The 72,089-nt window shown below is 40.9% G+C and overlaps 1 protein-coding gene and 1 long non-coding RNA gene across 2 annotated transcripts; both read left to right on the top strand.

Annotated features, from left to right (window-relative positions):
* Nucleotides 1–1,140: 1,140 nt before the first annotated feature.
* On the top strand, nt 1,141–2,475 carry LOC135096819 (uncharacterized). The gene is made up of 2 exons (XR_010265055.1): nt 1,141–1,257; nt 1,751–2,475. It is a non-coding gene; the product is annotated as an uncharacterized LOC135096819 (long non-coding RNA).
* Nucleotides 2,476–12,996: 10,521 nt separating this feature from the next.
* On the top strand, nt 12,997–16,885 carry LOC135096799 (uncharacterized). The gene is made up of 2 exons (XM_063998556.1): nt 12,997–14,575; nt 15,943–16,885. The coding sequence occupies exons 1-2, from the start codon at nt 14,392–14,394 to the stop codon at nt 16,737–16,739; spliced, it is 981 nt and encodes a 326-aa protein (XP_063854626.1). The 5' UTR covers nt 12,997–14,391; the 3' UTR covers nt 16,740–16,885.
* Nucleotides 16,886–72,089: the final 55,204 nt, after the last annotated feature.

Raw genomic sequence — 72,089 nt, 5'->3', positions numbered from 1 at the left:
AAGTAAACAGCAGCATTACTCACCATTACGAATACTTACCGGAGGGACTTTATGGAAATGCTCTCTAATGTTCACTTAAGTCACACCAAATTGCGGTTTTCCGGTAATAAGGTCGACATGTATTAAGTGGAGAAAAAACAGACAAAACCGGAAACTGGTGCCACTGTGCGGGCATTAGTGCAATGACAGCTTCCCACGCGCCAGGTTCTCAGCGCCTGTCTGCTTGTACAAGACGGTTGGCTCCCGCTCACTTTCACTCGGTGCCAGCGGACAACTTACGACCATAACAAGAACGTAAGAATATAAAAGACGCTGCAAGAAGTCAACAGCGGCAGTTCGTGTATGTATATACAAACGTAGGTCGAAGTATATTTCTTGAAAAAAATCACTTCAGCTAGAGCCTCTTGAAGGTAGTGGTGGTGCGGCGCGGAAGTGATTCAGAATAGGCCTATGTTGCAGACATTTGCCGCAAGAAGCATTGGCACGGCACTGCACCTCCAGCTGCGCCAGATAATTCTGTCACCGTAATTAATTACTCTTCAGATAAGGATGTTCATGCTGACTTGTGTAAATGTGTTGCTCTGCTTTCCAGGATCCTAGAGAGAGAGAGAGAGAGAGAGAGAGAGAGAGAGAGAGAGAGAGAGAGAGAGAGAGAGAGAGAGAGAGAGAGAGAGAGAATAAATAAAAAGAGGAAGAGAATTACATACTGAAAACTTTGCTTTTATTATTGCTGCCACCACCATCGCTACTTTGGACGTGTGGAAAGTAAGGTGGAGGGGCAGAATACCAGAGTGGCAAGCATCTATTATTCCTACAGCATTATTAAATACTGATTGTGCGAACCTGCCCACCAATACACAGTTTTGCTATTACATAAATACTGTTAACCTTACCTGCACTGGGGACAGACGGGAAATGAGAGAGTGTTCCTCGTGTTTGGTGATGAGGGTCTAGACAGAGCAATGGTGTACTTGTAACACATGGTGTTTGATGGTGGTCACTATACAAATTATTTCTGTATATTGCTCGTTTCATATTTGTTTGTTTCATAGTATTTGCTCGTTTCATATGATAACTACCTGGGAATAATGAGTGTTAATGAGTGTTTCATTCGTGTATGAATCCCTCGAGCGGGAAACCGAGGGAAGGTGGCTCAGGGAGGGAGGTCAAGCCGGTAGTCTGTCTGTGGTATAGCAGCCGCACACACCTTGTTGGATTGAAGCCTGTGGATTTATTCCCTGTGAGCGCCAGCGACTGGTGAGTGTTCCTCTATTACATTTGTGATAGGTTTAGGAATATATTGGGAATGTGTAGTAATTTGTTGCTTGTTATTCTCTCCTGTTGTATTTACTTTACCTTACACCTAGAACTGTTACATATATGTTGTGTTTTTGTGATATTTCAACGTAAATTGTCATAGTTAGGTAATCAAACATTCATGTGAGATTTGTGACCCAGAAGGGTCTTTACACCGTAAGGATAGTCACCATAGCTTGTTAGCTAGTAGTTTATTTATCTAGTAGTTTATTTATCATGTATTTGTTAAGGATAGTCACCATAGCTTGTTAGCTAGTAGTTTATTTATCATCTAGTAGTTTATTTATCATGTATTTGTTATTTTTTTTTTCTTTTTTACACGTGTTCATAGTGATTTCATTAATGTGTTGCTCCAATGCCTTCATGTGGACTTTGTGATGTTACTTATGTTAATTTTGTATTGCATAGAGATTAATTAAGGGTCCTTTTCCAGTTGGACCGTTCACCCTCACGTTCACCCTCACGTTCACCCTGTCGTTCACCCTCACGTTCACCATATGGGACAAGTGAACACACACAAGAATGAACGAGTGTCAATAACGAGGCGTAATAATATACCAAGAAGAAATACCCTTGTGTGACGCCCCTGAGTGGGTGTTACAGTACTCATAACCTTACCTGCAGCTTAGACAGGTGGGAACAAAACCAAGTATTCCTATATTACATTGTGTTTTGTCATAAGCAACAAGACAGAACAGTGGCGGAGGGACAGTAAACTTGTATTCAGTTAAATGTGCAGTCATGGTGAATAGTTGAGTAACATACCACTCCGTGCTTACTGTTTTTAGTGTTATTCATCTATCTTAAGTCCTTTAATGTGCTGACTAATTAGGATAAAGAGACTCGTGAGGAGGGAAGTTGTTGTGTGAACAGGACGTAAATGCTGCGTTGTCTGTGATGTATAAAAATAAGAGTGGGAAGGGGAAGATTTTACTTACGTTTGTTTCGTTTTAGCATGAGCGGAAGGTTCCAGCCAGTGTCGTTAGTGCAATAAAAATTTTAACATAGGGAAAAGTGCTACAGAAGCTTAACGTAGAAATATTCTGACATCAAAGAAAAAAGTTGAACACAAAGATAATCTCTTTGTCTGAGCATGAGTGTTTGTAATCAGAATAAAAATGGTTCTGAAAAAAAAAATAAAAATGTATGTAAAATGTATCTGGATGAGTTTTGTGAGACCAAACTAAACAGCAAGGGAGAAGAAAATATTTGAGTCAGATTTGAAGAGTAAAATCAGTCTTGGCTGGAAAAGTTAGTGGGAAAGAATGTAGTTAGGTATTATTATAAACGATCCGCCGCTGGAAGGTTAAGAAGGTAAAGGAGGCGCATTATTTTAATGATAAGAACAAAAACACACGAGGAGAGATAGATAAGCATTAGAGCTTATGAGCCTGCGAGTGGGAAGAAGTGGAGAGGGAGAGAAAATCCTTGGGGATTCCAGACATTTATTAGAAAAATTTAGCGAAATGAAGTGACTGCAATAAATCTTAACACGAGAGAAGAGAACAGTGGATAGATATGAAAGAAAAGAAATGGAGAAGGAGAGAAGGAGAGAAATTCTTTGCAGATTTCAGAGACTTAACAATATGTAGAATGTTTAAACGGTGAAGAGGGTGAACTGGGTAACTGATGCCGAAATAAGACACTATAAAGAATGAGAGAGTTGGATAAGTGAAAAGAAGTAAACAAGAAATACATTCTTAGAGGTTTCACATACTTATCAGATAATGTTAATGGAGTGAAGTGACTTGTCTAGGAATTTCAGGTGAAAAAATAACAAAACACCCCTACTTTAATATAATAGGTTGCGGAGGCAGAAAAAAGAAAAGGCCAGTAACATCTTAACCTAAAAGAAGACAAGATGAAAGACGGACAGCCGGTATTTCAGCTAGATCAGATTGCATGAGCTTGGGTGTTCTGGGTCATTGCCCTCAATTACAGATATTCTCCTTCCTCCGCCGCCGCCTCCTACTCGCTGCTGCTCATGATGGAGTGTGCCTCTCCCGTGTGTGTGGGAGGCTTTCACACACACGGGATTACCAAATAGTCAGGTCAAAATTCATCTCATTGTCTCCTACTACCGCGTACGCTTAATTAATCACAAGACCAAGTGTTTTTACCCTTCCCACGAACAATACCAGCTTTATTTTGTACCTTTGCGCTCGCCCCGCCTCTCTCTCTCTCTCTCTCTCTCTCTCTCTCTCTCTCTCTTTCTGCAGAACACAGCAGCGAGTGATGTATTTTTAATTCGTATATATATTAAAATTCCAGAATATGATTAATATGTTGAGGAAAACATGGCCGAATTTTTTACATCCGCTCCGCTACTCCTCACACACACACACACACACACACACACACACACACACACAGAGAGAGTTGTTATTACTATTATTCCTATTAGCGAAAATAATAACATTGTGCATAATATCATAGGGCTTAATTGCTTCTGTTTCCAAGGACACGCAACGCCCTTCCTGTGGATATTAATTTTGGCAGGCGGCAGCGAGGGAGTGGAGGGAAAAAAGGGAAAAAGAGGTAAAAAGTGATTTGTTTGAAGGCAACTTTATTTCCCATTTAAAATATTACAAGGGCAATTTCGGTTTTAAGGGAAGAAAATAAATGAAATGCAGAAATAAAAATAAAATAAGAGAATTAAAAGGAAGTCACTCAATCAACTATTCCATAAAAGACAGAAATTATCAAAAGAAAAAGAACAAAATAAAATAACACCAATAAGGTGAAAATAATATAAAAATATTAATTATTTCTACGTTCCTTCGTCGCTTTCATATAACTCTAAAGGTAACTTTGGTCTCAAAAGAAATATGAAAAATTATAGATATGAAATAGACAAGCGAGACAAGCACCACTCTCTGCCTGCTTCTGTATTACCTCCTGCTTATAACCTGAACTGTTTCGAGAGGAAATGTTTCATTACACTAGTCCTCAAATTTTGGACAGCCCTCTTGACTGCACTTTTTGTGGACTAGAACCTTCAGTGGGCCTTTTTATTTATTTATTTTTCCTATACCCTCTTATCAATAAAAAGTAAATAAGAACATAAAAATACAATATGGAAAAACAAAATCTTAGAGAGGAACAAGAGGTGAAAACGAGACCAAAGCAACATTATATATATATTTTATTGCAAAAAGCCTCAAAAGTGTGCCAGCGTTACAAATATGCTTAGTAGTACTCGTATATCTGTAAGCCTACCAGTACTTATAATTTCACTTTCATATCACAACCCATGGATAGTAAGAGGCCTTTTTGTCCCCTGGTGGAGAGCAGAGAACGAGGATGTGAGTACCTGGCTAGCCTTTCACCTCGTGTATTCGAGAAGGATGAGGAGCGAAGCAATGGGGCAGCGAGCCAGCGAGTCAGCAGTGGACGTGAGTGACGCTCGAGCGACTGAATCTGGTTGAGGGTGGCCGTGGTTAGTTACTGAACATGTGTGTGTATGGCTCAGCGGTGTCTTTTGTGCTAAGAGGAGGAGGTAGAGTATAGTGATTCTTGTTCGTTATCGTTGTCATGTTGTTCATCTTGTTTTTACTTATATTTTCTTTGTTATCGTCTTTGTCGTCATTTTATTATGCATTTGCTTCTATTTCTTGTTTCTTTTTACCGTTTCTCTCTCTCTCTCTCTCTCTCTCTCTCTCTCTCTCTCTCTCTCTCTCTGAAATAATAATAAAAAAGAAAGCTAAAAACAAGGACAGGCCAAACTGATTTATTGTTTATGTATTAAGTCCATTTTCACCTTCTGAATTATTGTCTCCAAGTGTCAATTACTAAGACTCTTCTTCCTCCGCCTCCTCCTGCTGCTGCTGCTATTATTGTTGCCGTTCTTGCACACCGGTACACACGCGCCAGTCTTTATGTAAGAACTCATCCTTCCCTTCAGTTACCTTCCCTTCAGCAGATAGAATCCTTCTCTTTAAGACGGCCCCGGGCAGACAGCTCGGTGGGCAGCTTTCATGGTCCTCGGAGGGGCGGGAGTGGATACTTTTCTTAGGGCGAGACGACTGACAATCAATACCTGATGACGCTGATGACTGGTTTTGTGGGCGTTGTGAAGGCGAGGACGGGGCTGATGACTATCTGCTACTTGCTGCCGTGCGTCTTGCCACACTGACTTTGGTGAGCTGATGAGGCTGTTCTCTGGCTTACGTGCGCTCAACTTGACCGCCTTCCTTGCTTCCAGGGCTTTGCTTTTTAAGTCAGCTTTGGGAAGTGTCCCCGCCGGTAGGGTAGTGACGCAGAGCTACTCCTCGTTGGGCAGCGCGGCAAAGCGGCCACTTTTTTGTGAATGTGTGGAGAAGAGTCAGGAGATGGTGATGCAGGCCCTTCGTTAAGCATCGTTAGGCATCGTTAGGCTTCCTTTCCTTCACTTCTTGTAAGAGTGCAGCGAGTCACCGTCAGTGGCTGTGATGCAGGTGTCGTCCTCAGTGAAGAAAACGTTACATTGCAATTTCTTTCCTTTTTTTCTTTCGTGACGTCAATGTAACGTTCAACTATAACCTAAGAGTAATCAACCATCAAACCAATACTTCCGTTTTTTTGCCACACACACACACACACACACACACACACACACACACACACACACACACACACACACAGAGCAGCTATTCAGTTAAACGCGCGCATACACACACACACACACACACACACACACACACACATACACAAAGGGCAGACACACAAACACCACAGTATCCTTGGGGCCCAACCTGCCGAGCCCCGCCGAGCCCAGCCCAACCCCGCCCCGTCTCTGCCACGGTAACAGTTTCTCCCCGTCAATATTTAGCGTAAATTTCAGGATTTCTAGCTGTTTCTAGACTCGTGTTATATAGCAGTAGGATAAGTGTTATATAGCAGTAGGATAAGGAAGAAAGGTGAAGGGTAGAGGAAAAGTATGAAGGGGAGGAAAAGTGACTAGGTACCGAGGAAAGGAGGAAAAAAAAAAAAAACATTTCGGCTCAATATCATTATTCTTTCTTTTCTATTATTCTTTCTTTTCTATTAATGGAGTTGGCATTGTTTTGATATTTGATTTATTATTATAAGACTATAACAGTAATGATTCATAATAAAATCTAGTCTAGCTGTGATTTTATTTTTCGAAAAATAAGTACATTTTACTTATTTTTATTTATCTATTTTCGTATCCAAACGACAGGCTCTTAATATACAGCAGAAGAAACAAGCCTGGGAGGAAATATGCTGAAATGGAGAGTTGAGGAGGTGGGCCAGACATCAGCTCACGACATTGCTGGAACACGCGGTGTTGCCGCTTCTTCCATGTGAAGAGCGTATGGCTTGAGATACCGGGTATTTAGCAGTTCTTTTATTTCCGCTTGTAAATAAACAAAAAGTACTTCTTATTCTATTAGCTAAACTAAGACAATAAATGTGAACAGTCAACAGCACAAGACTCGTATCCTGTTTGCGCGCTAACACGCGGTGTTGCCGCTTCTTCCATGTGAAGAGCGTATGGCTTGAGATACCGGATATTTAGCAGTTCTTTTACTTCCACTTGTAAATAAATAAAATGTACTTATTATTCTATTAGCTAAACTAAGACAACAAATGTGAACAGTCAACAGCACAAAACTCAAATGTGAACAGTCAACAGCACAAAACTCATCTCCAGTTTGCGCGCGCATTTCTCTGCTGTGGCGTGTTTTGTGGCTCCTCGCTGAACACTTCTATCTCTTGACGCTGTGAGTTAGGCTACTTTGACGGTGACTTGAACACTACCACACTGGGCTGCTGTGTGTGTGAGGAAGGTGTGGTGGAGCTGTGAAGTGTGGCTGAGGTGGTGGAGGGAAGCAAGCTGTGTGTTACTCGACAACCATCACCACCACCACCGCCGCCATGTCATCTTCGTCTTCTTCCTTCTCTTTATTCTTTTCCTCCTTTCCCTCCGCTGACGTGTGTGTGGTGTTCCTTGACCGCCGTCATGAGAAAGAGAATATGCAAGGTAGGTACAGCTCCTACTTGCGCAGGCTTTGACGTCAAAATTTAATGTAATCAGTGTGTGTGTGTGTGTGTGTGTGGAAGAAACGGTATCATAACCGAAAACCATATGCATAATATGCTATACTAATTTATTATGTAAGTTCAGTACTCCTCACACATACTCAACACACATCTTCAGTACGTACATATGTATGTTCCTCTCATCATCATTGTGATGTACTCGTACAGCTTACTGTATATTATGAGAAAGAATAAATGATTGACTGACAGACTGACTGACTACTACTACTACTACTACTACTACTACTACTACTACCACTACCAGTCTAATAGCATAGGAATAAAGTAAAACACTACTACTACTACTACTACCAGTCTAATAGCATAGGAATAAAGTAAAACACTACTACTACTACTACTACTACTACCAGTCTAATAGCATAGGAATAAAGTAAAACAGTGAATAAGTGTAAGAAAAGGAAAGTAATTTTTAAAATCGAATGGTGTTTAAGAAGTGTTGATAAGCTCGATTAATAAGAAAGGAATACATGTGAAGTAAGAAACAATAAATTAAGTCATAGTAAGAGAAAATAAAGAAACATTATGTAAAAAGTGAAGTGAATGAGTAAAATGTATGTAAAAAAAAGTCAAATCAAATAAAAAGCAAAAAATTAAAATTGAAAAATACTGTCTAATTGTAGTGATAAAAAAATAAAGTACAAAGATAGATAAAAAGTAAGGATAAAAGTAAGGAAAGTAAGGGATGGAAGACAAATATGAAATGAATAGTAAAAGGAGTTAGAAAGTGATAGCAAAAGAAGAAAAAAGATGATTAGGAAAAAGAGAAGACCTCCACGACCACCACCATTACCAGCTCGTTCAAGCCTGACCTGCACTAGTTCGCCGGGTAAGTCTGTTATTATTATTGTTATTATTATTATTATTATTATTGTTGATGTATGGACTTTGTGAAATCGTAATTATGATAAACCTTAATGAAAGGTATAATTAATCACTAATGAAACATTGCTCTTTTAAATATAATATTTTTAAAGGTATATTTGAACTTTTAGATCTATTTTTATTTTAATGCCAAATATACATACATGCATACAAAAAATTGATCCTGTCTCACCTGAAACAACGAAAACACCTGTAAATACTTCAATTCTCTAAAGACGCCTTGAAATTAATACTTTAGAAATTCAGGGCTGAGGCAAGCCAGGGCCAGGGCAGGGCCAGCCAGGGTCTGCTAGGACCACCTAGCTACTGCTACTAATAATATAAGAAACGCACAAGAAACATACAAGACAACACTGAAAGAAAAACAATGCACATGAAACAGCCGTGCCTCTATCACAACAACATTACCAACGGAGGAAAGTTTGCAGCATCACACGGCGCTTCTCTTGCTAATCTGGAACGGCGAGGTGGGGATTTCTTGTAAGGGTCATGAGAGCTTCCCAAAGGCGAGGAACACGTGCTGGTGATCTCTTGGTAATGAGAGGCAGAGGGGGAGGTGTAGAGGATAGGGTGACGGGGTACCATTGTTCTGGAGTCTTCCTGTGTTAACATTCGGAATACTTGGGAAAATTAAAGAAAAAAAATACATGGCCAGAGAGAGAGAGAGAAATTCATACATTTAGGAAACATTCTCTCTCTCTCTCTCTCTCTCTCTCTCTCTCTCTCTCTCTCTCTCTCTCTCCTCGTTTTTAGTCAAATATCTATCTCGTGTGTGTGTGTGTGTGGAAGGAATGGGGAGGCTCACCGGACAGCCCCGCCCATCTGTCTGTCTGTCTCTCTCTGTCTGTCTGTCTGTCTGTCTGTCTGTCTGCCTCGTGATCTGCCGGTTCACGTGAATAAACGAGAAAACTTTTTTCATTAACATACCAACTCTAGTATGCGTAAGTCCATGCCACTGAGAGACAGACAGATAGACACACGAACAGACAGACAGACAAACGGGCGGACACGCGGCGACCCTGCCTGTCCTTCCCTGCTCAGATAAATGCAGAGAGGGATCGTGTATCTCTCACCATCAGCCTAGAAACGTATTTTGCAACTTTTCCTTGCCATCATGACTGGTTTCAGAGGCTCCAGCCTACGACCACCAAAAAAAAAAAAAAAAAAAAGGGGAAAAAGGCCAGATCTTGAAGGAAAGAGCCAAAGGGATTATCCAGAATTTGAGAATAAATGTCTTGAGACCTCCCTTCTTGAGTTCCAGTCGTAGGAAGGAAGAAATACTATACGTAAGTAGGCAGGGAGTTACAGAGTTCATCAGTAAAAGGGATGAAGATTTGAGACTACTGGTTAACTCTTACATTAGGGAGGTGGACGAGATAGGAGTGAGAGGAAGAAAGTCGTGTGCAGCGTGGCCACGGGAGGAGGGCAGGCATGCAGTTAGCAAGATCAGAGGAAGAGTTAGCGTGAAAATAGTGGTGGAAAATGGCAACTTCTTAAACTGCAAAATGTAAGAGACAGTGACAGAGCAGAAACTTTAGGTGTGATTTTGTTCTGGGTGATTATTCCTTGAACACACACACACACACACACACACACACACTATAGAGAAAGACAATCATACGTGCAGGTATAGTGTAAAAATCAAGATAGTGTGTAATAAGGTCAGTGACCGTACGAATGTGCCAATAAAACAATATTTGTATTTCTTTATTTTTCTTTAATCTAATTTTCTCTCTCTCTCTCTCTCTCTCTCTCTCTCTCTCTCTCTCTCTCTCTCTCTCTCTCTCTCTCTAAGTCCACGTAAAGGTATAAAATAAATGAATAAAACTAAACCTGGCGTGTTTTCAATCCCTTTCCTTTGTTACCAGTCAGACAAAGAGATTGGAAGGCAGATGGAGAGAGAGTGGGATATATATATATATATATATATATATATATATATATATATATATATATATATATATATATATATATATATATATATATATATATATATATATATATATATATATATTTTTTCTTTCTTTCTTTCTTTATATATAGATAGATGTAGATATAAATGCATATATATATATATATATATATATATATATATATATATATATATATATATATATATATATATATATATATAAATATAGGCGAGAGAGAGAGCGAGAATGTTATTGCATTGGGGAATATATGGGGAGTAAGGTGATAGAATCTTAATGTTAGGGAATACTTCTTCTGGAGGCATCACCTGTGTGTGTGTGTGTGTGTGTGTGTGTGTGTGTGTGTGTGTGTGTGTGTAATCCATCACAGCCTGCGAACACCTCGCTGGCAATACACCGCGCCACATCATGCAATAAACAGTTCACCATAAGCACAGCAGTACAAAGTTAGAAGCCTAAGATAAACATTATACCATCAACACTTCAGGATAAACTTACTATTCTAAATATTCTAGTGTCAACTTCATACTGCGAACATATTGCTCGATAGCAGGAAATAGTGGACTTGTTTTGCCGTGGCAGCGGGAGCAAAGTGAAACACGGAGGCTTCTCAACCAAAAGATCGGCCTGACGTGACTGTGTATGATGCATTTGAAATATTTCAAACTTTATTAATAGAAAAAAAATATTAATAGAAAAAAAATGAAATATGTTTAAGATAGTTACACATGAAGGGTAAACTAAAACTTTTTTTCAGGCAATGTATGTATTTGTTTGTAATTTCATTTTATTTATGTATTTATTTACTTATTGTATTTGCCTGTAGCGCTTCTAAGATATTCTATTTTCGAGGTTTGGATGTGTTCCGCTTGTAACAGTGTAAGCCAGATTTATTGTATTATTTTGTACTAATTCTTTTAAGGAACTTTTGTCATTCTTACTAGGAGAGCACCAACAACAGCAGCACAACACACACACACACACACACACACATACACACACACACTACAGTTCCTGAAGGTGTACAGTTCCAGTAAATCTTGGTGGCGGGAAGTACTTGTTAAAAAGTTAGAAAAGTAAATAGAAAACCTTGATAGCCAGCCATTGGAACTACACACCCACGCATCCATTCTCTCTCTCTCTCTCTCTCTCTCTCTCTCTCTCTCTCTCTCTCTCTCTCTCTCTCTCTCTCTCTCTCTCTCTCTCTCTCCCCCCCCCCCCACCAAACTGCCTCACCACCACCACCACCACCACCACCATCACCACCATGAACTCACCAGCCTTTACAAGACGCAGGTAGACAGGAAATATTCAAATTCTTGGCGTAACTTGCACACATGGGACACGAGGAGAGTGTAATAGACGCGTCGGCAACTTACGACTCAAGACGCAACAACATGAATATCAATACGTGAATGGGAATCGCATTGAGTTCACTGATTGGTGGCTGCTGCTGCTTCCCCCACCTCGCCTCCCTCCACCACCACCACCACCACCACCACCACCACCACTTCCTCCTTTCATCCTCCTTGTTATTGCAGAGTGTGGCGAGTGTACAGCACATAACGACGCCTTTTATATCTAACTAGACACCAGGACTCGGCAAACGATCCACTTTCTCGGTTCTTTCAAGGAGTTCACACAATAGCCGCTAGGACCGCCAGCCGCCCGCGACCCCAAGCTTGCACCAGTTACTGCCTCAATCTACATGTATTGCTCCGCGCCCTTTGTGTTGATCCCCGACGCTGGGCACAACCCTCGCTCTCTCTGCTGGTGATAAATAGACCGATAAATAGACCGCACTCACAAGAATTCCCATTTCCATGTAGGAATTTTGCCCGGGGCTCAGAGTGACAGCAAAAATGCGAAGCCCACCCGTCCATCCCGCCCCGCCAGACTAAGGCTGCTTACACACGAGCGTTTTTGTACGCGCGTCGAACGGACGCACAGAACGCGTCATATTTTTTGTACACGCGTTTGCCCCGCGTTCGCGTTTCTCGCCCTGCCTCCAGCCTACGTTCTCGAGCGTACCTCCTCTCAGTCACCAACTGTCTCCTCAAGATGGAGGGTGCACGAAAGAAAGCTGTGATTGCTTATGCAGCAATACAAGCAGTGAAGAAGAAGAGAAACCGTCGTCAGCTTTGGGTTCACCCTATAAACAACAACAGATTGTTGCAGGGCGAGTTTTATACCCTTTATGAAGAATTAAAAGCGGACGATGGCAAATTCTTCCTGTTCCTGTTTTTATATTCTTCGGTCGTAGGATCCCACAGGACAGGCCTCTTCCCTACTTCGGAAATAAGTTCTTCCGTGTTGTGATAGTCTGCCATTCTAGTCGTCTGAAAATGTTAGTTCATTAATTAATTGTAGTAGGCTACGCGATGTATGCATGCATGTACTATATCAATTCTTTCCAGTAGTATCTATACACATTTACTATAAACAATAAAACTGCTACATCACACCCAAATGCAGTACACACCAGAGTTCTGTCCACATGAGCGGGACGGGATGGGTGACTGGCCTCTCACCCCCAGCTGAAAGTAATGACTGATATGGCAGCAGGACCTGCGTGCGCGCGTAACCGAACGCCCGTGTGCAAGCTCCCATTGAAACGAATACCCGGCAAGGACGCGAGCGTCATTATGAACGCTCGCGTCCTTGCTGGCTCCAGCGTCTGCGCGGCGTTGCTAGCGCGTGCAACGCGTCGTGTGAAAGGTCCCATTGCACTCCATTGAAAGTTAAAACGTCGCGCACCCGAACGCGCGTACGGAAACGCTCGTGTGTAAGCAGCCTAAGGCCCTGTTTATACGAGGCGTTTCCAACGCGCGTTAGCAAACGCGGCGTTAGCAAAGTCAATGGTAGTCTATAGGAACCGGTCACACGTGACGCGGCGTTTTGCCTGACGCCGCGTTAACGTCTGGGTCCCTTGCTAACGCGCGTTTGGCGAGCGGCTCGAGATACATTGAAGCATATGGGAACGGTTACACACAGCGGTAAACGCCGCGTTTTGAAAGCAGCGCGCTCTCTTATTGGCTGGGCTGCTACCAATGAGGAAAGAGAATGTGCGTTACTATGGCAACCCCTGGGTTACTCCACGTGGAGGAATTTTTTTATCACGTGACACGCACACAGCTCTTCAGTCCCATCACTGGCAGTCATGGCGGAGCAAAGGCTTGAGGCAATAGACACTGACCTTCTCATTAATTAAATAGAAAAACGTCCAGCCTTATGGGATATGCAGTCCCCGTACTATAAAGATAGGAATTTGAAAAAAAAATGCTGGGAAGAGATTGCAGATATCTTCTGTAGTTCAGGAGAGGTTAAGGAGAAACAAGCTATGGGTAAGTTAACAGAATAACTTTATTATTTATTTTTTTAAACTATTTCAACTTGTATACTACATCTGAGCAGCAACATGGCTTTCTCCCCTTTCCCCTGACATTAGCAGCTCATCGAATGATTTCACTGACATTCTAAAATAGTTGAAAAACTTGTCTTCATGTTCTCTTAAACTCGGGTACAAGGTTGTATACATGCCATGGGTAAGTCTGTCTTGTAAAATTGGATGAACCCAGTATCTTCTTTCTCGCCGCTTGCGCCGCTTCAAACGGCGATGCAAGATCCAAGCACATGCTACCTCTTCTAGATCCATCCTGGTTGAAACTGTCTGTTGCTCTCTGCATTCAGTGCATTGTTTGGCACACACATATGCACGCACAAACACAAGCGTCGCGTTAACGCCGCGTTTGAAAGCGCCTCGTGTGAGCGGTAGTTTCTAACGCCGCGTTTGCTAACGCGCGTTGGAAAGCGCCTCGTGTAAACAGGGCCTAAGGCCCTGTTTATACGAGGCGTTTCCAACGCGCGTTAGCAAACGCGGCGTTAGCAAAGTCAATGGTAGTCAATGGAACCGGTCACACGTGACGCGGCGTTTTGCCTGACGCCGCGTTAACGTCTGGGTCCCTTGCTAACGCGCGTTTGGCGAGCGGCTCGAGATACATTGAAGCATATGGGAACGGTTACACACAGCGGTAAACGCCGCGTTTTGAAAGCAGCGCGCTCTCTTATTGGCTGGGCTGCTACCAATGAGGAAAGAGAATGTGCGTTACTATGGCAACCTCTGGGTTACTCCACGTGGAGGAATTTTTTTATCACGTGACACGCACACAGCTCTTCAGTCCCATCACTGGCAGTCATGGCGGAGCAAAGGCTTGAGGCAATAGACACTGACCTTCTCATTAATGAAATAGAAAAACGTCCAGCCTTATGGGATATGCAGTCCCCGTACTATAAAGATAGGAATTTGAAAAAAAAATGCTGGGAAGAGATTGCAGATATCTTCTGTAGTTCAGGAGAGGTTAAGGAGAAACAAGCTATGGGTAAGTTAACAGAATAACTTTATTATTTATTTTTTTAACTATTTCAACTTGTATACTACATCTGAGCAGCAACATGGCTTTCTCCCCTTTCCCCTGACATTAGCAAAATTCCTTCTCTCTCTACCTAGTAGTTTTCTATCTTCGAAACTTTTTTGTTGTTGCTGTTTTTGTTGTTTAGTGTAATTCTAAACCATTCCATCCTGCCATGCAAGTTTGCCTTCATTTATGAAGTAATCTGCATATTTATCCCTTGCAGTGTTGGCAGACATGCCTCCCCTAGGTGCATTTCTTTCATGTAGGCCTACCAATGGTGCTTGGAACAGTGTATCTTCATACCTGTAACCATCTCTTGCCCTAACATAGTTATGTAGTATGCAGCATGCCTTTATTATCTCTTCAGCAAAGTCTATATTAACATTGATAGGTCTGTGAAATATGCGCCACTTGGTAGCTAGGATACCAAAGGTACATTCAATGCATCTACGTGCTCTTGATAACCTGTAATTAAATATTTTCTTCTTGTGTGCTAGGTGTCTTCCACTGTAGGGCCTCATTACATTTTCCATGATTCCAAAGGCCTCATCTCCAACAATTACATGAGGGAAGCATGTTGTCTCAGCAGTGGAAATAGGCTTTGGCCCTGATATATCTAGTTTATTTTCCACAAGTTTTTGGTACAGGATGGAGTTGTTAAATACTGCTGAGTCACTACTTTTCCCATATGCACCAATATCCACACAGAGAAATGAATAGTTAGCATCACATACAGCTAACAACACAGTTGAAAAGAAGGACTTATAATTATAGTACAAAGATCCTGTACCAGTAGGCTGGATTAGCCTTATGTGTTTACCATCAATTGCACCAATGCAATTAGGAAAGTCTGCATACTTCTGGAATCCTTTTGCCACGTCTTCCCACTTCTGTTTTGTCATTTCTGGCATGCACATCGTCTTCAATCTATCCCATATTGCTGCACACACTTGCCGCAATATTCTTGAGATTGTTGACTTCCCGACTCGATATCCATAGTGCAAGTCAGCAATAGAACATCCTGTGGCCAAGTACCTACAGAGAAAGATAGCATTATAAATGTTATGTCTAGGAAAGGCTATTTTTTCTCACATAATCTCTCTCTCTCTCTCTCTCTCTCTCTCTCTCTCTCTCTCTCTCTCTCTCTCTCTCTCTCTCTCTCTCTCTCTCTCTCTCTCTCTCTCTCTCTCTCTCTCTCCACACACACACACACACACACACACACACACACACACACACACACACACACACACACACAAGGAAATATTTTTCTTATACACTATAAATATTCAAGATTCAGTGACACTTTAGTATTTTGTACAATTATTTTTCAGGCCTGTCCTTGCAAAGAAAGTGGAAGCATTTGCGAGATAACTTCGCAAGGGAATTAAAGAGACAAAAGACTCTACCATCCGGGTCGGAGGCAAGAAAGGGCACCTACATATATTTTAGGAGACTACAGTTTCTTGAAGGTTCAATTTCCAGTAAGGAAACTATCAGCAATATTGAAAATGAAGGGGAAGGACTGTGTGATGACGTTGATGTGACAGGAGAACATCGCGAGAAGGGAATTACATCTACATCAGCAAAGAAAAAACTGAAACTAAATCCAGGTGATCTGCATATCGCTAATATTTTGGAAAGAAGTTTGTTGGCGAGACAAATTGAAGAAGAAAAACAGAATGATGAGGATAAATTATTTTGCTTGTCACTCTACAAAGAGATGAAAAAGGTGCCAGAAAGCAGTCGTTTAATGACAAAAATTGAGCTACTAAATGTACTTCATCGTGCTCAGACACTTGGAACTCACCATCCCATACAATCATTTCAGTATGCAAACTCATATACTCAACCATTGCCACATTACTCAGGATTCACTGCTCAACCACAGACACCATATACCCGCGTCTGCCCGACACCTTCACCGGTTGCTACAAACTCAGTTCATAACATAAAACCAGTCCACCAGGCACACTCACACAATCCACCAACTGCAGGTCCATCAGGATACACACCATCATCACACACACCATCATCACCTTCAGTAGTTCATCCCACGACTCCTTCACCAGGGGGTGCAGCAAGCCAAGTTTCTGACACGCAGTCAGACTACATTGATATGTTTGACTAGTAATTTGTTGAATAACAAAATAGTAAAAGTGTGTGCCAGGTGAGTGATAGGGGTGCTTTCTCAAATCTAGGAAATTTTTTGAACTGTTAAGTTCTCACCCAATGTTCTGGAAATATGCAAACAGAAGGAATGTCTTATCTTCTCCCTCATATTTCACTCCATTTTCACCTGGTGTTATGATTTTTTCACTTTCATAGGAAAAAAAATTAAATTGTAAATAATGGTAATTTTCAATAAAGAACTCACCTTACTGTAATGACAAGTTTCTCTTCTGGGCAGATAGCATCCCTCATCAAGGTGTTGGTTGAAGATATTTCTTCCTGGATAAGTCCAAGCAGCTCATCGAATGATTTCACTGACATTCTAAAATAGTTGAAAAACTTGTCTTCATGTTCTCTTAAACTCGGGTACAAGGTTGTATACATGCCATGGGTAAGTCTGTCTTGTAAGATTGGATGAACCCAGTATCTTCTTTCTCGCCGCTTGCGCCGCTTCAAACGGCGATGCAAGATCCAAGCACATGCTACCTCTTCTAGATCCATCCTGGTTGAAACTGTCTGTTGCTCTCTGCATTCAGTGCATTGTTTGGCACACACATATGCACGCACAAACACAAGCGTCGCGTTAACGCCGCGTTTGAAAGCGCCTCGTGTGAGCGGTAGTTTCTAACGCCGCGTTTGCTAACGCGCGTTGGAAAGCGCCTCGTGTAAACAGGGCCTAACGCTCACGGCTCCCGCTGCTCCCGCATTCCGATTCGATGCTGTTTTCTGGGGCCTCTGTGTTCTTGCAGCATATCTTTCCTTCCTGGAGAGATTTATTAGACAAAACTACCCGTTTATCGTGTTATCGGGCGCAAGAATCTTTAATTGCCTTGTAGGATGATCTGTATTTTTGAAGTGCTTTCTTGTATCGTTGTTGTGTGCCATTGCATTGTTGCTTTTCTTTCTGTGGAGATTCACTGGAGAAAACTGCTCGTCCCTCTTGTTATCAGGCATAAGAATGTTTAATTGTCTTGTATTGTGATCTTTTGAAGCGCTTTGATCTCTTGCAACGAATGTTCTCTGTTGTTTCGTGGTGTTTGTGTGTTCCTGCAGCGCGTCTTTCCTAGCTTCCTTCCGGGGTTTACTGGACAAAACTGCTCGTACTTGTAGTTATTAAGTATAGGAGTCCTTCATTAGGTTAGGTTAGGTTAGGTTAGGTTATTTTGAAGGAATTGTTTTCTCTTAACCATTGTGTTCTTGCGGCGCTTCTTTCTTCTTTCCTTCCTGTATTTTGTTGACCACAGCACAGCACAGCGCAGCACAGCACAGCACAGCACAGCACAGCATAATTCCAATAACTAGCATACTCCAATAAATTGTTCTTACAGTAAATTCATTAGACACAACTAAAACATTAGAAACAAGCAAAACACACACACACACACACACACACACACACACACACACACACACACACACACACACACACACACACACACACGCACTCTTCCCACGCACCACGCCAGAACAAGCCTAGACCTCAACAAAAGCAGCGTAACACAAACACTTCTAATTACTTAACACCATCATGAACCGCACTCCCTCACGCATCCCTTGGCGCTCCACACACACACACACACACACACACACACACACACACAGATAGATAGATAGATAGATAGATAGTTTATTGACCACAGCAACATTACATTGATACAATACTTTATATTTAAAATATGGTCCATCATAATTGTTTAGAATACACATTTGTAATATAATTATTATTTCTAGAATATCTGTTCTCTGTACATAAAAGTTCAATTATCTCGTTCTGAACGTTTCTACATTAACTTAATAAATAGGTACATAAAAAAAAATAAAATACTAAAAGTAGTTCTATTCTAATCCTTCCTATTAACAATAAAATTTCTAGAACTATTACTAAATTCCTATGATAAAAGGAAACATAAGTATTACACACATTGAAAACTAATAAATAATTTGGTACCTCACATAAAATCTATTCTAAAATGATTATTCTAAAAAAAGAAAAAAAAAAAAAAAAAAATACGATAAAAAAAATCATTAGTCATTATCAATCGATTAACATTAAATTATCAAAAACATAAGTAAAATATTTAAAAACATAATTAATGACGTTCGTTCTCGAGAGCAAAGAAATAATTCTAAACGACAATAGAAACTTTCTACCTGGTGAAGATATTTCTTAACATGTTAGCTCAATCATATATGTCTAAAATCTGCCTGATTATGTTACATGTAAATTCGTGACTAAATCTGTTACTGAAGATATCTCCAATTGTTGAAAAATTGTGAAGGTTTCGCAGATGTTGAGTGAGTGTGCAATACTGGACAACGTGCACTTCCGTTTGTATGTCTCCACACACACACACCCGTTCCTCTAGGGGCAAGCGGCCGCGTCCTCGCCTACTCCACCTGCCCACCTCCACCGCCAAAGAGTGGCTCGACACCCTGAAGCGTGTGAAGGCGACGCGGTCTTTTTCCGGCACTTTTTGTTTCTCCAAATATATAGGATGGGCACACAAACTAGGGTTCATCTCGAGATAGGTTTTGCGTCTGGAGGACGCAACTTGATGTAAATTCCGCTTAAGTTCTCTCATTCCAATACTGACATCATCTAAATCATTATGGATCAGGTCGTAGACATAGTCTTTGGTGTTATATCTGGCGGCCATTACTGTCTTAAGCGCCAGTATCAGTGGGTCATCATCCAGCTGTGACCGCTCTATCCAAACACGTTTTAAATATTTCCTTTGTTTTTTTCTTTATCACTGTATTGATGGGCGGGTTTCCCGACTCAATGTAGCAGACATCATTACAAATAGTCATCCTTACATCTAACAACGTTTTTAAGGCCCAGTTATACAATTTTACAATAGGTTTTAAGTCTGCATTCAGCCAGGACTCACAGCCGTAAAGGATAGCAGACATTAATGCAGCATCAAATACTCTTTTCTTGACCTGAAATGGTATATCGTTATTTTTCTTAAGGAAAGATACGAACTTGGAGACATGGGCTGCCTTAGCAAGGGCGTGAGTCCTGACTGCCTGGTGAACCGAGCCGTCAGCTGTGAAGGTGGCCCCGAGGTATGAGTACTGCTGGCATCGCAGCACCTCTAACCCCTCCACACGTAGGGGCTCCATATCAGCTGCATTTCCTCCCACTACGAAAAACTTCGTCTTTGCCTCATTGACCTTCATTCCATAATTATCACAGTAAGTTTTCATAAGTCCTATCTTATGCAGCATTCTCTCCCTCGTGGTAGCCAACAATACAGTGTCGTCCATCAGGACGAGAATATGCAGCCAGGAGAGAAACCCATCATCCTCGCAATTATCTTTTATAGACTTGATCAGGTCATTAACAAATATAATAAACAAAAGACAAGATGTCGGGGATCCCTGGCGCACTCCCATCGTGGTGGCGAACACAGCAGTACCCAGCACACTCTCTGTCACGGCGTACATGGCCGCTATGGCCCCCAGCATTACTGCGCCACATCCAAGCCGCCTTAACACTCGCATCAATATATCACGAGGTACGTTGTCATATGCTTTGGAAAAATCAATAAAAGTCACAAATAACTTGAGCTTTTTCTTCCTTGCGTAATCAGTGAGGAGTCTAAGTGTGAGAATATGATCCATACATCCGCGGCCCCGCTGTGCTCCAGCCTGCTCCCTGTACGGTTTGAACCACTGTTCGAGACGACAACACAATACCATATCGTATAACTTGGAAATACTACTCATTACATTAATGCCTCGATAGTTACTAGGATCTTTCCTATCTCCTCTCTTGAATATTGTAAAGAATTTAGCTTTAGACCACAAATCAGGATAAGAACCAGAAAAGAAAATTGAATTAAACAAGGTGGCTATGCAAAGAATCCAGTCCGGAGGGAGCAGCTTGAATATTCCGGGTGGAATGCCATCTGGACCACACGCTTTGCCAGGCTTGATACGCCTTACTTGTACTGCGAGTTCCTGAGGAGTGATGGGGTCGTCAAGAAGGGGAGTATTGACGCCTGTGTCACAATCTGCTTCTGTAATGTTTACGTTATTTATATTAAATTCATTCTTAAAATATTCCTTAAAATCTGTGTACGATGGTACGACTAAAGACTTATCATAGACCTGCAAGTTGCCTTTCCAGTTTATTGCCTGCCACACTCGTCTGTGATCACCTTCACTCAATAGTTTTTCCCATCTATCTAGGCGATTGTCGTCTTCCTCCTCCCTCACATCACCAACACAACTTTCCCTTGCGTACTTATACAGTGCATCTGTGATATTTACGTTAAAGTTATTTATGTTGTTCATTTCATATAGCATTTCAGTATCAGGTAGACAAGCAGTAAACCAATCAGGATTTATATCACTAAAACCAACCGGCCGACGCACTCCTCCCCGCCCTCGCCCTTCTGTGGGTGAACAATGACCATCAAGCATGCTTGCTCGCTTGTCCAACATTGACAAATTTACTCTGGGCAGCCGCATCTCAAGGGTGATGGGGGCGTGGTCGGAGGGTAGGTGGGCCGTCTGGTGTACTTGGAAGTCAACAATGTCACATACAAGCTGTCGCGAGGCCACGACAACGTCCAATTCCGATACCCATACATCTTTTTTCATGTATGTTTTTCCACCTCCAAATTGCTTAGTGTCATATTTCAGATTGTTAATCACTAATAGGTCATTGTCTTTGCACATCGTAGACACTACGAAGGCGTTATCATTGGGATTCGTCACTTCATCTGGAATTAAGGGGTATGTGAATGTGTCATGTACTCGAAGGTCATCACGTAGTATGTCACGGACACACACACACACACACACACACACACACACACACACACACACACACACACACACACACACACACACACACACACACACACACACCCTCCCTCACACACACACACACACCACACACACACACACACACACACACACACACACACACACACACACACATCCTCCCTCTGTCTCTCATTTCCACACCTTCATTCCACACCTCAAAATGTAAATAAAACTAATTACACGGCAAGATATTGGAAGGAGTAAAGATCAGAGTAATCACGTTAATTAATCTCACAGTGGTGCGCTCGCTGCCGCCGCCTCCCTCCTCCTCTCCCTCTCTCTTTCTCTTAGTAGCCTTGTTAATTTGATTCCCTCGCACCAACCTCTGCCAACCGCCGCTACATTGACTACTCTACTGCTGTGCGGCGCCAATCTCTTGCTGCATAGAGGGAGTGGAGGTGCTAATTTACGTTGACTGCCGCCACTCATGCTTCTCTCTATCCCTGCTTCCCTCACCTCACCGCTCTGGCGTGGAAAGATTACTACCTGGATTTTGTCTAATACGCGTGTGGGTGGAATGAGGAGTAAGGCACTGTGTTTCTTACTTTACTTGATTTCTTTTCTTTTTCTCTCTCTCTCTCTCTAATTGTAAGCAGTAAGAAGAAATGTTATGTCTAATATCCGTACAGGAAAAGAGAGGTGCGCTGTGTTCCTTGTTTTTACTAGATTATTTAGCTAGTTAGTGAATGAATGAGTGTTTTTATTTTCATAGCGACAAATAAACAAGATTTCTTTATTGTTAACAGAAGGAACACTCTTGAAAACCCGGCTAATAACCTCTGAATCCTTTGAAAATACTCGTGGTGGAGTGGCAAGGGTTTGAAAAGATTTCTACCTTACTAACAGAAAAAAATATTCTTGAGAACCCGGCTTACTATCTGTGCTGAAGTGACACGGGTTTTTATAGTTCTGATGACAGATTAACAAGATTTCTACATTATTAATAGAAGCACTCTTGACGACAACAACAACACAACAACAACAACAACAACAACAACAACAACAACAACAACAACTACTACTACTACTACTACTACTACCACTACTACTACTACTACTACCACTACTACTACTACTACTACTACTACTACTACTACTACTACTACTACTACTACTACTACTACTACTACTACTACTGGGAGTTTGGCAGCTCAGGATACGAGAGACTTGGAGTGTTAGCGATCGGGAGTCGGGAGGCGTGGGCGGTCATAGTGTAACTTTGACTCTCTCTCTCTCTCTCTCTCTCTCTCTCTCTCTCTCTCTCTCTCTCTCTCTCTCTCTCTCTCTGCTCTCTCTCTCTCTCTCTCTCTCTCTCTCTCTCTCTGTACCCTTTGAGAGGCGGCGACTCGATCTTGTGCGGACTGTGATTGAGTGAAGTGCGCCAAGTTTAGGGAAGAGGGAAGCATTGAGGGAGGGAGGATGGGGGTGAGGAGAGGATGAAGAGGAGAAATGAATGAGAGTAGCGGGGAACAAGATTTAACCTAATGTAACTTAACCTAGCGTATCCTGACGTTCCTTATCTTGAGCCAGCCTAACATTCTAACCAAACTTAACCCAACCAAACTTAACGTACATAAACTTAACCTAACTTAACCAGAATCAAACCTTTCCCTTCCAAACCTAATCTAGCGTCACCCAAGTAAAACTAATCTTGCGTAACCAACCAATCAACAAGAGGAAAGATTTTTGGTGGAAATAACCAAACTTAACCTAAGATACAATCAATCTAATATATCACGAAAGGGTTATTATTTGTTTATTTATTTATTCATTTTATTTAATTTAATTTAATTTAATTTAATTTAATTTATTTAATTATTCATTTTTGAGAGGCGGGGTAAGACTCAACACGTAACCTTGAGTCTGGAGAGAGAGAGAGAGAGAGAGAGAGAGAGAGAGAGAGAGAGAGAGAGAGAGAGAGAGAGAGAGAGAGAGAGAGAGAGAGAGAGAGAGAGAGACGTTACAATACTTCACGTAACCTTGAGTCTGGCAAGAGAGAGGGAGAAGGAGAGGGAAAGGTGAGGCAAGACTACACGTAACCTTGAGTCTGGAGAGAGAGAGAGAGAGAGGGAGAGGACGAGGCGAGGCGTTAAGTTGGTGCACGGGAAGAGGCGGGATGAGACATTACTGGAGGTTCCTCTCAAGCCAAATTAGATTACAGTGGCGGCGAGGACAGCGGCCGTCACCGTGTCGCGCGCCTCGCATTCTTTACCTCCTCACTGCTGCCGGCGCCTCCTCAAGCTTGATACCTCCGTCTGCTGTAAGTTTAGAGTGTAATTTTGACTGATGACAAGAGCAGCAATCAAGTATTTCAAAGCTTCTAGTGCGTATAGATCTATTTATTTATTTATTTTATTTTTTTTTATTGTTTTCCTTTAGTCTTCCGTCTGTTGTGATTTCGCTTCAAGTCTGATACTTTTGTGTGGTGTAAACTGAAAGTGTAGGTTTGAAAGACGCTGCTACAGGGACAGGATTATCGAATTTTTGCGGCAGCAGGGAGAACATTGCCTTCTGTAGCAGTATAAACAACATACCTCCTAATATCAGTAGAAGAAACATTGCTATGCAGAAAAGTGCCGAGATTAACATTGGGAGAGGCTCAAAACAGAGTCGTGGAACGTAACCCCTTATTATGTAAAGAAGGGTTCCCAGTATGCGGGTTCTCACTGTGCGAGGGCTTGGGGGAGCCTAACCCTTAGATATAACAAGACCCTTTCTTTTACTTCATATCTCTTCTAGCAAGAGAAAGACCACAACCTCCTGTAGCAGCAGAAACAGCAATACCTCCTTTTACGAGTAGAAGGAGCAGTATTACCACACACCTCTTATACCAACAGAACAAACATTATCCCCTGTATTCTCAGTATCAACAGAAACAGCATCACGTCCTATAACAGCAAGACAAATATCAGGAGCGGAATAACCTGCCGTACAAGTAAGAGCGGAGTGTCTGAGGCCTTCCTTGCACCATTCACACAGGGAACACACCTTTACGAGACTTCATTAGGTGCTCCTTTCCCTCAGCACCGCCGCGCCCGTGCTGGGAGGCAGAGAGAGAGAGAGAGAGAGAGAGAGAGAGAGAGAGAGAGAGAGAGAGAGAGAGAGAGAGAGAGAGAGAGAGAGAGACCTGTATCATCTACGTGTTATTGTCGCTGTTGGTGGTGGTGGTGGTGGTGGTGGTACTGCTGCTGCTGCTCTGAAACAGGTGTTGATCAGCATGAGTGTTAACATGCCTAAAAATACCAAACTGAGGCACGGTGCTAGCAAACGTGTCAGCATGTCTGGAAATACAAGACTGAAACACGTGTTAGTCAGCGTGAGTGTCAGCGTGAGTGTCAGCGTGTGTGCAGGCATGTCTGTGGAGTAGCCAGCCAGTGAACCTCACTCCTGCACCTTTAGGAGACTCCATTAGACGCTCCTCGTGCTGAGCCTTGCCGCGGCCTGGACAGCGTAGCAAGCCAGAGAACCACGCCGCGCCTCCTCCTGCCTCCTGCCTTTGAGTACCGCAGAAATATTGGTGCCAGAGTGCCGCGGTGCATTACCTGCCGCCACACTGCCCCCCTTCTCTCTCTCTCTCTCTCTCTCTCTCTCTCTCTCTCTCTCTCTCTCTCTCTCTCTCTCTCTCTCTCTCTCTCTCTCGAGGTAGACGTGGATAACATTGAGTCTGAATGAAAAGTAACCTGAAAAATGGAATGGATCGTTGAAATAAAAGAGGCAATCGGAAAAGAGAGATAGAGTGGCGAGAGAGAGAGAGAGAGAGAGAGAGAGAGAGAGAGAGAGAGAGAGAGAGAGAGAGAGAGGGGGGCGGTAAGAGTAAAATCTATAGCGTACATCAGAATTCACAAAAGAAATACAGGAAATGGAGGGACAATTTATTTATACCATTTATTCTTCGCAGCTAAATGGAATAAAACTTGACCCAATAAAACAACACTGAATTTTTACCTCGATTATTGAAAACAAAATATACGCGTACCTACAAACGTACACACATACATACACGTTACTGAAATACATATATATTTTCCCACCCTCCTTCATCTTTGCTTTTTCCACCGTTCTTTTCTTCTATTTTATTTAATTTCTTTCTCCTACTTTCTCTCTCATTTTTAGTTAGGTTATATATGGTGTGTGTGTGTGTGTGTGTGTGTGTGTGTGTGTGTGGGGGGGGGGGGGGCGGTGAGTGAGTGGTGCATGTTTCTGTCTGTCTGTTTGTTTGTCTGCTTGTCTATCTATTTGTGTGTGTGTCTGTCTGTCTGTCTGTCTGTCTGTCTGTTTGTCTGGCCGTCTAATATTCATCTTATACTTGTACCTCTCCTCCTCCTCCTCCTCCTCCTCCTCCTCCTCCTCCTCCTCCTCCTCCTCCTCCTCCTCCTCCTTTTGCTCTTTTTTTTCTCATTTCAGAACTATATTTAATTTCTTGATTATACCATCTTCTAGAACTAAACATCATTACCTCTCCTCCTCCTCCTCCTCCTCCTCCTCCTCCTCCTCCTCCTCCTCCTCCTCCTCCTCCTCCTCCTCCTCCTTCTCCTCCTCCTCCTCCCTGCAAACAGCCACGTAAGGACAAGATGGTGTTTCACAGTTACATTAGGCAAAGTAAAGTTAAGCTTATTACGTGGGAAGTAATCTAATGTGTTCTTATTTCTTCATCTTATAGTCTCGTTTATTTTCCTCTTGGTTCTCTTCTTCATTATCATCATCATCATTATCATCAATATCGTCACTGTCTTCGTCATCATCATCATCATTATCGTCATCACCCTCTCCCTTCTCATCTCATCCTTATCCCCTGCTACTTTCGTAATATTTTCCTTCTATTCCTCTTGTTTTATTATTATTATTATTATTATTATTATTATTATTATTATTCATCCACGTCCTTTTCCTTTTATCTTCCTCTTTCTCATCTTCGCTTTATCATCTCTTCCTCTTATTCCACCACCACCACCACCACCACCACCACCACGACTTGTCTCCTCCTCATCATAATCATCATTGCCAGCCATTACTAGTTCGCTCAGGATCAAAAGACTCCTCAAACTTTCTTCAGTGGTTCTTTTTTCTCGTTTTTTTTTGCGGGGAAGGTTTTTTTTTTTTTGTGTGTGTGTGTGTGTGTGTGTGTGTGTGTGTGTGTGTGTGTGTGTGTGTGTGTGTGTGTGTGTGTGTGTGTGTTACATGCATGAACGCTATGCCAATAACCAGTGGAAGGGTCAAGTCTGTAGTCTCAGTCCTGTGCACTTAGTAAATCTGATAAACAAACAAAGCATCATGTGGTGTTTGTATCCCGCCACACCAGTCCGGGGCTCGTGAGAAGGCTCCGTAACCCTGAGCAGAGGGCCAGATAATTACTGGAGCCACGCGCGGGAACTCGGGTTTGTGCGGGGCGGCAGGTGTGGCGGGGTGCGGCAGGCGGGGCGAGGCGATGTAAGCTAGGTAAGGAAGGTAGGAAAGGAGAGCGGGCTGGGGAAGCAGGCGAGGTGTTCAAGGCAGGCGGATGTGCAAGGCGAGGCGGCTGGAGCGAGGCGGGCGCACAGGATATATCGAGAATAGAGCGCAAAATATGTTGTGGCAAATATTTACGCGTGTGTGTGGAAATATTCATCAGAAAAGTGTGCCATCAGTGCCGCGGCGGGTGGTGGCGCTGCCCGTTCTTGCGGCATTTTTGCTCCAGTCATTATAAGGCTTGTGTTTAGGTGGTGAAAAACTGTATGCGATGCTCAGCGGTGCTCGTGCAGGGATGGAGAGCTTGGGGTAATGTTGTCTGTCGTGTGTCTGTCTCGCAAACACACACACACACACACACACACACACACACACACACACACACACACACACACACACACACACACACACACACACACACACACACATTTAAAGCAGTTAAAGGGTTAAAACAAAGAAAGCGATAAGAGCATAAACAACAAGTATTTTAGAAACGTTGATATTTTAGTTTTTATTTATTTTATTTTATTTGATGGCTAGAATAATTACGCTGAGATAAACTCTTTACATTAGGTTTAAAGATTTCGCCTGTTAATATAAGAGAAAATTCTATCTGTTGCATTCTTCTTCCTTTGATTATTACTATTTTTAATGCTGGACTGGTACTGGTCGAGGGCATAAAAAAATACGACGGAAAAAAAAAATAAATAAATAAAAGCCCCACTCTAGATGCCAGTCCTCAAAGAGAATACCCAAAAAGAACATTCGAAATTACAAGAAGTGCCACGAGATTTAATGAAAGGCTCCTGCTACCTTCACTCTTACGCGTCACACACGTCACACACACCACCTTCACCTGTATAATATAATGATAATAATGCGCATATAAATTAATGAAAAAAAGAACCCGGAAACTTTAGATGTAAGAGATGAAACCTTCCTGTCCTTGAAAACCCTGGATAAGATAAATAAAGACAGACAGACAAAAATAATCCACGTGTTACCTGTAGATCTAAAAAAAGAAAAAGGAGTAGAAAAATTAACGTATAACAATGAAATATTCCACACGTTACCTTTAAGACGCGAAAATCCTCCCCATGACCTCCGTGGGATACTGAGAAAAAAGGTCTACGTGTTACTCTTTTAATTAGTACTGCTAGTTATTTTTTTAATTTGGTATATGAAGTCCACGTGTTGCCTCTGGATATGAAAAGGTCAGCGTGCTATCTTAAGATGAAAAAGAAAGGGAAAATTAGTAAAAATTGTGACCTTCAGATAAAAAAAAAAAAGATTGATCATGTTACCTTTAGATTAAAACGAAAAAAAAAAATCAAATAATTAATAAAGAAAAAGGAAATCTACATACCGTTAGACTGAAGAAGAAAATTGTGTTGTCTCTATATGAAACCCCATCTGTATTCAGTCAGCTTTACCTTGATATTCATAGCGTTATTATTGTTATTTGTCGTTTTTTCGTGTCTTTAAACATTGTAGGTTAATGGTTTAGAGAGAGAGAGAGAGAGAGAGAGAGAGAGAGAGAGAGGAGAGAGAGAGAGAGAGAGAGAGAGAGAGAGAGAGAGAGTAGATAATGAACAATAATTAAGAGAGGAAACAGGAAAGGACTGGTAAGATATAAAAAAAAAAGATAAATCAGTCTGCCAGTCAGTAATTCAGCTAGTCAGTCAGTCAGTCAGTCAGGACCAGTTTGACATAATACCTGGTCGACAGCAACGCAGACACACCCATCAGTCAGCCAGTCAGTCAGTCAGTCAGTTAGTCAGTCAGGTACTCAGCTTATAAAAGAAAGATAATAATAATAATAATAATAATAATAATAATAATAATAATAATAATAATAATAATATGAAAGAAAAAAAAACTCAGATATTACGAGTTGTATTGAATAATTGAGCCTCTTACGGATGAATATTTTAGTGGCGATATATTGGCGGTGCGATGGAGTGCTGTGAACCAAGTCAATCAAGTGTTAAATGTCCTGACGTACATACACTTACTGGCGTGTTTGAACCCGTCACTACTCCCCCGTGATGACTCGCGCAGGGTGGCAATGGAAGGCTGCCTGAAACAAATAATTAATTGAAATACGAAAGAGTGCAAGATTTATCTGCCCGGCTTATTGGATTTCCATGTGGGAGGAGGAGGAGGAGATGGGAGGAAGGGATAGGTTGAGAAAGAAGAGGAAGAGGTGAGTGATAGTAGAAGAACGAGAAGAGAAGGAGGAAGAGGAGGAGGAGAGGGATAGGTAGAAGGAAAGGAGGAGAGGGAGAGGTAGTGGAGGAGAGAGAAAGATAGGTGGAGGAAAGAGAGATGAAAGGATATACAGGTGAATATCCAATGAAAAACGAAACCAAATAAAAAGGAGGAAGAGGAAGAAGGAGGAGGAGTAGGAGAGGGAAGGATAGGTGGAGAAAGATGAGGAAGAGGAGGAATATACTAATGAATATTCCACCACCACCACCACCACCACCACCACTCCACTACTACTACTACTACTACTACTACTACTACTACTACTACTACTACTACTACTACTACTACTACTACTACTACTACTACTTGATATTTTGGGTGTCAGATTCGACTCAAAACTGTCTTTTGAACGGCACATCAGGCGTCTTGTCAGTTCTGCCTCGCAAAAGCTTGGCGTTGTGAGGAAGGCTTACCGGATTTTTGGTGACCAGTCTATCTCTGCCAGCTGCTTCCGGTGTTTTATTCTTCCACTGCTGGAGTATTGTGCTCCTGTGTGGTCTTCCGCAGCTGTGTCCCACCTCTGTCTCATTGACAGAGTTGTCTCCTCCGCTAGGTTCCTCTGTGGTGGCGAAGCAGCTTGGGATCTTGGTCACCGACGCAATGTCAGCAGTGTCTGCATGCTATATAAGATCCATGCCAACCAGCTTCACCCGCTGAATGCCTCCATCCCAAATGCATTTGTGCCCACCAGAAACACTCGACTTGCGTCAAATTCACATGCGCGCTGCTTACAGCAGGTTAGGTGTCACACCAGTCAGTTTCAGCGAAGCTTTGTTCCTTGTGCTGTAAGACTTTGGAACATGCTTGACGAGGGCACATGCACTGCGAGTGATGTGCAAAAATTCAAGTCTGCTTCGAACAAAATCTTGAAGAGTCTAGTCAATTGAACTCTGGTTGCTTTTGCAGCTATACCTGTGATAAATTATGTAACTATACCTGTGATTTTATACCATCAAGTTTTAAGTAGTTATACTACATTTACTCGTGTTGTCTGACATATATTAAATAAGTCAGAATTGTTGATTTTTTTTGTTGAATTTTTTTGTGAGTTTTAATAATTCTCAGTTCGTTGAGGCGTTCTTTATAATTGTTTAACCTATTTTCTCCTCCTGCTCTGATTTCATCCTACTATTGTGCTAATTGCTTTTCCTTTCTTCTTTCTACGGTCAAGGTGGGTGGGGGTTGTCATCTGGCAACTTATAGCGCTTGCGCTCGTCCCACTCTGCCTTCTCCGTTATGTTTACTACTACTACTACTACTACTACTACTACTACTACTACTACTACTACTACTACTACTACTACTACTACTATCACCACCACCACCATCAGCTCATCTGCAGCATTAAAAAGAAAAAAAATCATAAAAGCATTTCGGAAAACTTAATTAAATTTTGTTGCCATGATGCTTAATATCTTAGATGCGGATTGGAGCAGGAGGAGGAGGAGGAGGAGGAGGAAGAAGAAGAAGAAAAGAACTTGTGTTTCTTTTCTTTATTTTTTTCTGATTTTTCATTTCACATTACCTCCTCCTCCTCCTCCTCCTCCTCCTCCTCCCGCTCCTCAAAATTCCCTTTGTTTCTTCTCTCTTCCCATCTGCGCGCACCTCTCTTCCTCCTCCTCTTCTTTCTTTTCCTTCCTCATTTTCTTCCTCTGAATTCCCTTTGTTTCTTCTTTTTTTTTCTTTTCTGCTGGCACCTTTCTATCTCCTCCTCCTCCTCCTCCTCCTCCTGCCGCCAAGGCCAGCCTCCAGGAATCCATAATTTGGTCTGAGCAGTCCTAATTAAAGGTACGGCAAGTTTAAGGAACGACGCCACGTTTTGTAAATAATCATAATTACTTTTCTTCTTCTTCCGTTTGCCTTCTGCTGTCTTTGTCTGTCTGTCTGTCTGGATGGATGGATGGATGGATGGATGGCTTGATGGATGGCTGAATGAGTGGATGAATGGATGGGTGGATAGCTGTTTGCCTCTTTCTCTCTCTCTCTCTCTCTCTCTCTCTCTCTCTCTCTCTCTCCTCTCTCTCTCTCTCTCTCTCTCTCTCTCTCTCTCTCTCTCTCTCTCTCTCTCTCTCTCTCTCTCTCTCTCTCTTTCAGGGGATGAGTGATTTATCAAAAGTTTGGAAATAGTGAGGCAAATATTTAGGCAAACCGTGACAATTGAGCATGTTTGTCCATCACTAGTGACAGACGTGGTGCTGTTTTGCTTTCCACTTCCTCGCCCCAAGTCAGCTTTCAGTGCAATGGGTGAGTGATTTATCAAGGGTGTTGGGCAATAATGGGGGTAGTATTTACACAGAAGCAAGACTAGTCGGGAATAAATTCACTTCATAACATGTATTTTTTTTTCCTTTCACCTCCGCTTCCCGACTTGCATGTGTTAGCAAGAGATAATATTAATTCCACGGTAAGAGTGGAGTGAGAACATAACATCTCGCTGCTAATATGAAGGGTTATATTTATGGAGTTGTATTCTGTGCGTTGTCAGTTCTTGCCCGCCCTCGCCCGACACATCAGCTTTCAGTGTAATGCGTGAACGATGCATTAGTGCTGGGAAACAATAATGCGCGGTGGTGCAGCAGAAACAAAGAGCAACACCAGATGTATTAGGAATCATTTCGAAACCCCCGCCTCAGTCCAGGTCAAAAATTTCGCTCACTCCGTTTTCTCTTATATTTACGTATTTGCTGCCGAGTGAATGGAAAAAAAATTGCATTTCGGCCGCCAAAGTCTTCGGGAAATTAATGGAATTCAGTGAGGAAAGCAATTATGGAAGTTTCCAAAATATTTTCTTCCGACACTTGGCACCGCTGAAATGTCCCGGTGGCCTTAATTATTGGGGCTTCGGGCGCTGGGTGGCTTGGCGCGGCGTTGCTGTGCCTTGCGCGGCGTCGAATTGCTTTGCGTGGCGTTTCGTTGCCTTTTGTTGTCTCGTGTTGTGTTGCTTTTCGTGAGTTGAGTTGAGTTACGTTTTCTTTTTTTTGTCCTGAGTTGCATTGCGATGAATTGCGTTTCCTTGTGTTGCCTTGTGATGCTTTGGTTTGCGATGTCTTGTATTATCTTGTGTTCTTCGTGTTGCCTTGCGTTGCCTGTGTCGCCTTGTGCTGTGTTGCGTTGCTTTACGTGACTTTGTGTTGTATTATTTGTGTTATAGTTTTGTTTTGTGTTGCGCGACTTTGCGTTTCGTGGCGTTGTTTTGTGTTATCCAGTGTTGCGTTCCCTTGCGTTTTGTTGTCTTGTGTCACCTTATGTTCCATTGCGTTGTGTTGCGTTTTGCGTGGCGGTGCCTTGGTATGTTTTGCGTTTCAAAGCGTAGCGTTGTGTTGCCTGCGTGGCTTGCTAATCTCAACACGGGCGGCGGAGTGTTCTGTGGGGCGGCGCCGCGCACTGAGAGGATTACTGCCGCCACGAACATTATGCCGGTGGTGGTGCTGGTGGTGGTGGTGGTGGTGCTGTTGTTGCTGACGCCAAGGGTAATAGAGTGATGTTTCATTGATGTGTGTAATCTCTCTCTCTCTCTCTCTCTCTCTCTCTCTCTCTCTCTCTCTCTCTCTCTCTCTCTCTCTCTCTCTCGTATCAAGGTTACTCGGTCTTATCAATTTCTCGCTAAATTCTGCAACATTTCTGTATTTTTTCCTTTTCTTTTAACTTTCCTGCCTTGGAGAGAGAAAAATTTAGGCCACCTCCAAAATTCAATTGATTTCTGCCCGCTTCCTCTCTTCCTATTTCTTTTTCTTTATTTTCTTTTTAATGGAGCGGAAATAAGTGGTTTTGCCCTAAATTGTTTTCGGTTTTGCTTTTGTTGTTGGTGGTGGTGATGGAGGTGGTGGTGGTGGTGGTGGTGATGGAGGTGGTGGTGGTGGTGGTGGTGATGGTGGAGGATGAGAAATAGGAGGTGGTGATGGTGGTGGTTGTGATGGTGAGGGTGATAGTTGATTTTAGGGACTCGAAAAAAAAAAAAAATAATAAATAAATAAAAACCCACACTAAGCAAAAAAAAAAAAAAAATTCTGTAGTATCTTTCTTTTTCGGAAACGGGAAGAAATATAAATGAATAAAAACTGTCCTTGTCTGGTTTCGTTTTAAAAATAACCATATATATATTTTTTTTTCTTGGCGCATCGAATTGAAAAGAGGATTAGAAAAATTTTATCCCACCAATGAACAGTATTAATTCTTGTACGTTCCTCCCCTTAAATAAAATAAATAATGACAATGATACTACTGCTACTGCTACTGCTACTACTATTACTACTACTACTACTACTACTACTACTACTACTACTACTACTACTACTACTACTAATAATAATAATAATAATAATAATAATAATAATAATAATAACAAATAGATAGATAAGAACATAAGAACATAAGGGAAGCTGCAGGAGGCCATCAGACCTACACTGGTAGTCACTGCATCAAACACATCTATTTCCACCTTCTAATCCTCTTTTGAAAATTAGAGGGAAAAAAAAATGAAAACGAAGAGTAAGAAAAAATATAGTGCACATAAATTAATAAAATAAGAAAAGTGTAATTAATTGTGATGATTAAATAAAAAAAAAATCATAAGAGGAAAACATTGTAGCAAAAATTTGAAAGGAATTAAACATTTTCAATAGAAAATAATAATGATAATAATAATAATAATAATAATAATAATAATAATAATAATAATAATAATAATGATAATAATAATATACACTTCCGTAGTGCAAAAATGTTAGAAAATAAATAGATAAACAAACAAAAATAGTAGGTGAAACAATGTCTAAGATCCCCATTGAGAGAGAGAGAGAGAGAGAGAGAGAGAGAGAGAGAGAGAGAGAGAGAGAGAGAGAGAGAGAGAGAGAGAGAGAGAGAGAGAGAGAGAGGTAAAGTGAACTCTTGCTTAAGAAAAAAAAAAACACATGACCTGAATAAGCTGGGAGGGAAAATGAAGGCCAAGGTGGAAGGGTTACGGTGAGAAGGAAGGCAGGAAGGAAGTTTGCAGGAGTATCGTCCGTGAGAGCAGTGATAAGACGGAAAAAATATTGCCAGAGAGATGCGAGGGATTGCAGACAGAGGCAGTGGGAAGGTTGAGTACTTGAACAGCGGAAGGAGAGTGAGGGAGGACTGAGAGAAATGAAGAGATGGACTTGTAGGCAGAAGAATGAGAGTACCGGAAGATTGGGTTTAAAGGGTGTTCTGTTTTGATTTGTAGTGTTTTGCGTTTTGAGTAATTGTAGGAAAACATTCTACGACGCATTCATCCATTTGTTATATGTTATTGCAACAGAGTTTGTTTATCACATCCTGTTTTAACCAATTTCATAAAGTGCATTTGATTTACAGTAATTGTGTTTTGTTTTTTTAGTATTTTATATTGTCAGCAATTCCAAGAGAGCAAATCAGAACGTATTTATCCATGTTTTGTATACGTAGAATTGCAGGAAAGTGTTATTTTTATTTATTTTCTATTGTTTTATTTTATTTTATTTATGTATTTATCTTTAGCGGGTTCAGAAAGCGTTACCATATGATCTCGATATTGCGACGCTAATGGACCAGTGAGTCGGTTCATTATAGAAAAAACAAAACACTCAAATCGTACAACTTTAGAAGAGGAGACAGTTACAGTAGAACGATAGTGATATGATTGAATAATTGACGAAAAAATCTGCTGTCTATCATTAATTCAGTCATTAATGTCTTTTTTATTTTTGCTTTGAATAATTTTCCTTATACAAATACTAAATAAAAAATAATATAACTTTTAGGAGAGAAAGCAGACGGACCAGTAGAACAGAAATGCAGCTGAAATTAACGAAAACAGGTGTCGTACATCATTAATTCAGGTATCAGTGTAAACTTCTTTCATCCTTTGAGCAAATTATTCCTATACAGATACTAAAGAAAAATTAATAATGCAATTTTTAAACAGAAGCACGGTTGAATAATTAACGAAATAGCTGCTATCATTAATTCAACCACCTCTATTTCTTTTATTCTTTGAGCTCATTTCTTCCTATATAGATACTAAAGAAAGTACAAGTTTAGCGGTGAAGACAAACAATGCAGAACAGAAGTGACATTGAATAATTAACGAGAACATCTGTCGTGTATTGATTCAGTCTGTGTGTGTTTCTCTTATTCTTTGAGCTATATTTGCCCTACAGATAACAAACACAAAGTAATACAACTTTTAGAAGGGAAGACAGACAAATTGGCACGCAAGTGAAGTTGAATAATTCACTAAAAGATCTGCAGTTTGTCATTAATTCAGCCTTCACTGTGTATTGCCTTTATTCTTCAAGTAAATTTGTTCCCTATATATATATTAAATAAAAACATAACCTTTAGTAGGTGGGACACAGGAAAGATAAATGACGAAAAACAACAGCCATCTATCATTAACTCAGCCATCAGTTACCACTACCTCTACCCTATAATCTAACTTTACCTATACAAACACCCAAGAAAACACAGTCCAACTTTAGGATGTGACACTGACAAAGAACAGAAGTCAAGTTGAATAATTAAAGAAAACAACACCCGTCTATCATTGACTCGAGCATCAGCATGAATTTCTCCTATTCTAACCTAATTTTCCTATGCAGAAACTAAAGGAAAAACACACAACTTTAGGAGGTAAGACAGACGGACAGTGCTATGGGGTGACTGACGCTGACAACTGGCCTCTACCTGCCGTCAGTGTGTCAGTCAGCCAACACTTGAGACACGAGTGAGGGGACAGAGGAAGGTAATGACACACCAAAGCTCCTGCGTGTTGCTGGACAAGGAGGAAGTGTTGAAATGCTGATGACTCAATGAACTTTTTAGATCTAATTGGGGCGAGCAAGGAAATGTTTTAGCTCCATTCAAAGTGTGTGTGTGTGTGTGTGTGTGTGTGTGTGTGTGTGTGTGTGTGTGTGTGTGTATGCAAACAATATACATAAATTCAAAGGAAAAAGTATGATCATTTGATATTAAAAAGCGGGACATTACGAGCTTGACTCTCTCCTGTTAACATGTAAATACGTAAACACACACACACACACACACACACACACACACACACACACACACACACACACACAGAAAGAGAGAAACAGAACTCGGAATGTAGGAAAGAAAGAGCAAAAATCTATCGCTCTTTTTGTAACCAATTTGTTCTAGTGATGTATTCAAGTACAGACGAACAGACTGACACAACATTTAGACAGAGATACACCAATATAAATAGAGACAAAATAACTAACGAGCAGGCAAAAAGAGACAGTGACAGAAACAAACATAGATATACAGTGACAAAAACAAAAACAGAAACAGGGGCATGAAGACAGACACAGAGAGAAGCAGTCACACTCACAGAAACAAACTTAGATAGGAATAGAACCAAACAAAGACAAACAAAGACAAACACAGACCCATACAGACAGACAGGCAGACCGGGGGAGATGGAGCGTCGGCCTCTGAGTGCAGACGTTGTAATACGCAGCTTCCAGTCCATTAGTGTGCGTTAATGACGTTACATCCAGGCAGATCACCGTCAATCCGGGCACTGGAAACCTAATCTTGCGACCCCTTGAGCCCTTTTAGTGGTGAACCTTACGGGGCGAGGAACATCATGGGTCAGGCTAAGGGGTGGAAATGTTACGGGTCCCGCTAAAAGGTTATTAAAGGTACTGAGCTGTATTTAAAGAGTTTGGAATGTTACTGGTATCTTAAAATGGGGTGGAAATGTTACGGGGCACGCTAAAAGGTTGTTAACGGTACTGAGCTGTATTTAAAGGGTTTGGAATGTTACTGGTATCTTAAAAGGGGGTGGAAATGTTACGAGGCACGCTAAGGAGTAGCAATGTTACGGGACTGGTTAAGGAGCTGGAGATGCTACGGAATGGTTGCTTCCTGCCTGGGTAAACAACTATTTGTGAAACAATTTTTAGAATTATAAAAGAAAAAGAAAATCCTTGAATGCGCCGATAACTTTCACTGTAGCCTCTTCAAAATATTCGATATAAGACACCAGCAGCCACTAATCCATCCACCCATCCATCCACTGTCCACTGACCCTTCAACAACTTACTCATTCACACTCATCCTCCCAAACACTTCTCCATCCATCCACCCACCCATCCACTCGTCTACACTAAACCCACCATCCGCACCTCACCCACACCCTCCACTCACCCATCCACTCAGCCATCCACCTACACACACACATACCCATCCACCCGCGCATCTACACACCAGATCACCCACCCACCAATCCAACTGCCCATTCAGCTGACCACCTACCTGTGTGTGTGTGTGTGTGTGTGTGTGTGTGTGTGTGTGTGTGTGAGTGTGGTGTATTTAAACGACAGTTATAGCAAATGAGAGTGAACTACTTATTGTCTTATTATTAAAACCTTGTCCTTGACCAAGATACATTGTTGCTCACAACAGACGATCAACAAATCAAAAAATATTTCGGAACTGTTGATAAACATCCAACAACAATGTATCTGAAAGGTCGCTCAATAGTTGACCAACAATCCAAATTTGTTGCCGTAATGTGTTTCTGTGTTTCCCCCTGGATATGGGAAACACGATACAGTGTTGCTGGCAACACGACTCATCATCTGGTTGTCACTGGTCAGTTCGACTCAGTGGTTTGCTGGCTCGTGCTGTTAAGGGTTTTGAGGGAAATAGTGAGATTGAATACAGAAAAATTTATGGAATCTACATTACACTCATAGGTGAAATTTCTACGTTTTTTTACAGGAGAAGTTGCACTAGCAGGAGAGAGGGGAAAAAGTCTGATAAAATGCAAAAAATAGTACCGTATCACGCAGATGTATTGTCTCACGTAGCTTATTGTTGCTCAGTTGTTGAGCAACTGTTTCGCAACACTCCAGATACATTGTTTTGCAACACTCCAGACACATCGTTGAGCAACTGTTTCGATACAAGGCATCTTGGTCTGGGCTAGGCCTTGGGCGTCTCTGCTGCAGCATCCACAGAGTGTAGAACATGCCGGGAACACCCTCATGAATATATAAATGGATGCCGTGGCAGTAACGCGGTTAGTATTGCTTACTGGGGATCCGCTGAGACACGCCCGGGGCTCAATCTGGGAAGGAACAGAGACGCTCACACACTGCTCCTAGACACCCACCAGTCTCTCCCTCTAGTATCAACCCTCGCGAACTAGTAGTTGTTAATGAGACTCTTTGAAGTATTAGTGGTGGTGGTGATGGTGGTAGTGGCTGTGGTGTTGGTGGTGATGATGGTAGTGGTGTTGGCGGTGGTGGTGGTGGTGGTGTTTTTTTTTTCTTTTAGGGTCTCCTGTTCTTCCGCCTTCTCTTCTCCTCCTCCTCCTCCTCCATAGTATTACTACCAACCATCCACCAAAGAACAAAACTGTTTCCCAAGTTTGTTTCCACTACTAAGTATATTTTTAATCTTTTCAGATCTGCTCCCAGGCCAGTGAGACTTCCATAAGTAAGTCAAACAGAAATATAAATAGAGAGAGAGAGAGAGAGAGAGAGAGAGAGAGAGAGAGAGAGAGAGAGAGAGAGAGAGAGAGAGAGAGAGAGAGAAAATGAATATATATGCAAATACTTCAATATAAATGAAAACAAGGCTGTATTATGTATATGAGCCGCGGAGGACAGGACGAACTGGTGTAAAGTTAGACCTCGCCACATGGAGAGCGAAGGTACAGGAGAAAAAGAAGTAGAAGAACAAGGGCTTGGCATTAATTATCCTCAGTCTGTGTGAACTGGAAGATAATTATTACTTAATCGATCCACTGAGGGAGGAGATGAATGATTGGTGGATATAAGTGGTGAATTACTGCGGGACACTTAGCGGTGGTGGTGGTGGTGGTGATGGTGGCGATGGTGGTGATTCTTTTCTTTGTTTCATTTTTCCTTCCTTTCGTTCTTCCCAGCGTAACCTAACCTGACTGATTCATTAAGGGAGGAGGTGATTGGTGGGTATAAGTGGAGAATTACTGCAGAAGACTTAGGTCGTGGAGTTGCAATGGAGCACAAAGGTAATGACGAGGATGATAAAAGTGATAATGATGATAATAATGAAAGCCTGTATTCAGAAACCTGGCTTTCAAGAGTGTTTCTCCTGTTAATAGCGTAGAAATATTGTTAATGTAGCACCAGAACCATAACCTAACATACAATCCCGTGTCACTTCAACTACAGCCTTTGAAGCGTCTCGGAATATGGTTCAGAGACAGGCGGGGAGCAGCTTGAGTCTTGCCTTAGCGTCGTGGCGTTAGCAGGACTGGTTTACATTGCGGGGGGGAAGTTGTGTTAATAGGGGCTGAGAGGTGCGGCGCGTCACGGCTTAGCGTGATGCGTGGCAGGATGTCGTGGATGCGTGGCGGCTTACCAAAGGTGAGACGAACATGCTAAACTCTCTCTCTCTCTCTCTCTCTCTCTCTCTCTCTCTCTCTCTCTCTCTCTCTCTCTCTCTCTCTCTCTCTCTCATTATGATTATTTATTATTATTATTATTACTTATATTATTATTATTATTATTATTATTATTATTATTATTATTATTATTATTATTATTATTATTATTAGTATTATTATATTATACTGCTTTTATATACTGTTTCACTGGGAATTGGTGGATACAGTACGTATCACAGTGACAGTGCACAATCACGTGCAGAGTCACAGTCACGGCGGGGAACTGCTGCTGGAGTCGCCTGACGGTGGCACCATCCGGTGGTTTTCATAATTCTAGCAGTAATTTAACAGCATTCTGGCTCATGAATAACACTTCCGCTGTTTTTTTGGTGCCGCCTTTCTGAATCAATAACTAATAATACATAATATAAACTTACAAGCCGTGGTCCGCTCACCATAATTTCTTTTATGAACCTAAAGTTTTGATCTTTTGTTGTCTGTTTTTGGTACAGAGAGAGAGAGAGAGAGAGAGAGAGAGAGAGAGAGAGAGAGAGAGAGAGAGAGAGAGAGAGAGAGAGAGATAAAGTGTGTAATATCTGCGTAGTGTTGTGTGATGTAGGTTATCTTGGCGGCGGGGCGAAATGCACGCGGCGCCTCGCTGACGGGGAGGAAATTACCGCTCCCAGGGATGTCACGGGGAACCAATGGAGGAACTTAGATTGACAGGGCGCGCACTCAATAATATTGCACTGGTGTCCTTTAATATATATATATATATATATATATATATATATATATATATATATATATATATATATATATATATATATATATATATATATACGAGGTGTGTCATTAAAGTTCCAGGACTGGTGTCCTAAAAGATGAATTTCAAACCCAAGCCACAAACCACCATATTTCCCCTTCAAAGTAATCCTTCTGGAGTATACAACTGCGCTCCCAACCCTCTACAGTCACTAATCTTTTTCTTACGTGCTTTTAAAATCATGTCCTCTGTTGCAGGTCGTTTAACAATGAGCGCTGAACAGCGAACAAACTTGAAGTTTTTGGTGCAGTTGGGGAAAACGCCGTCAGAAGCACTGGGTATGCTGCAAAAAGTGTACGGGGATGAGACAATGTCACGCTCACGTGTTTTTGAGTGGTGCAAGAGGTTCAAAGAGGGCCGGGAGGACGTGGAAGATGACCCCAGGAGTGGAAGACCCTCAACGAGCAGGAATGAGGCCAATGTTGAGCGTGTCAAGCAGATGGTGCGTGACGATCGTCGGTTGACTGTTCGAAAGATCGCAGATGAGCTTGGCATGAACCACAACAGCGTGTGGAAGATTATCACTGAAGATCTGGGCATGCGGAAAGTCTGTGCGAAGATGGTGCCGAGACTCCTGAACGATGACCAGAAGGGACGACGCATGCAGGTGTGTCAGGACATCCTCGAGCGTCTGGAAACTGAACCAGACTTGCTCAGGAGAGTCATCACCGGCGATGAGTCCTGGGTATTTGAGTACGACCCGGAGACCAAACGCCAGAGCCTTCAATGGAAGAGTCCGGCGTCGCCACGGCCGAAGAAAGCAAGGCAGTCCAGGTCCAGCTTCAAGGTCATGTTGATCGCTTTCTTCGATGTGAGGGGCATCGTCCACTGCGAGTTCTTGCCACAGGGCCAGACAGTCAACCAACATGTGTACAAAGAAGTACTGCGGCGTCTGCTTCGTGCAGTGCGCGAGAAGAGGCGGGAGTTGTGGCAGGGCAACTCGTGGCTGCTTCACCACGACAATGCGCCTGCTCACAATGCCCTGAGCATCAGAGAGTTCTTGGCCAAGAAGAACATCGCCGTGCTGGAGCAACCGCCCTACTCACCTGACCTCGCTCCGTGCGACTTCTTCCTCTTCCCCAAGCTCAAGGAGGTCATGAAGGGGACCCGTTTTGATGATGCGGACGACATCAAAAAGGCCGTGACGACGGAGCTGAGGAGCATCCCGCAAGAATCCTTCCAGCAGTGCATGCAAGCCTGGCAGAGAAGGATGGACAAGTGCATGCGGTGCCAGGGGGATTACTTCGAAGGAGATAACCTATAGTTTGTAGCCTGGATGTGAAATAAAACTTGTGTGGCACCAGTCCTGGAACTTTAATGACACACCTCGTATATATATATATATATATATATATATATATATATATATATATATATATATATATATATATATAAAGGATAATAATGATATTCGTACTATTACTTCTGTCTGTCTGCTGCTGCTGTTGCTAATTCCTCGATCACAAAACACACTTAAGGCATTTCTCTGTTCACTGTTGTATTAATTAATCTTTCACTGCATTTTAACACTTAATATTTAAGTAAGAAAAAATAATAAAATATCCTTCTGGTGACTGTTGTGTTAATTAATCTCTCACTGGATTTTAACACATCATGTCTCGATCACAAAACACTCAGTCATTTTTTCTTTCTCTCGTTTTGTTTCTTTTCTTAAATGAAAGCAAAAAATATGTAGGTGAAATAAGAAGTGAATGAATAGAAAAAATAAAAATGACAAAAGTTAAATCATTCAGCTGAGCAAAAATGGTTATATATATATATATATATATATATATATATATATATATATATATATATATATATATATATATATATATATATATATATATATATATATATATATATATATATATATATATAACGGAATAAGACAGGAATGACCAAGGGAAATAATTTGTATTCGAAACACACACACACACACACACACACACACACACACACACACACACACACACACACACACACACACACACACACACACACACGAATATGCCAAATCAATTGCTTCGTGGAAAAATAATAATAGAAAAAATCACAAATATGAATGATAACGGTCGAATAATCCTGAGAAAAAACAGATAACCTAATTTCGATGAATGACATGATAAATATTACAACTGAATAAAAAAAAAGAATGCATAGCTTCAGATGAATGACAGAGGTTAAATCATTCAGTTCAGGTAAAAAAAAAAAAAAAAAAGAGAGCATGGATGAACAAAAACCTAACACCAGATGAATGACAAAAGTAAAATGATTCAGTTGTCAAAAAATGATGCAAAGCTCTGGGGAAAATGTCAAGCCGCAGGTGAATGCCGCTCGTGAAATGTGCAGCACAGGAATGTTCAACCTGCAATGGCCGCCACCAATAAAATAAGAAAAAAAAAATGTGAAAAACTATGAAAAAAAAGCAAAGAAAGGTAATATTTTAAGTGGAAAACTATAATTTAATCACTGTAGGGGAATACATAATAATAATACATACATACATACATACATGCATGCAGACAGACAGACAGACAGACAGACATATAAGGAGAGGAATGAAAGAAGACAAAAAGTAATATTACACGTAAAATAGTGTAAGTGAATGCTCAAAAAATAAAGAAAACTGGAAGGAAACTCACCATTGCCTTAATAATAATAATAATAATAATAATATTAATAATAATAATAATAATAATAATAGGTCTTTTTATTTACTCATTTATTTCTTTTGTTTTTCTTTATTTTTGCTTTGATTTCATTTTTTACTTTATTGATGTTTATTTATTATATTATTTATTTATTTATTTATTTATTTATCTATTTATTTATTTATCTATTTATTTTGCTGCTCTATAACTCGCTAGATTAACACCAGACAAGACCTCCTTTCACTTCCTCACTACACACACACACACACACACACACACACACACACACACACACACACACACACACACACACACACACACACACACACACACACACACACACACACACTTCTCCCGCTGATGAACCCTGATATCCTTGACGGCTGTGCATTATCTGCCCGACAAACGATGAAAAATTACTCCCAAAAAACTACTCGGAACATTGTAATATTTTAACAAACGCTAAACACCACACTCAAATTTTCACCACGTGTCATCATTTATACATCAGCGAACATTAGTAACCTCAAGCAGAAACAGTTGTGTGCTCGCTTTGCTCAGGCCAACTCTTGCATGCAAATGAGAGGTGCGGCATTATGCAAGAACGAGGTGCAGAGTAATAGAAGAGAGGAATAGCAGATGACGCAAGAATGAAATATATACTCAATAACACAAGAATGAGTGAACAGTAACAGAAGAGAGAGAGATGCCAGACGATATAAGCATGAGGGATACAGGAATGTACCAGAAGACATAAGCACTGTAATATTAGAATGAGGTATGGAGTAATAGAAAAGAGGGATGCCAAATAATACAAGAACGAAGTACACAGTAATAAGAGGAGGGAGATGATAAATGATGCAAAAATTACGTACGCAGTAAGAGAGGAGAGAGATGCAGGTATACAAGAATGAGTTATCCAGTAATACGAGAATACATACACAGTAATACATGAATAAGGTACAAAATAATAGTAATAATAAAAGAATGTGGTGGACAGTAACGCTAATTAATGTATGAAATATGCAATAGTGCAAAATAACAGAGAAATACTTTGATCGAAGTGAAGGGAAATACACAGCGATGTAGAATACGCACATTAATGCAACAATAACAGACTTTAATGGAAGAACAAACGCAGTCAATGTCGGGAAATTAATAACAAACACACACACACACACACACACACACACACACACACACACATTATTATATGTTTATTGACCACAGCAACAATGTACAAATAGAAATCTGATTAATAAATATTAATTTTTAAGACAATTCACAACCACTGTAGTCCATAAAAATAACTGATAGTAAAAAAAAACTAAAATTAGAACTAAAAACTAAAACAGAAGCATTAAACTAATGTAGATAAAACTGTAAAACGTACACTGATCTCAAATCTTAAACAATATTAAAGATGAAATCTAATACAACTAACACGATAAAAAAAAAAAAAAAAAAAAAAAAATTTACAATAACAAACAAAACTTAAAAGGATTATTTAGAAGAATATATAAGAAAGAGACCATAGGCAATATCAAAAGACACTATTACAAACGCGTGCAATAAAGACATCCTTCAATAAAAGACACAAATTGAACATAAAAAAGTAATAGCTAAAAAAGAACTCAAAACAATGGTAATCAAAACAAACTACCAACATTTCCTCAGAAAATCAACATACTATAAAAGGGTTATAAACACATCATGAAATTTATATATTATACAACGAACTAAAAACAATAATGATAAAAGCAACTATCAATATTTCTTACAAAACAACAACAACGAACTATATTAGGTCTTAAATACATCCAAAATTTTATATATTATACAACATCTTTCATTATTATCATATTTATCTGAGAATAGGTCTTGAATATTAGCAAAGTTATACATTTCTCTCAGATGTTCGGTGAGGATGCAGTGTTGTGTTACATGTGGTTCTGTTTGTATTTCACCACATGGACAAAGTCTTTCTTCTAATGGCAATCTTCCCCGACCCCTTCTGTTCCACCTTCCCACCTCTACTGCGAGGGAATGGGCGGACACACGGAACCTCGTGAACGCAGCTCGATGGTGTTCATTTACATGTGTCTTTCCTTTATATACTGAGTGAACAGAAAGGTCGGGGTTGATTTCTTTATACGTTATACGCTTTGATGAAGTTGAGTGTAAGATACCAACTTTTAACTCCCTGACTCCCTCTTCTATGTCATCGTGTACAACATGTAACAAGTTGTCTATATAAGCTCGAGTCTGGTAATCATGATTCATGGAAATCTTTAAGGACAGTGCAAGTGGGTCATCCTGCATTCTCTGTCTCTCCTTCCACATCTTAGAAAAGAAGTGTCTCTGCCTGCTCCTAACTAATGCCTGTAGAGGTGGATAACCAGTCTCCAGGTAGCAAACATCATTACACGTTGTAAGTCTCACGTCTAGTAAGCATTTAAGTGACCAATTGTAGAGTTTTATAACTGGCCTTAGATCCGCATTCAGCCAGGACTCACAGCCGTATAGAATAGCGGACATTAAACAAGCATCAAAAACGCGTTTTTTTTATTTGAAAAGGAATATCATTATTCTTTTTTAAAAATGAAATAAATTTCATAACGTGACCCATCTTAGAATCGGCATGAGCCCTGACTGATGCTGAGACCGATCCATCAGCTGTGAAAGGGGAGCCCAGATATATATAGCGGGTGCACCGTTCAACCACTAACCCGTCAATATGTAGAGACTCGTTGTCCTCTGGAGTGCCGTGTATCACAAAGAATTTCGTCTTAGATGCGTTCACCTTCATTCCGTACTCCTCACAAAATCGTTTCGTGAGCGAAAGCTTCCTAATCATTCTATCACGCGATGTTGACAGCAGCACGGTGTCATCCATGAGTATCAGGACGTGTAACCATTTTAAAAAGCTGTCATCCTCACAGTTTTCTTTCACTAATTTAATCAAATCATTAACATAAATTACAAAAAGTAGGCAGGATGTTGGAGAGCCTTGGCGAACTCCCAGGGTGGTAGCGAAAACTGCGGTACCAATGACACTCTCGGTCACACTATACATGGCTCCAATAACACCCAACATCACCACTCCACAACCTAAACGTTTCAAAATTCGTATTAAAATATGCCTTGGCACCAAATCGTATGCTTGGCTAAAATCAATAAAAGTAACAAATAATTTCTTTTTCTTCTTTCTGGCTAAATCAGTTAAAATACGCAACGTCACAACGTGCTCTAGACAACCGCGTCCTCTTTGTGCCCCCGCTTGTTCCCGATACGGCGTGAACCAACGTTCTAACCTCGAACACAACACCATATCAAATAATTTGGAAATGCTGTTTATTATACTAATGCCTCTATAGTTTCTTGCGTCTCTCTGGTCACCTTTTTTGTGTATGGTGAAAACTTTAGCCCTAGTCCAAGATACAGGATACTGTGCTGTAGTAAAAACCATATTAAACAGTGATACGATGAGCATTAGCCAGTGAAGAGGTAACAACTTCAAAACTCCAGGTGCAATACCGTCCGGACCACAAGCTTTGTCCGCTTTAATGTTATTAACCTGAGTACTGACCTCGCCAAGGGTGATCGGATCATCTAAAACAGGAATCGAAACCGACGAGTCCCTGTATTCTTCAGTGATATTATTTCTGGCAGCACCCATTAATTCTTCATAGAAATTCTTAAATTCTTCATCAGTAGGCCTGACACCTGTACGGGTATCCTCCTGCAAACAACCTTTCCAATTAATGGCCTGCCACACTCTTCTATCATCCCTGTCTAGAAGCAGCCTGTTCCAGCGGGCCAGGCTGCTGTCACTCTGAGTACTGACTCGACCCTCATCCCTCACTACACGGCTGCTTCTCGCACACTCATACAAGACATCAGAAATATTTTGGGCAAAGTTGCTGTCCCTTTCCATAATTCGGAGCTTCCTTGAATTTGTGTGTGTGTGTGTCATTACACACACACACACACACACACACACACACACACACACACACACACACACACACACACACACACACACACACACTAATTAAAACTGAATGGAAATAAGATAAATAAATGGAAATTGTTAGTCAACCATCTCGTTATTTAGGATTAATGGAAATATTTTATAGCAAAAGAAAAAAAAATAATGAAACTGACATGAAATATAACATGGCTTAAATTCATAAAATAAACATATCAGCTATAGTGTAGTGCAGCAGCCCAGTGACCTCTTGGTATTTTGGGAAAGGCGGCAGTACATAGAGAATGGCGCGTCCTAGTCTGTGTGTCGTTGAAGTGAAGAGTTCAAGTCCCTGCGGTAAAAATTAATCGCTAATACCATAAATTAATTAGACTGGCGGGGAGCGGTTATTAATATCAAAGTTTGGATAAGTCCCATAAATATTATTGTAAATGCATGGTGATCTGTTTGGATAGGATGAAATAATCGTGTAACAGAATACAAGTGCAGGACTTACGAGTAATGCTGCTGCTAAAGACAGACACATAATGCTAAGCCAGGGATCAGTGTGTAAAGGTTCAGTTCCAGGAAGGCAGCGGAAGAAGGAACACTTTCTGGCTCAGGTAATCATGACTTCTGAGTGCAGGGAAGCATTCCAACACAAATTCAAGGAAGCTCCGAATTATGGAAAGGGACGAAAATATATAAATAAGCATTGAAAAATTGGAAATGTTGAGTTAATCGAGTCGCTACAGGACATAATTTAATAGTGGAGTGTTCAAAAGTAATAATAGATAAAAGAATATATAAATAAAGGCATGCTGAAACTGATGTGGAATGTGACATAGCTTAAAAATATATCAATAATGAATAAATTAGATTAATAGAAAAAAATAGTATTGAGAAATAAGAAACTATGACAACTCTAATAGTAGAATAATTATACAAATGAGAATTCCTCCTATATTTGGAGGTAACTCATTAACAGCAATTAAAGCAGAGCGTATTCTGCATGAAGTCAGGTAATAGCTGAAAAGAACACAGTATATTTCTATGATAAAGTTTCTGCAAATTTACACAGTGATTGATCAGTGGCTGAGTGAAAAATCTAATTGCAAAAAACTCAGTAACTAAAAGCTATGAAGGGATTCGAACTCACACCAAGGGAGTTCGTAGACCAAAAGGAACAGAGCAACAGGACACAAAGCTTGACACTGATCCTTAACATGACACACTGATGGACTAACACCCAGACAGACTGACAGACAGACAGGCAGGCAGATATAAAGGTCACCTTTCAAATTATTGTGAGACGTTGCCTGAATACAGCAGCTTTTAAAGGCAATCAGATCCAGTTGTAACCTTTATTTCCTCACCTTTCTCCTCAGATATGCTAAAGCTGCCAGCCGTGATGCCGAGCAGATCTCCAACAAGCAGTTCTTCATGTTCACTCTGTTTTTTCATCCAGTAATGATCATCATCCTACATTCACCCTGTTGGAGGTAGGTGAAGGGAACACGACCTGAGAAATGTGTACTTTATTCCTGACTAGTCTCGCAGTAGCTTTTTCAGAGGACTGTGCCTGCCCTCTTCACCACCTACATCCAATTTCTCACAATGTCATCACCTTTCTCTGCTGTCCAGTCCAGTAATGTTTCTCTTCTTTCACTGTGTTGTCCTGTCCAGTATTGCTCGTGCGAATGTCAGAAGTCTCCGCCTGTTGGTCAGTTGGCTTTTGTAGTCACTGTTTTCTTTTGTTTTTATATGCATCTGAAGTTGTCTTGCCTTGTTCTTTCTTGTTTTGTCTTCGTGATGTTGCTCTTCTTTCTCTTTCGTTGTTCAGTTCAGTTTGTGGGAATGTCAAAAGTCGCTGTGTGTGGGTCAACTGGGGTTTTGCAGTCTCTATTTTCTTTTGTTATTACTCGTATATGCTCTTTTATTGGTTTATCCTACTCTTCTTCTTCGTTGTTTTGCGTCTGCACTTACTGCCAACAGAAAATTAGATGCTGTTTAGTAAAGTAAATTCTGTATTGCTGTTTAAATTTTCTGTGATTAAATTGATTCTTGCACCTGTTGCTTCCATTATTCCATCATTCTATCTCTTTCTAAGCTCGCGCAATGGTGTTTTCTCCCTAATGTTCCGCTGGTAGTACTTAGCAGGGCATCTTGTTCTACACTCTTGATATTTATTTGCTTCTACAGATATTCTACGTAGTGTTTATTCCACATTCCGCGTGTTTCTGATGTCATGATGTCTTGTTCTCTGTGACGTTATGGTGCCTTACGATGGCTGTATTTAACGGATTCTGGAGAAAAATACTGTGGATTCAAATAATTAATGAGAAAAATACCTATTACGACCTGACTAAATCATCTGTGGCCTTTCAAGATCCTTTTGGCTCTACTCTTTAAGGACTAGCACCATCACTGAGCCTTTTTTCTGTCTTGTAGCCCAGAGCCAGAGGGCCAGAATCTCTCCACTATAGAATAATAAGAACAGTGCATTTCAGAATACGGACACATTTCTCAAGAGTCTCTTCACGTTACTGCTTCGATAAAACGCCACACTCTTGCCTTGCTGCAGCTCGTGTGCTCCTCTGAAGCCTCTTTGTTAGCGTTACCCTTACCTGTTGCCTTAAAAATGTGTCGGCAGAGGTGTGGTGCCTCCCCGCCGCGGCTCTCATGTGAAAAGGTTTGTTTTTTGCAAGCGGGATTTCACGGGTTGGGAAGAGTCAGTTTGGATTTTCCCCGTGCCGGAGTAAAAGGGGGAGACAGTGGTGGCGGAGATCATGAAAAAGTGTGCGGGGGAAAAAAACAGACGGCGATATCTTTTATGGAGGGCGAGTGTATCACAGGCAGGGGGCGGCGCGACACCCTAACTCAGGGAGGGAAGGGCGTGAGCTTCCAGTGGGACGGGAGATGAAATGTAAAGTTAAATTAATCTGTTTTTTGCTTCAAGACTCGCCATTCAAGTGGAACTAAAGTAAACTTGGGAGTGCTGGAGTTTGTTAAGGCAGTGATGGCGTCTGGGAGTGTGGGGAGAATTGGCGTGGATGTTTCGTGTGGAATAAACACTTTACCGATTTTCAATAAAGTAATGTATATAAATGAACCAGCCACCTATTTATTTTTTTAATTCAGTTTATTAATTTACTTTTGTTTGTACATGTGTAAGTTATGGATAACATTGCAAACATATAGCTAAAATAGATAAGGTTTCTGAATACTGCACCAGTACCGGACGGGCAGATCCTTGGAATGAACGGGGTTCAGAATTTCGACGGAGAAAGAAATGCTAGCCGATGCACAAACATTTTTCAGAGGTGCAGATATATATATATATATATATATATATATATATATATATATATATATATATATATATATATATATATATATATATATATATATATATATATATATATATATATATATATTTTTTTTTTTTTTTTTTTTTTTTTTTTTTTTTTTTTTTCTCTCGTTAAGGCAGATTAATAATGTATACCTGAATATTACTCAAATGTGTGAGGAAGCTTACGTCTAACGTAATATTAAAAAAAAAACACTTGTAGGATGAACATTTCACATTATTTTAATTAATATGAAAGGTCAGTTGCAGGCTGAAATGCAAGAAAATAATAAATAGATAGTATTGTTTCAAGTGATTACTGTGAGATGCAGTAAAGATGACACACAAGCTCCTCAGTCAGTAGCGTCTCACCTACAAATAAAACGCCGGCCGCATCGTGAAGTACGTTGTGCGTACCACTGGAAGAATGAGCAGCAGTACGGGAGTATGACAAACTGTTTCTAGTCTCGCAATTAACCCGGGAGAAAGAAAAGAAAAAAAAAATGTATCGACGCAGTCTGAAAAACAAGTAGCATTAAAGAGTCAGAGAGCAGCGAGGCGTGACCTGAACTCAGCAAATGAAAAGAAGTTCCGCAACACTTTACACTTTTGCACGCTGGTTCCGCTGCCTTTAGTGCAAAACAAACACAAAAATCAAAGTGCCAATACTGCAACTCTGCCTGCATGCAGCGATAATGCGAGGCCACTCCACTCCCGGTGCACATCCTCGCCATCCGCGGAGACTTGATGCCGCGAGGACGTGAAGAGCTTAACGCCCCGACCCCCGACCCCCGAGTCTCGAGTCTCGAGTCTGCAGCTCTACGTCTGTGGACCATATTCTGAAACGCTTCTGCCCACAACTCTACTACTTCCAAAAGACTAATTAAAGTGACATGGGTTTTTAAGGGTGTTTTCGTGGCTTTAGTAACAGATTAACGAGATTTATACTCTATTTACAGGGGAAACACTTGAAAACGCGGCTAATCCTCACCGTGGCCTTGGATAAGAGTCGTGGTGAGAGCAAAAAGTTTCTGAATACTGCACCAGTACCGGACGGGCAGATCCTTGGGCACTCTCTGGTGGATGCTTCTGTATCTTCAGATTACTTGTGTATTTTGGAAACTACAGAACGATTCGAGTATTGTAAAAGTATGTGAAAGATGTAGGTGATTAGTAAAAGCAGAGAAAGGAGGGGCAGATCCTAACAAGAGTGAGTGTTCAATGGGGACTGATCTGCAATGGCTGAGAAGGTTAAAAGCAAAGGAAGAAGCAACTGGTCACCTTACTCCTGTGCAATCTTGTCAGTTCCAGCCCAGCCTATTTCACTCCACTCCTCTTATTTCCAGTTCACCTTATTCGTGTTCACTTCAGTCCTTTCTTATCCTCTCCTATACAATCCAGTCTAGTTTGATCCAGTACCGGTCTGCAATGACTAGGAAGGTTAAAAGCGGAGAAGCTGGCCAATCTACTTGTGTCGAGGCTCAGGATTGCGTGTCTCGTGGGAGTGTGGCTTGCTGTAAAACCTGCACGATTTTTCAAGGGAGGAATAAAACAACAGGCAGTAAAAGGTCTGAGCCACTCCATTACTCTTTTTGTTGTCAGTGTTGTCTCTCCAAGCTGTGTCTTTTGACTTTTCTCTCTCTCTCTCTCTCTCTCTCTCTCTCTCTCTCTCTCTCTCTCTCTCTCTCTCTCTCTCTCTCTCTCTCTCTCTCTCTCTCTCTCTCTCTCTCTCGTATATTTGTATAACTGGATCATGCAACCAGAGTAATTTTGAAATATTTACTTAACTAAACGCTAACTTAAGATTAAAAACCGTAGCTGTCTTGTTTGAATGAATGTCCATGAGAGAGAGAGAGAGAGAGAGAGAGAGAGAGAGAGAGAGAGAGAGAGAGAGAGAGAGAGAGAGAGAGAGAGAGAGAGAGAGAGACGCTCCCTTGATGTCAGAAGCAGCAAGTCATTACTCTGGCATCTAAATTCTGTTTCATTATATCTGCCAAAGCGATTCCCAGCGTTGATGAAAGCACGGCGGTCCACGAGCCAGGGGAAGCCGGGACCAGCAGCGCGTCACCAGTTGGTAGCCCCTGGTTTCCACATGACTCCTCCTGCAAATAAATAAACAAGTAGAGCTGTGTTTGTAGATTCAACAGAAAGGCGAGAAAGTGCTGGACGCTAAGAGGAGTGGCGTTAAATCATGCAAATATTAGGAATGTATTGCTGAATCGTGACTCATATGCCGAGGGTGTCAACGAGCAGCTGTCAAGTGGAAAAATAGTTCAGTTTTCAGTTTACTGGGAGTCGATTTCAGTTACGTTTCGCTTTGGTAACGACACAGCCTCGAGGTTTTTTTTCTTTTCCTTCTGGCAAGTCGTTCCTCTTGCAGTGTCTTTCCTCTCGTGTCTTAACAGTAATATGTATGTTGCATCTTGTGTCTCCAGTGATTTCGTTATCAAATACAATCAAATTTGTTCCTGCATTTTACGTTCTTGTGTTATTTTTGGTTTGTAGTATTGTAGTTTTAATTTTTGTCGTAATTTCTGTGGTAAAAGGTAATTTATATTCTACTACGTGTTTCAGATAGTTCAAATGTTTATTTATTGTATAGCATCAGTTATTTGTTATTGTTTTTACTATCCGGTAAGTCAGTCAGTCAGTGCCTCTCCCTGTCTCCGGTTCAGTATTATCAGCCTTGTTAACGGAGACCCGCTGAGTGTTTGATATCATGCTCATTACATATTTCAACACGTATGGGATGGGTAATAGCTTCTGTCCCTGCAATATTGTCGTTATTGGAGAAGTGCCTGATTCTTGTCTCCTTGTGGTTATTATAAAATTGTGGTTTTAATTTGCTTTCTCGTATGTACAGAATTTATGCATTGAAATTTATGTCCCCAGTATTTTAGTCATTAAATAAGAGTCTGCTTATTGCGTCCTCTTGTTACTTGTGAGTTTATTGTAATATTTTGCTATTCATTTTCTTTTCTCCGATCGTCGAAGACTGGTGTATTGCAATTTAGGCCTTCCCAAAATTTTCGAGGTCGAGGTGAAGGGTCGTGTTGGTCGTTGTGTTAAGATCGAAGGGCGTGTTGGTCGTTGAGTTAAGGTCAAAAGTCATGTCGGTCGTTGTGTTAAGGTGTAGGGTCGTGGTGGTCTATATATAGCAAAGTGACGGTCGTGTTGGTCACTGTTAAGGTCGAAAGTCTTGGTGGTTGTGTTGAGGTGGAGGTCGTCTTCTCATAGCCGAGAAATGTTGCGTTCGTCACTCAGTATATAAAGAGTCGCACATTCTCTCCCTTATTCTTCTCGCCGGCAAATTCTGGACCAGACTCCTTCGGTGCATTTCTTATTTTCCATGACTTTTCACATTTTTCAAGAGCGGAATATCAGGTTGCCTTTAGAGCTAAATTGAATTTGCCTGTTTTGCAATCCTGAAACTTGAAGGAACGCCGCACACCAAGCCTTTGTTTATTCCTTGCTTCCAGTGCTCTCTCTCTCTCTCTCTCTCTCTCTCTCTCTCTCTCTCTCTCTCTCTCCCCGGAGTGATAAGACTCGCCTATTTCTCTCGTCTCCAAGGCAGACAGGGTAACAAGGTATAAATATAGTTTGCAAAAGTCTATGGTTATTTTAAGAGTCCTTTTAACTTCCCCAAAGATCAGGTCTCTGGCACAATACTGGTACATGCTTTCTATTACTCACTCCTCTATGAATAATAAGGCACACCCATTCAAGTCCGCTCTTAACCAGGTAGGGCATATGTGCATCTTGTAGACTATAATTATCTTGAGTTTCCTTCTAACTTTACAGAACTAGTCTCTTTGCCACAGTATTAGTACATATTTCTCTAACGTGCACCTTTTACACGTGTTCCGACACAAATGTACTGTACGCTTGAGTGTGTTTGGCCACGAGAAACAGGGTATGTGTATCTTGTAGAAGACTATGGTTATCTTGAGTTTCCTTGTAACTTTCCCAGACAACAAGTTTCCTCAATAATGGTACACATGTACTCTCCAACACTCGACAAGGCACACCTGTTTCTCTCCTCTCCCAGCCCGAGCATATGAAGACTTTCATATCTTGAATTTCCTTGTAACTTTCCCCACAGAACAAGCCTCCTCGTCACAATAATGATGCTTGCCCTTTACACTGGGCATATTCTCCTATTCTGCTACATGTACGACATAATGTACGTAAACTTCAGTGTAGTGAGGCTCCCGCAGCCACCTGTCACTCCAACGAAGATTTTCTCTCCCACTTCCTCTAGTCACGGAGCCACACTGCACACACTAAGCGAGGCCCACGCAGGTCAACGCCACTAAAGGGAAGTAAGATAAATTCGTTACCATCCACAACGTTCCATTCTCAGTGAGTCGCTGCCCCTGTCGTTGCCTCCTCCCCGAGTACACTGACCACACTGTCCGCCGCCTAGCTTCAATAAATCACTCCAGCCACTGGTGGATCCTATTTCTGTCGAGATTCTGGGTGTCTTGTTTAAATTCTAACAATCCTTTGAATCCTTGTTCGCAGCACTGCTGAAATTGTGGCACACACACATTGGGTATTTGGATTGAAAGAATATTGTGACTTGTTTTTTTTTATTTCATCGCTGAACGTGTATCCAGAGTTTCAAGTTGTAATTGTACTCGTAAAACGTATTTGCAGATTGATTTGAGTGTGTGTTTATTCTCATGTAGGTACATGTATGAGCTTTCATCCACATACACTTTAAATTTCATATCTGGCTGAACTATTCCGTTATGTTAGATTACGTTGGTTCAAATTTTAGAATAGTACGCTTCAATTCAGTCTTCGTTTCTTACTTTTCGTTAAGTTGGGATAGGCAGGGGAAGGAAAAAGGAAGGAAGTAAGATAAGATTAGGTCACATCCAATTTCAGAAAGCAGTAATACGCCCCTGCTTGGCCATCAGCGGTTCCCTCTTATTTCACCCACGTGAATAGAGTGTTCAGATGTGAATCATTTAGGTGTGACAGTCTTTCATGTGGCCTTCCTGTACATCATCATGGGGGGTTTTACATTACCTCGCCCTGGTCATCAGCCCCGCTCTGTTATTTGACCCTTCTGGATAGAGTTCAGACATACAGCATTTGTGTGTGGCGGTCTTTCATTTGACCTTCCACTACACCATTCGGTCGGTGCACTGTCCGTATTTTATAAGATTTACTTCGTCGCTTTCCGCCTCAGCGTTCCGTGCCACAATGGTCGACCCGACTGAGATTCCATGCATTCGTTGCGTCCCGCTGAGTGCGACGCCGCGCCATTTCATTCCCTTCCTGCTTCTATTCCCGCACCGCATAGACCACCAAGGCGTCTCTCCGTCTTTCAGCTCCTTAATTAGTGTTCATTATTACTTTTTACAGGATTTTACTCTACACTGAGGACTGCAATGCTAATTAACTAGAGTATATATATACGAGTAATTTTTTTTATCTTATTTTTTTTGCAGTTCTCTTATTATTTCATCTATCACATCTTCTTTCAATAGGTACATTAAAGTATGTTGTCTTATAGTGTCTTATGATATCGTACGTCTGTCTTCACAATAATCCATCACTTCCTCGTGCTCACACACACACACACACACACACACACACACACACACACACACACACACACACACACACACACACACAAAGAGAGAGAACAGTCAAGGGATTCAAGACAGTGGTGAAGATGACAGATATGGCAGACGGTGCAATACAAACTCTAAATTTCATATACTGCAGCTTGGTAAATTTCTGTTGTTGTTGCTCCTATTGCGTCGTTGTTGTTGTTGTTGTTGTTGTTGTTGTTGTTGTTGTTGTTGTTGTTGTTGTTGTTGCCATCAACTTTAGTAGCTTCAACCATCAGTAGATAAGATTAAATAACAAAACACACACACACACACACACACACACACACACACACACACACACACACACACACACACACACACACACACACACGTCACCACTAAAACACACCAATACAAAAGAAGACAAACCATCGTATTTCCCCCCAATACAACACACACATCCCTCCTTAGTGAAGTAAGGAGGCTGGGAGCACATGATTCCGTGTGTCGCGACGCTAATTACGTCTGCACCAACACTGCCAGTTAATCGAGCAAACACGTCCTGCAGTCTAAGGTAACGAGGAGCCCGGCGTGAGTTAGGGAATCAGGAGAGTGAAGGGAGTGAAGGTGCCGGACAGCAGTGAAGGGCTGGACGAGAGGCGCCGAGGGAAGCTGGACTCTCGCGCTCCTGATTAAGTGTTGTATTAGGTGAGGATGAATGTAGCCTGTTAGCTTGCATTGTACGTTGAATTGGGGAGTTACGATAGTGAGTTATGGGGAATTTCAGTGGATTCTACCCTGTTACTCTTCAGTGGTTGCTTATGAGTGAGTTTTGAGTGAATTTCAAGTGGTTTCAAGTAGACTGAAGTATAATTCAAGTGGATTCAAGAAGAAAGCAACTTTAAAAACCGTGTAATTTTACTAGTATTATTTTCGAAGGCCACATAAATGGTTAGCCTGATTCTTAGAGTGTTTATCTTGTTGATATCGTAGAAATCTTGTTAATGGGTCTCTTTAACCTTAAAAACACCTGTAAAACCCGTGTCCCTTCAACTACGTAGAGCCTTTTGAAAGTAGTGGTGCAGTGCAGAAGTGTTTCAGAATATTGTCCTGATACAGACGCCGCCGCTCTCCTCACAAGGCAGGCAGGCAAGAGGCTCATTTTGCATAAGCAGATGGCGGGGCTGGAGGGGCGCGCGTGATGGCTATCTGAGTGAGCCGAGCGATGTGACGCACTCAATGTGACGTCACCTTTTTGAATGTGAAATGAAAGGTGATGTATTTCTGATAAACTTTAATAAATTTACAGTGCCATGCAGTATAGGCATGACACTGTATTGTGTCTATATGGCTGACGACGATGATGATGATGATGACTGACTTTATAACATTATAGAGGCGAAGCAACATAGCCTCAATCCTTCCTTCCTTACCAACACTCCAAACAGGACACTACACCCTATCACTTCTCAACTCCCCAACCAATAGATAACCTTAGCCTCAACCATTACACCATGAACAGATTACTGAAAAGAAGCAACACAACTTATCTCCTTCCATACGCAAGACTCACAGCAAGGCACATCCCAGCAGCTCTTCATTCAAACACGCCGGCCATCCATTACTCCCACCATCATAAAGCGAGACAAGACTGCAATGGTGCCTTTGTCCCGGGCAGATTGGGAGGCCCTGCATTGCTTGGCGGGGGTCGGGGGGATCTGCTCGTCGCGCTAAACAACCCATTAAGGCGCCGCCGCGATGCATCACCTGCCGCATCCGGTCCAGGGAGCCCACCGCCCCCACTATCCCCCCAGCAGCGTCCAGGCGAACAAAGGAGCATGAATGTTTCAGTGAGTGATGAATTAGTCGGGAATGCACACTTGCTGGGATTCATGTGCATACTTGTACGTGCATGCATCTACAAGCGTGCAGGATGGTGCTGTGTATGTATGTATACTCGCACGGACACACACACACACACACACACACACACACACACACACACACACACACACACACACACACACACACACACACACACACACACACACACACGTGAAAAATAAAGAAAGAAATACCGGACAAACGTAGATACGATGTCATTTATGTTACAACTCCGCCTGCAAACAAACCGTCAGTTAGTATTATTTTTTACACACATAGTGAAAAAAGGAATGAAAAAAACAAACAAACCTAGATACAAAATCCTTTACATTACTTCTGCAGCCCAAAACCCATCCAACACTCAAACACGTATCAATGTCCTTCTGTACACAATTAATAAATACTTGACACGGAGGAGCATCCATCATCTGTCAGTGTGTGTGTGTGTGTGTGTGTGTGTGGGAAGGTTCGATCAGCTGGGGAAGCGACGGGCAAGTCTCCTTCACTGCGAGTCATCATCGTCACGTTTATTAATCACGCAAGGAAAGGCACGCGGCTCGCACCATTTAGCTTGTGGTCGACTGGAAGGATAACACGTGTGATAGCCGGGATGGTGGTGGTAGTGGTGGTATTTGATGTCATTGCTTGTGGTGGTGGTTTCTGGAGGTAATTTTGATGGTGTGGTGGTGGTAGCTGTAGTTGTTGTTGTTGTTGTTGTTGAGGATGACAAACTCAGCTCATACGCGAAGTTATGTGGTAGTGTTGTATGCTAGGTAAAGCGAGGAAGGTATTTTCAAAGCGCACGGAGGGGAGCCTAACTGGGTCTCGGTCTTTGCCTGACGTCATAGGTAATCTAGACCAAAGCTTCTGCCGCTCGAAACTCTCCAGTCAAACACGTAGTCACCCTGCCGCCCAGTGGAACGGAGCCTCGTTTTCTGTTGTGGTCGGGGAGGCTGCGGTAATTTTGTGAGTTATGCAAAAATGCCAACAGTTTGTATCGTGCGTGGGTGCAAATCAGGTCACGTCAAAGGTGATGACAGAATGCATTTTGAAAAACTACCCAAAGTGGAAGAACTCAAGAAAATGCATAATAGATAAGTATAGAATATTATGCATATGGTTTGTTGCCAGGCTCTCGTTTTCTTCCACACACACACACACACACACACACACACACACACACACACACACACACACACACACTGCAAGTGCCTTTATTATCCACTTTCGTTACTTGATCATAGTGACAAAAATTACTAGTGCCTGAATAAACAAGTTCCGTCAAAGTATGATTAGTATTCGTCAGTTTGTTAAGAGACTGTCGTCATACTTTCTTTGCTTTCTATTTATTTGTTTATTTATTCTTTCAATTTTTATCACGTTAATCTTTCCTTTTCTATTACCGTCCCTCTCTTCTCCCTCTTCTCTCCTTTCTCTATCCTTCGTCATCACAGCAGTTTTCTTCCCGCTGTTCTCTTCTTCCCGATATCATGGCTGCGCCTCCTGCAGCGCAAAGGTTTCCCCAAGATCCCTGCAAAAAGATGACCAAGACCCAGTAAGGAAAGCCCATTGACACACACACACACACACACACACACACACACACACACACACACACACACACACACACACACACACACACACACACACTAATTACTACTTTTCTTCTTTCTGTACACTCAATAGAGTTTCCGTATTTTGGATAAGAATTCAGAAGGAGGCATTTTATGAACAAATTGGAAATGAAAGGCAGAAATAGACTAAGTAGATACGTCCTAAAGTGTGAAAGATTATATTATATAGAATAGAAACCAAGAATAACTTCAACATGACACCTTTACTCCCCGCAGAAGCAGTACTAATAGTAGTAACAGAAACAGCAACATTAACAGTAGCAGTTGTACATCGCTTCGCTCCTTCAACGGTGCCGCAATTGACTGACGCCTGACCTCCGTCCTGAGCCTCCCAGCACGCAACATTCTTCAGGTCAGGCAACGCGGGAATCGCTCCACCAACACTAATCAGTTTTCACTCCACGCCACTCCTTGGTCTCTATTCTGAAACGTTTTGCTTTCTTACTATGACTATTTTTCAAAGGTCACAGAGAAGATTAGTCCTGTTTTCAAGAGTGTTTCTCCTATTAATAATGTAGAAGTCTTGTTAATGTCACTAGAACCGGAAAAAATATCTTTAAAAATCCATGTAACTTCAACTAAAGCCTTCTGGAAGTAGTCATGGTGTGGCGTAGAAGCGCTTCAGAATATGGTTCACTGATGTAACCGTTGCGTGTTTGAAATACCCCAGCAATGCGCGTGCTAAAAATACACCAGGGCCTTTGACACATTTAAAGAAGGGATAATTAGAGGCATACTCGTATTTTGGGTCCTCGCTTTGAAGTTTATGGGACTTGCTGTGCTATTGGGCGAAAATGAGAGTGTTCATCAAATGGGTTTAGCGGAATTTATAACATCATGATTACGCTATTTCGCTTCCTCCCTCCAGCGTGAACGATACTTGGCTTTCATTCCTGGCGCGCTTTACGTCTTGTTAAGCTTCAGTGACGTCATGTGTTCCTCACTTAGCTAATTGGTGAGCGCTGAGGTCCTCTGGGTAACACGGGACGCCGTAACATCCATGCAACACTCGCAGACTACATTGTCTCTGAATTGGCGTGTTGCTCCACTATGTTTAACAGGCTGTTGTGGAAGGTAGTGTTTTTAAAGATGTTTTCATGGTGCCTGGGAGAGTTTGCCAACATTTAGTGGAAGTTGTTGGGATTTTCATGATTCCTGCTGGTTTTTTGTAGTTTTTGCAGGTTGCTTTCATGATTCTAGTGATAGTTTAACACGTTATATTGGAAGTGATATGTGTCTAATCTTTAGTCTGTTTTTACAGGTTTTAGCGGGAGTTGTTAGGGTTTCAAAAATGTTTTCATGATTCTGGGGGAAAGTATGACTGGTTTTAGCGGAAATTGTTGGGGCTTACACGATTCTTGCAGGGGTTAGTGTGCGTTTGAGAGGTGTCTCCACAATTATAGAAACAGTTTAACAGGTTTACTGGAACTTATTAGGGTTTTGAAATATATTTTCATGTTTCGTTTCCCGCACACCTTGTTTTCCTTGCTTTCCTCCCTGCCTTGCTTCCTCCATATCTCGTGTCCTCCATAACTCGTGTCCTCGTTGCAGACAAGAAAGTGACGCCGTTCATTTTGTCCTCGACTTAACACAGCGTCCCACAGAGCCGCTCACTACCTGCACCCCGACTGTGCTAAGTCCTCGACAGACGCACCACCGCTGCCTGGCTGGCTCCGGTGCACTGGGCGGCTCGTGGTGTGAGGTGAGGGTTGCTCGAGTCTGACTCATGGCGGTTAGTTGAGAGAGATGGTGTTTCGTAATCCCATCCAGCGACATATGAACCTGTTGTTGTGGCGCCGTAACTCAATCAATTAGCGTTCCCTGATCCATCAATTGTTTCTAATCAAGTGTGATCGTAGATGAGAGACGTTGCAGTCTAATAGGTAATTCATTGTTGTCATAATAGCAAAGACTTAAAAGTTACGAAAAAAAATCTGGGACGTAAATTACAAATATTAACTTTTAATTAATGTCATGATTTGTCAACCTAAAAACTCCAAACACAGGTAGGAAATTATAATGGGAGAAAAAAGATGAATTTTGTCATGGAATCTCCTCCTCCTCCTCCTCCTCCTCTTCCTCCTCCTTGTTCTCTTCCTTGTCCTCCCCCTCCTACTTATCATTTTCTTTATTCTCCATCATGATCATTATCATAATTTCTTCTTCTTCTTCTTCTTCTTCTTCTTCTTCTTCTTCATCTTCATCTTCATCTTCATCTTCATCTTCATCTTCTTCTTCTTCTTCTTCTTCTTCTTCTTCCTTTGAGTGTTGTTGTTGTTGTTGTTGTTGTTGTTGTTGTTGTTGTTGTTGTTGTTGTTGTTGTTGTTGTTGTTGTTGTTGTTGTTGTTTGTTACCACCTTTTAACAGCAGTCTATATGGAAACGTTCGAAATAATTTATTTATTTTCAGGAAAACTTTTAACATTATTTTTAAGATCATACTTCTCAATCTTCATAAACTTTATGAATCTATTTACTCGACTGAGCTTTCAATTTCAACTTTATTGTTAAGATTTTTTCATCCCACAGTTTGTTTTAATTGCTATACTCTTTTCAAAAACTCCTTTAATATTCTTTGACAGTTTTTGTCGTTAACTTTTCTTAACTTCGTGAATGTATTTACTCGAGTGAGCATTTGATTTCAACTTTCTTACCAAATATTTCTTATGAAGCATTGTATTATGTTGTGTGACTAATGCACTGGTATAGTATTTTCTTGAACATTTCAAACAATGTTCTCGAAACACTTTTCTCAATTTTTCACAACTTTTCACAACTTTTAAGTTTCTTTATTGGAGAGAACGTGCAATTCAAACTTTCTTATCAATTTTACCTTTTCACATAACAATAGTATTTGAAAACTTTTTAATATTCGTTAAACACTTTTCTCAGTTTTCCAGAACTTCTCAATTTCTTTACTCGAGAGAGGGTACAGTTTTCACTTATCACTTATCGTTTTTCATATAACACTGTACAACATTTAACCATACTCCTGAGACAGTCTTTATTCTCAAATTTTCGCAACTTTCCCATTCCTTTACTGGAGAGAGCGAACAATTTCGGCTCTTATTACGTAGTTTCCTATTTTCACATGACACTGGACAACACGCAAGAGCCGAGCAGGGCACGTGGCGGGAGCTGCGGAAGATTGGCCTGAAATGAGATGCCGCATTTCACAGAGTGTCTGGGGTCACTGGGGATGCACGTGTTGTTATTGCTTGCACTGTCTATTTATTTATTAATTTATTTGTTTATTTATTGATTTATATTGCTGTTGCTGTTGCTGTTCTTGTTGGTGTTGTTGTTTCTATTACTACTACTATTACTGCTGCCACTGCTACTGCTACTATTATTATTATTACGTATTATTATTGTTCATTGTTGTTGTTGTTGTTGTTGTTGTTGTTGTTGTTGTTGTTGTTGTTGTTGTTAACATTATTATTATTATCATTATTATTATTATTATTATTATTATTATTATTATTATTATTATTATTATTATTATTATTATTATCATCATCATCATCATGAATAGTATAATAAGAAAATGTTTCTCTCTTCACAAAAAGTAGAGTATAAGAACATTGCCCTGATCGTTGAAGCTAATTTCTTTTAATGATAAAATCTGTATTACAAATCACCTAGAATCAATTAATTTTATATTCCGGTAGTCTGGGAGTTTTTTTTTTTTCAATTTCAATTTCATTTCTATTTTAGCACTTATCTTACCTGCAAGTATTTTTTTTTTTACAAATTATTTTTTTCACAATTTTTTTTTTTTCCTTTTTTTCTTTTAGAGGCAAGAGGAAGGAACGGAACAGAGGTGTGACACTCCCCGCCAGCCACGCTCCTTACGCTCCTTCCTGAGTACAGATGTCATTGTTAAGGTTAGTGTGTTCATCGAATTATTTTGTGCATTAACCCTTTCGTTGCTGTGTTGCTTTTGTTAACATTCCCGGTGGAAGTAATTCTCAAGGACGCACAGAGAAGAGAGAATGGAAGGTTATTTATTTTTTTTTTCGAGGTTACAAAGCTATTTAAGAGTCTGAAGCACGACAATTAGTGTTTAAAAAGTATTCGTGAATGTGAAAAAATAGACATAAAAGACATTAAGCAATAAAAGGGTTCATTTAACTTCCATCCGGTGCTTTAACTTATTTAACTTTGTGTGTACATGCATGATCAAATCTGCGTGTCACATACTAGGACCATTGCTAGCTGGTCACAAAGGATTACGGGTATTATTTTTTCTTTTATTTTAGCTAAAGTAAGAACTATATCGATCACTGAACTGTCGATGTGTTGAACCAAATTTTTATTTTTTCTTTATGATCATATTTGACGGTGCTAATTATAAACACAGACTTTTCTCAAGCTAATGTAGTAATTATTGAGGAGATCGAAACTTCATTTGAGTTTATTCTTTATTCATTGTTTGCAATTATTCGTGAGTCTGAAAATGAAGTGAAGGTGTCATTGCCAGGTGTAGTAATAGGTATTCTTATTTACTATTAATGAGCCGAGTATTGTTAAATGGCAGTGATGTTCCTTCTAAGGACCATATTTGCAAACTCTTCTACGCCACATCTCCACTGCTTTCAAGTGACTCTACATAGACGAATTTATATGAGCTTTTTAGACTGGTCATAGTAACATATTAACAAAATTTCCACACTATTAACAGGAGAAACGCTTCATAATCCAGCTAATCATCTTTGTAGCCTTTGAAAATAGTCGTGATGAAATTACTTAGGTTTTTAAGAGTGTTTTATGGTATTAGTGACAGATTAACAAGATTTCTGCATTACTGACACGAGAAACTCTTGGGAACCAGGTAATCATCTCTTTGGTCTTTGAAAATAATCGTCGTGGTTACATTGGTTTTTAAGAGTGGTTTATATAGTACTAGTGACAGATTAACAAAATTACATTACTGACACGAGGAACACTCTTGGAAAGCTGCTAATCATCTCTGTGGCCTTTGAAAATAGTCGTGGTAAGAGAAAGCGTTGCAGAATAATGGTTTCTGTATCAGTGTGTTAACTTGGAGCTCAAATTAGTATTGCTAACACATGTGTTCATATTGATAATAGCATGACGTGTACTGAAACATTAATACGTAACTGGCATAAACATTTCTTACAGTGACTAATTAATGTTAAGATCTGAATCCGAAACAGGAACGCAAATTTCGAAATGTTCAAATTCATACACCTCCAGCACATTATATTGGCCAGAGAAGTAAAATATGGACTCAGTATATTAGAGAATATTTCCCGCCTGGCAATTACTATTGGGAAACACACACTGGTTTCCCGCCACACTCATTGGGCGGTATCACTCCTGGTCTTGGCTCCTGTTAGTTGAGGCCTCTATCAAACAATGAATCTTGCTACTCCTTTTTATCAAACAATGAATCTTGCTACTCCTTTTTTTTCTGTTCTTCTTACACTACTACTACTACTACTACTACTACTACTACTACTACTACTACTACTACTACTACTACTACTACTACTATTACTACTACTACTACAGGAATGCTCTAAACATATTCATTACAGAGATACGCTAAATATATCCAGTACATCTTAACACATCCCTGCGAAGCCCCAACACAACAGTTATACAGCGAGAGGTTAACTTCTCCGCCCTGATCCGACAGCCAGCCGCCGAGTTACTGTTTACGGAATGAAGGTTTTCACTAAACGTCCCGCCTGATGGTTTTATTCCCTCGTAAAGGAGATCATCGCTCGCTGCGCCGCTTAATACATCACCAAGCCTGTCTCACCCGCCGCCCAATAGCTCAAGGTTAAAGCTACGGAACTGTCAGAGTTAGGCTTACCACTTCTTAACCCTTAGTCTTCGGTTGTCTTGACTTGATCTAACCAGATATAGTAACTAGTAACTCCACTATTAAAAATGCGGTGTATTATTGTTAGACTTCGTAATTATCAACTCTGAGTCTTTTGTTATCTATTCTGACGTTACATAACCTGGCTAATACATCCAATATCAATGGTGCGGCGTGTCAGTGTTACTTTAAATGCTTTCTAACCTTCAATCTTTATTACTTTGGGGATGATAGGCTTAAAAAGATTGGTTTGCTTCATACAGGGACTGCCACGTGTAGGCTTGATGGCTTCTTGTAGCTTCCCCTTATTTTCTTGTGTTCTTTCTTTCGTTCTAATCTTGACTCTCTCTCTCTCTCTCTCTCTCTCTCTCTCTCTCTCTCTCTCTCTCTCTCTCTCTCTCTTCCCCTTCCCTTCCTTCCCTCTCTCCTTCTCTCCTGATTCCCCTTTCCTTCCCTCCCTCTCTCCCCCACTTCCCTCAGCCTCGACAAAGGAATCAAATGAAATGCACAAAAGCTGTCAAGTATTTGCCGCACCTCACAGGAATCGTCGTCAGCAGGTGGCGGCGCTTGTGCTGGGGACGCAGGGTAGAGGGAACGGCTTCAACTTTGTCGGGTCTCCCATTGTTTGGCGCTAATGATCCAATGACTCCTAGCCTTAGTCGTAATTGGTTGGGTGAGTAATAGGATTATTCTCCGCTAATTGGGCCGCTGTATGACTTCACTGGTTGGTGCACGACATAACATGGATCTGTCACCGCCACCACCACCACCACCACCACCATCATCAATAGCGCTAGCATCGTCACTAGTGATTTGCTTGTTTGGTCCAATTTTCTTCTGATTGTGGTGTAAGTACTTGTGGTGTTCGGGTTTCTCTCTCTCTCTCTCTCTCTCTCTCTCTCTCTCTCTCTCTCTCTCTCTCTCTCTCTCTCTCTCTCTCTCTCTCTCTCTCTCTCTCTCTCTCTCTCTCTCTGAAATGATAGGTGCAAAGAATGAGACAAAAAAGTAATTGACCTGGTGAAATGAAGGAGAGATGGACTTGAAGATGAGTTACAAAGAATAAGAGAAAGAGAAAAGATAGAATTGATTGAAATAACTGGAAAAGAGACGACCTTTGATAGCGGTGTAAAGAATGAGAGAAAAAGATGTAATTGACAGGAGTAGATGGAGGAGAGCTGGACTTAAAGTGCAAAGAATAAGAGAAACCAAAAAAAAAAAAAAAAAATGCAATGAGGAGAAATAAATGAAGGAGAGATACACTTTGAAGGAGATGCAAAGAAGTGGAGCAACAAAAGAAGACGTGATTGACAGACGTAACTGAAGGAAAGAGGGTAGAGATGCAAAGAATGGGGAAGAAATTAGATCTACAATAGACGGGAATAACTAAAGACCGGTACTTTTTCAACCAGTTACAAAAAAGTGAAGCAAGAAAAAGCGAGAAACAAGCTTATCTAAAGGGAAAAAGATTTATAATGTAGTTACAAAAAAATAAGATAAAAGGAGAAAAGAGGTGGAAGTAAACAGCTGACATAAATAACTGAAGACTTTAACTAGACGTCAATTTCTGGTATTTAGGAAATGGCAAAAGAAGAAGAGGTAAAGAACAAGAAAATATCACAGGGGAAGCAAAGTACTTTTACCTTGGTGGTACAAAGTAAATAAAGTTCAACAGTCAGTAGCCACAAATATCTGTAAATTTAGGAATGTCAATAACAGTGACATTACGTGTTTGTGCCTTAAACCCAACGAAATGCCACCGACCGTAAAACCAAACCGACACCTCTCTATTAATTACGCAAAGGTGAGTGAGAATACATGGGCGCGGCTGTCAGAAAGGCCTGCTGCTATAAAGGTCACTGGAATTCAATATAACGTGCGTGTCACTTTACTTGAATCGCAGGCAGTGTCTTCAAACCTTTTCACACCACTAAGAGCAATGCATGACTATAAACATCTACAAGGAAGAAGGGGGTAAAAAGAACAGATTTCCCAATGTCTACCCTAGAATCTATTGCGCTAAACGGAGTGTATGAAATCTATAAACACCTACAAGAAAGAAAAAAATGAACACTGCTCCCCTTAAGTAATAATTTCTCTCTTTTCTCATCAGCCCTGCCAGTTATTCCCTGTCACTTCTCACACTAAGAGTTCTTCACACACGAGGAATGAAAGTCCCCTTGTCAGCCGCGCGTGAAATGAGAGTAATAAAATGTGCCGGTAGTTTCAGAAGGACTTTTACAGCACTCACCAATGCCCGGGTGCTGTGTACGAGGAGGAATGTTTGCCGGTACGCTGGAGAGGATAGTAGCAGACCTTGAGACCTTGACGTGACATTAATAAGTGGATGGATTAGGTTAAATGAGCGGATCTTCTTTCATTCTTTGTAACGAGTCTTATTTACGAGGAATAACGCACGAAACTAGTTTGAAATGAGAGAATGTTGATAGTTTAACGTAGTAACGTGAAGTTAATACGAAGATAGGTATTTATTAGTTGAATGGAGCTTGCTTGATTATAAAGAGTCTGGTTTACGAGGAATAACGCACGGAACTAGTACAAAATAAGAGAATGCTGATACTTTAACTTAGTAACGTGAAATTAATAAGTGTATTTGCTTTATTTTGCGTGATAATTCTTAAATTAATACGTGGATGGATTCTGTTAATTGACGGGGTTTTCTTTCGTTCTTTATAACGACTTGTTTACCAGGAAGAACACGCGGAGCTATGAAGTGAGGAAGGAGGTATTAATAGTTCATATTTGTAAAGTTTAATTAATACGTAGATGGGGGTGTTTATTAAGTAAATGGGTCTCGTTTGATATTTTATAGTCAGTTTTATAGTCCCTAACGTGGAATAAATACACAGATGCATTTCAATAGAGAGTATTTGAATTCATACTCTACGCCGCTCAGTATTATAAGGTGTTTACATGGAAGAAAAAATGCAGTTATGAAGAAAGAAATTTGGAGCCATGAACCTTGAGTCGTGACGTGTAATGAATACCTAGATGGATCTCAGCAATTAAGGGCCTTTGATTTCATGCTTTGTAACGTTCAATATCGCTGCTTGCCGGGACGGACACGCGCAGCTACAAAGTGAGATGCTTAGCCAATAATGAACTTTTAGCTCCAGATTTATGTGTACAGTGGTTTGTATTTTGTTGTGTGATTTCGTGTTCGGTAAAGCTAAATATCATTCACGTCCTCACGATTTTTTTTACTATTTTTTTTTTTTTTTAATGTAAATACTTTTTTGGCCAAGGACAACGGAAACTGGTGGAAAAAAGTCCTATTAAAAATGTCAAATCCTAAAAGTGTCAGTCAGATGACAAGACGTAGAGTTACACATTGAGATAAACAGCGAATAAAAAAAAAAAAATCTAATCTCTCGCGTGAAACTGATACGCAGACAGATCCCACTAATTAAAGGTACCTGATCTCATACTCTCCAACACTCAGCATCATCAAGTGTTTACGAGCAAGGAAAGGTGCAGTTATTAGCTCGCTTGGCTCAGCTGGTAAGGAGACGAGGCGACAGTGCGGAAGTGTTTATTATGTACAGGGGCGAAAGGAAATAGGTGAGGTACAGTCGTGGTGAGAAGCCGTGGAACCTGCCACCCGAAACATAAAGGGTGTACTGCTGCTGATGATAGTGCTGTTATTACTACAAAATTTTAATACTAATTATACATCCTTCGATTTGTGTGTAGAAAGAGATAAAAAACGAGAGCGAGGGAGAGAGACGAGAACCGCCATACCACCCCCATAAAAATTGAAAGAAAGGAAGGAAAGAAAAAGACGGCTCTGCTTTGGCAACCAGTGCAGACTCGCGCGGAAGAAGACGAGACACAAAGGAAATGTTTCAACCGCACCTGGCCAAATTGTAACAAAGAAGACCTGAAGTAGATCCGCGTTTTTCTCCCACTGTATTTTTGCCTCCGTGAATTGCAGAGGCTTGGAAAGGGCAGATGTCAAGATGAAGGGGCTGGGAGAGGAGACTGGGATAGCTGGGAGAGGAAGCTAGGAGTGCTGGGATGAGAGAGCTGGGATGGGCGGGTGAATGCCTCCAGGAGACCGATGACTGGAATACGAAAGATGCTGGAAAGAAAAAAAAAATGAAGAGGGGAGAGGCGTCTGTTGAGGATGGGTCTGTTTGTGTGTGATAAGGTGTGCAGGTGAAATGAGCGTGTGTTTGAGTGAGTGTGCGTAATGCCCTCACACACACACACACACACACACACACACACACACACACACACACACACACACACACACACACACACACACACACACACACTGTAGGTGATGGTGAAGATTTAGGACATGAGAAGAATGTGTTAGATAAGATTTGGCAGATGCTAGAGCGGTAGATATTAAAAGGATATGTTAGAGAAGGTTTGTGTGAGTGATAGAGCATAGAAGTGAAATGAGTTGGTGTCTAGGTGAGGTGGTGTAGTAATATGTACATGTGGGTGACTGAAGAACGTGTAGGTAGAATTAAGAACCTAAGGACATAAGAACGTACGTAAAGGAAGCTGCAAGAAACCATCAGGCTTACACGTGGCGATATTTGTACGATACCCTCCCACTTATTTCCACTCATCATCACCGTCCATGCATTTGTGTCTGGGACGTTAGATGGTAGAAAGGTGCATGTTAGAAATTATGTCCTTATAATGCCTAATATTTTTGCCTTCGGCTTACTCATATAACAGAAGTAAATGAATAAGTATTTCTTTCCTATACAGTAGATGAAAAAAAAATATATATATATATATATACAAAATGATGTACATACACTGACTAACAAATGTCATCGAAGAACCTCAGAAATGTACTGTTAATTGATACCAGAGGGTCACCAAACAATGAATATTTAAAACCCTTGCGCTTAACCTTTGAAATGCTAATGACTGTGACATTTATTACCTCATGCGGGAAAGCTTAGATGATTTTACCTGACCATTCCTTTTCGTGTCAGTGATGTCGATGAAAATTGTAGGATAAACTTACACCATAGCATTTTGTTAATGAAGGAGAAAGCAAATTGTTGACAGTATTCCTGGGAGTCGAGAGCTTATTAGTTACTGTTGTGAATAGTATGTTGTGTGACGTAGGAATGCATTATTATGTAAAGGTGCGTTAATGTGTACTGCGCTGGGTGGGAAATGAACGGTTATGTGTGTGTGTGTGTGTGTTTGTGTTAGTGATATATCGGATATCCGCATTACTATTCGAATCCGCGTTTTAAAACAAAGGATCCGCAATATCATGAGCGTGTGAGTTGAATTAAGCTAAATTTGAGTGAGTGAGAGAGTGAGGGTAAGCGTGAATGAGTTTAATGGAAAGTAAGATTGAGTTGAGAGATTAATACAGTGAGATTGGCTGTGGATAGGAAAAAATAAGTGAGAATAAGCCTCCTCCTCCTCCTCCTCCTCCTCCTCCTCCTCCTCCTCCTCCTCCTCCTCGTCTTCCATGTTCTCCATTACTGTGTGCACGAGTAAAGCCGAAAACATAGAGACAAAGACGAAAGAAAATATAAAGAAGACAAAAGGAAAGGGAAGGAAAACAAAGGAAGGAAGGGAGAGAGAAAAGAAACAGAAGAGTTAGAAATGAATGAAAAAAAAGAACAAAAAGTAAGACAAAAATAAAAGAAAGAAAAAGGGGAGATGGAGGGAAATGAAAGGGATGAAGAAGGAATAAGAAATGAAAGAAAAAATAAAGAAAACAGAGAAGGGAAGGGAGAAGAAAACGAGAAGTAACTGACAGTGTGAAATGTCAAGGAGAGAAAAGCAGAAAAGGAAGGCAGGAAAAAAAAAAGTTAAAGGAGAAACAGAGAGAGAGACGGAAGGAATGTGGAAGGAATAAGAAAACAAAAGAAAAAAAAGAAAAACACAATAAAAAGACAAGAGAAAGGAAATGATGCATAACTGGCAATGTGAAATATCAAAGACAGAAAAGCAGGAAAAGAGAAACAAACAATGAAGTGAAGGAAGTAAAAGAGATGTAGAAAGTAAAAGAAGGGAAAGACAAATAATGATAAAGAGAAGAGAAACGAAGAGAAAGCGAACCAGAAATGAGAATCAAAAATCGAACACAGAAAAAGATGAAAGAAAAGACGAGAAATGGAGGAATGGAACTGAGATTGAACGAATAAAATATGAAAAGGAAGGAAAACTGGAAAATACGCCTTGCTGGCAGAGAAACGAAGGAAAAGAAAGGAAGGAGAGAAGGAGAGGAAAGAAGGAAAGGATAGAAGTGTAGAAGAAAGAAGGAATAAAGAGAAAATAATAGAAGAAAAAAGAAAAAGAGAAAGAAAAGAATGGACAGCAATGTAAAATACAAAATACTTAGAGAAATTAAGAAAAAGGAAAATGACGGAAGGATATTATTGAAGAAAACAAGGAAAAGGGAAGGGCAAGATTGATCACCAAGCACATAAAGATTAGGAAAAGGAAAGACAGAGGAAGATAAGCGAAAAAGCGGAGAAGAAATAAGGGAAAGACGAAAAGGAATAAGAGGGAAAAAGACGAGAATGAAGACGAACTGAAAGGGAAACAGAAAAAGGAAGGAAAAAAAAAAGATACGTGAAGGCGCCTTAACGGTGAAGA

The sequence above is a fragment of the Scylla paramamosain genome, unplaced genomic scaffold (assembly GCF_035594125.1).
Source record: "Scylla paramamosain isolate STU-SP2022 unplaced genomic scaffold, ASM3559412v1 Contig7, whole genome shotgun sequence".
NCBI classification, from domain to species: domain Eukaryota; kingdom Metazoa; phylum Arthropoda; class Malacostraca; order Decapoda; family Portunidae; genus Scylla; species Scylla paramamosain.
This window is presented reverse-complemented; position numbering and strand designations above follow the sequence as displayed.

Bases quoted from the DNA above. Each gene is read 5' to 3' on its own strand.
- LOC135096799 (XM_063998556.1), top strand. From the start codon at position 14,392: ATGGCGGAGCAAAGGCTTGAGGCAATAGACACTGACCTTCTCATTAAT. The intron at 14,576-15,942 runs GTAAGTTAACAG...ATTATTTTTCAG, and splicing joins TAAGGAGAAACAAGCTATGG to GCCTGTCCTTGCAAAGAAAG.